General features: G+C 37.0%; 4 protein-coding genes across 7 annotated transcripts; all 4 read right to left on the bottom strand.

Moving 5' to 3' along the window:
* Positions 1-201: 201 nt before the first annotated feature.
* On the bottom strand, positions 202-10,161 carry LOC136702201 (cholesterol 24-hydroxylase-like). The gene is made up of 15 exons (XM_066677152.1): positions 9,929-10,161; positions 9,682-9,756; positions 9,105-9,186; positions 8,941-9,014; positions 7,113-7,199; positions 6,883-7,021; positions 6,468-6,581; positions 6,199-6,355; positions 5,915-5,986; positions 3,760-3,832; positions 3,528-3,612; positions 3,184-3,294; positions 2,419-2,507; positions 2,274-2,340; positions 202-2,169 (listed from the first exon to the last, which is right to left on the bottom strand). The coding sequence occupies exons 1-15, from the start codon at positions 10,075-10,077 to the stop codon at positions 2,017-2,019; spliced, it is 1,527 nt and encodes a 508-aa protein (XP_066533249.1). The 5' UTR covers positions 10,078-10,161; the 3' UTR covers positions 202-2,016.
* Positions 10,162-12,027: 1,866 nt separating this feature from the next.
* ism2b (isthmin 2b) lies at positions 12,028-22,448 on the bottom strand. 4 transcript variants are annotated; one of them, XM_066676070.1, is made up of 7 exons: positions 22,007-22,448; positions 20,839-20,925; positions 19,232-19,471; positions 18,570-18,933; positions 15,130-15,264; positions 14,963-15,022; positions 12,031-14,324 (listed from the first exon to the last, which is right to left on the bottom strand). In XM_066676070.1, exons 3-7 carry the CDS (start codon positions 19,400-19,402, stop codon positions 13,807-13,809), a joined length of 1,248 nt encoding a protein of 415 aa, XP_066532167.1. In that variant the 5' UTR covers positions 19,403-19,471; positions 20,839-20,925; positions 22,007-22,448; the 3' UTR covers positions 12,031-13,806. The 4 variants fall into 4 exon arrangements, with proteins under 4 accessions (XP_066532169.1, XP_066532167.1, XP_066532166.1 ...); XM_066676072.1 differs by lacking the exon at positions 20,839-20,925 and having other exon boundaries at positions 12,028-14,324; positions 18,813-18,933; XM_066676069.1 differs by lacking the exon at positions 20,839-20,925.
* Positions 22,449-24,329: 1,881 nt separating this feature from the next.
* sptlc2b (serine palmitoyltransferase, long chain base subunit 2b) lies at positions 24,330-43,783 on the bottom strand. Its single transcript, XM_066677725.1, has 12 exons — positions 43,564-43,783; positions 40,370-40,564; positions 40,103-40,257; positions 39,838-39,986; positions 39,310-39,434; positions 37,382-37,475; positions 36,505-36,610; positions 35,928-36,147; positions 35,405-35,531; positions 30,832-30,967; positions 27,817-27,946; positions 24,330-26,474 (listed from the first exon to the last, which is right to left on the bottom strand). Exons 1-12 carry the CDS (start codon positions 43,738-43,740, stop codon positions 26,358-26,360), a joined length of 1,731 nt encoding a protein of 576 aa, XP_066533822.1. The 5' UTR covers positions 43,741-43,783; the 3' UTR covers positions 24,330-26,357.
* A 1,673-nt stretch (positions 43,784-45,456) lies between these two features.
* snw1 (SNW domain containing 1) lies at positions 45,457-58,888 on the bottom strand. The gene is made up of 14 exons (XM_066676792.1): positions 58,805-58,888; positions 57,300-57,453; positions 56,993-57,154; positions 56,808-56,903; positions 56,066-56,172; positions 55,860-55,964; positions 55,650-55,719; positions 55,499-55,564; positions 55,239-55,355; positions 54,605-54,746; positions 53,439-53,541; positions 50,147-50,264; positions 48,667-48,830; positions 45,457-47,372 (listed from the first exon to the last, which is right to left on the bottom strand). The coding sequence occupies exons 1-14, from the start codon at positions 58,816-58,818 to the stop codon at positions 47,180-47,182; spliced, it is 1,611 nt and encodes a 536-aa protein (XP_066532889.1). The 5' UTR covers positions 58,819-58,888; the 3' UTR covers positions 45,457-47,179.
* Between the last annotated feature and the right edge of the window lie 946 nt (positions 58,889-59,834).

Below are 59,834 nucleotides of genomic sequence, written 5' to 3'. Positions count from 1 at the left end.
TGTGAATATTTAACAGCAAATGAAGCCATCCCTGTTGATTATAATGATGTACACAGCCCAAGTTTATCAGGCAAATGAGGTGTAGGTATTATCTATTGAAATCATAATCATAAAAAGAGTTGCACATTTATTCCTTTTAAAATTTCCTCTGTTAACATAAACATTTCTCTTACAAACAAGTGTTTAGTTTCACTGTTTAATATGTACAGGCCACCAGGTCATTATTCAGAATTTTTGCAAGAATTTGGTGACTTTATTGCAAACGTAGCAGTGATAAATTAATCATGGGAGACATTGATATGTATTTTGAGAATGTAGATGATCCACTACAAAAGGCATTTTCATACACATTATTTTAATCATACCCTTGATTTAGTTTTGGCCGTGGGTGTCAGCATAGATAACCTAATTATTCATCTTCAAACCACAGAAATCTCAGATACATACCTAATTCTATATGAGCGACATCTCAGTCAAAATGTATATACATCCCCATGCTACTGCATGAAATGCTGGATAACGCCAAGTACAGCTTTAAATTTTATTGAAAACTTCCCATATATATCAACTTTAATGCGCTGTCCATCAAATCCAGCAGAAACTAACAGACTGTTTACGAAATACCTTAACATCAACTCTAGACATGGTAGCACCTCTAAATGTAAAATGATTTGCACGCTCAGAATATCTGGCTTCTCTAATTAAGAACCACAGAAACAATCCTAGAATGTTATTTAGCACAACCTCACAACTAAGAATCAGTCAAGTGTTTAATCCCAGATACAAGATAATTACAATAGTACTGATTGTATGGACTCTTAGAAGCATTCCCTTCAGCAGACAGGATTGGAATTTCTTCATCAAAATCCACAATCTGTGCACTTGACTCTGTACCTACATAAAGTAGTAGTACCAGTTAAAATCAAACCTCTACTAACAATAGTAAATTCTTCTTGTCATCTAGGTAACTTACATACAGCTTTGAAATGAGCAGTTATTAAACTTTTGATTAAGAAACTACATCTGAACCCTAGTGAACTGTCGAATTATAGACCAATTGCTAACCGGCCATTTATATCTAAACTCCTAGAAAATGTCTTGCTTGTTCTATTTGATCTAAGTGTGGATTTTGATACCATAGAACATGCTATCCTCTTAGAAAGATTAGAAAGCATGTCTGGAATCACAAGAGCAGTTCTAGCCTGGTTAAAATCTTATCTAACTGAACGTTATCAGTTTGTAAAGGTAAAAGGTGTACCATGCAAAGTATGTGCCTTACTAAAGTAAAATACAAAGTTCCACAAGGTTCTGTTTTAGGACCATTGTTATTCACATTATACATGCTGCCACTGGGCACAATTATAAATAAACAAAAAAGTTGAGGTAATTAAAAGCAGTCTGTTTTAATCAAATCATTTTTAAAATTATGATTGATGGTAACTGATAGTACAATCAAAACATATTCATATTTTTTTTTAAGTACAATGTAGACTTGTGTGTTTGTATTAAATGATGAATGGAATCCTTTATATACTTTATATAATATTTTAATATTAAATTTAAATATAAAACTTTAATGGCTGGCTCCATATTTCACTGTTTAGAGCACTGGTCTTGTAAATCAGGGGTCATGAATTTGATCCTCACTGGGTCCTATGGTTCTATGTATTCTGTATCAAAATAAATTCAGGTCATATTTGTAGAAAATAAGAACAGGAATAAAAGAAAAAACAATCACATAAGTCTTTTAAAATAATTCTTAAGTAAAATGCCAAGCAAAATAAAGAAACAACTGTTAGCTTTCCAATATTCAACAGATCACAAAAATAATATAAAAACTGATGGTAAAATTACAGCTCCTATGAATATTTTAGGTTTCAAGAATTATATGTAAGAACTGTGCATTCAGAAGACATAATATTTATCATAAATTAGGCATAGTAAATAACAGAAATTACTGTATAGTGTTTAAAAATTAAGGTACGGCTTATTATTTATCTTCAGAAAGCCAAATGGTTAAGACGTGCTCTGAGAACAATGTCTGATCCTGCACAACACTCCACTCTGAGGCCGAAGAGTTCCAATATCCTTGATATTAAATGACTGTCCAGGCACAAGACTGAATTCAAATCTCTGAAGTAGTTTTGCAAGCACAACTTTAGCCTCCATCTAAACATAAAGAGAGAGTTGAAACCACATTGCTTGGTTGATCATATTGTTTATGTGTGTGTGTGTGTGTGTGTGTATGTATTTTCATTTGTGTGTGATCTCACTTGAGAAAAAGTCTGCCCAAGACAGGATCGTGGACCAAGAGCGAATGGGTAGTAGCAGAAATATGGTCTTCACAAAAACAAAAGTGAATGTTATCATTTTGTTTACACAGTCTTATTCCATCTAATTGCTAAGAGCACTACTTACTTGGTTGCATGTGCATCAAACCTTTCTGGATCAAACTTCAATGGATCTTTGAAAAATTTTTCCATCCTTGAAGAGACATAAGAACTAAACTACAGGAGGCAGGGGAAAGCAGATAATCAAAGTTAAATATAAGATACAAAGTTAAACATACATTTTAAAATAAATAAAAGCAAATTATACGTATTCACAAATATTCAATGAATTAGATATTTATTGATTAAAGGTAACAAATGTAAATAGATATGATATATAAGTTATAAGCATGTGTTCCTCTGCCTCAACACGAGGCTTTATATTTAGCTGGTAAACTGGGCTGCACCATGTGTATTGAAACACATTCATTCGTTCATTCATTCATTCATTGTCTGTAACCGCTTTTCCAGTTCAGGGTCGCGTTGGGTTCAGAGCCTACCTGGAATCACTTGGCGCAAGGCAGGAACACACCCTGGAGGGGGCGCCAGTCATTCACAAGGCAACACACACTCACACATTCACACCTACGGACACTTTTGAGTCACCAATCCATCTACCAATGGGTGTTTTTGGACCATGGGAGGAAACCGGAGTACACGGAGGAAACCCACACAGACACAGGGAGAACACACCAAACTCCTCACAGTCAGTCACCCGGAGCAGAACTTAAACCCACAACCTCCTGGTTCCTGGAGCTGTGTGACTGCGACACTACCTGCCACCGCGCTGCCCTTATTGAAACACATGTACTGAAAAATTATTTTTTCAATCTTCAGACTTAAAGACACTTACTAAAAGTGCGCATCCTGCTGGGACTTTAAGTTCATTAATGACAGTTTCCTCATGGAGCCAGCGAGAAGTGCCTGGTGCAGGGGGGTACAAGCGAAGCGTTTCCTTCAAAACCTAAAGCAAGTATATCGTTAATAACAAAACTGTTTAATTAATTTGAAAAAAGTAGCTGTCCTTTATGTTGCATGAACATTCCATCAACTGAAATGCTCTAAAATAACTTGGAATATAATCTGTTTACAAAATATACACATTGAAAGGTTTCTTTTGGCTATTACTTTTCTATACGAGTGTGGAGACTTCGGTCTGGCAGTAACAATATGCCTTTGCATACTTTATGAACTAACCTGAGACAAATAAGTCAGTTTTCCAAGATCATCATAAACAATTTCACGTTTTGTCCCAAGAACATCTTCAACCTCCTTCTTAGCCCTTAAGGTTAAAAGCAAATACATTTAGAACTACTGTCAACAGCTGGAACAACCATGGAATATGTTTATTTGCTAACACCAAAAATGCTATAAACATTATGTAAATGATTAACTAAGGATTATATGATGAGCACTTCTTATTTTTTACCTTTTTAAAATATCTGGATGCCTCCCCAGCTCCATTACGGCAAATGATAGCTGATTGGCTGTTGTTTCCTGCCCTAAAAAGAAAAAGTATTACAATCTAAGTACAATTAAAGGCTTTTCTTCATTACCCTGCAAGGTTCTTAACTTACTGTCAAGAAGATACAATTTCAAAGCCCAAGCTTTCAAAGTGTCCTAAAATCTGTTATATTTGCCACATGGCTTTGGAGTCATGGAGGATTGGAGCTTGCGTATGTCTCAGATTCAGCTGTGATTAGATAACATTGTTTGGTAGCGAGATGAAAAAGAGGGACTGCTTAGTTCTAGAACATGTCTAAAGAATATCTGCTCAGAAAATTGAGTCACTTTGCCAATTAAAGTTAAGCCATGACCTATTAGAGATAAAACATGTCTAAATTCTCCAAATGTCCCAGGACAAATATTGATTCTGCCATATTTGTTTTGGGCTTAAAATGTCATCCGTCCTTCAACTGTTGTTATCCACAATTGTATATGTTGCTTTTTAATAGTTAGATAACTCATCCATGGTTCAAGAATATATATAGCTGCAAAAATAAGAAAAAAAAAACAGATGTGTAACAAATTATAAATTAAAAATATTTTAATATATAAGAATATGGCAAAATGCAACACAGTACTATGTAACACAGTATTGCCATCAGTCATAGAAAAGTGATTTATTTTACAAAAAAAAATTTAAATCCACAAATTTCAATTAATATATTTTGGCATCATACAACAATAAAGAAATAAAAATAGAATGTGTGGAAAACAGATGTGGACCTGTAAGGGCTGCGGGGGAATGAGGGATGCGGACTGACGGAGGGCGGACGCAAACGCTAAGAACACAGACTTTATTTACAAAACAAACACAAACGAACTAGAACAGGAAGCGAGCATGAAACGGGCGTGAGACGAAACAAGAGGAACGAGCACGAGAAACGAAACAAACAATACGAAGAACAGGGCAAACGAAACAAAGAACAACAAGGCTTGAACAACGCGAACGGAACACGTAACAAGGTACAAGAAACTAGGAACAATGAACGACACCAGGAAGTGAGGGAAGGGGACTTAAATACGATAACAAACGAGAAACACCTGAAACGGATCACAAGGGAAAAGACGAGGAGGCGGAACAAAGGCGGGGCATGAACATAAACAAAACAAAGCCATGTGCTGAGAAAGGAAAACAGACTAAACGGGACGTGAGTGTGACAGGACCTAGGCCAAAATTGTACTAAAAACACAAAATCATACTTGATAATGTGTTACATAGTTTTAGGCATGTGCCAATTAAAATTGCAGACTGAAAATGACAGTTACTTGTAACATCTTGCTTCCAACACTAATGTTAAACAGTAGTAAAACAGAAATCATTCTCATTACCACAAAATTAACGCTCAGCAAAACTCCTTTCTTTCTCTCTCCATTGATAATAATAGTGTCCCCATCCCCTTGATACACAATCTGGGTGTCCTCATTAATTCCATAGTTAAAACATTTTTTTTTCATCTCTGTAATATTGCAAAAACCAATCAAATTTATCTCAGTCAGATGGCGAAAATCTAATCCATGTATTTATTTCTAGTCGCCTGGACTACTGTAACTCCCTATCAGCTGGCATAATTACTGCTCAGGTACATACTTACAAATGTTGTGGAACTATGCAGCTCTCCTCCTCACTCACACTTGCTCACATCAACACATAACACCTGTCTTGCAACATCTCCACTGGCTTCCCATAAAATGCCGCATTCAATTCAAAATCCTTGTGCTCACCTACAAAGCTTTACACAGCCTTCTCAAGGATTGCTCCTCGTCTCCGGAACTCCCTTCACCGACTTGTTCCAGAGGAACTCCATTTCCACATTTCCTATATCTTCTCTTTTGCTTTCAGTTCCCGTTAATGTTAGTCTGCCCGTGATTATTTTGTCTGTCTATTGTGATTCTATAATTATTCTTTCTGTCCTCATGTCCGCCTTTTCTGTGTGTTTGTTCTGAAAACCGTAAGCGTCTTTGAGTGCTTGAAAATGACAATATAAATATAATGTATTATTATACCTGTGTTAATTGGAAACATGGACATTGTACAAGCAAAGTCTATCCAAATAAATATAAAAAAAACAGTCACTCACCTGCAATAAAGAATGTCACAAAATTGTCAAGCATCAGTTGATAGTCTTCCTCATTATCAGCCTTGAGTTCCTCTTCAAGATAAAAAATCTCATAATTATTATAATAATGTAACAAGATTTTAAATTCATATTTAATTAATCTTAATTTAGAGATCATTTATACTGAATTTGACAGCAAGTAGTGTTAGCTACAATTGTTTTTTTTTTTGTTTTTTTTTTAAACCATTATGTAATATTAGTAAAGGGAAAAGGACAGGTTTTGTCAAGTGATCAAACTCATTTACCAGCTGATTTGAGGATCTGTGTAAGGATGTCTTTGGGCACATCTTCACCATTTTCCACAGCTCTTTTCCTCTGGTTTATCCATTGGGCTCCAGTTGTACGCAGGAGTTCAACAGCATCTTTTATCTCCTGCACTTTTTTCTTGTTTTTGGGAAAGAGCTGTGAACAAGTAAAAGTAAAATACGAATTTATATATTATTATAGAACATTTCAGATACATGGGATTATAGTAAATTTGTCTTTTTAAGTTTGTCTTTAAAAGAGATCTCACCGTGAAAAATGGATCTCTAATATAATGAACCATGCCCTGCAAACAAAGTTCTATGGCATTTGGGAATGGAGAGTCGTATTCCTTCAGCAAGTCCAAATCAACCCCAAAGGCCACCTAGACACAAAAAAATTAATGCAATATTATTGTGAGGAACAATTACCTGCATGTTGGTCTAATAGGTCACTGAGGTCACTTTACAACTTTCCTTCAGCCAGACAACAAAAATGCTGACCTGACTCAGGTACCAGCTGTGGCAGAGTATAAGTTACTGTCCTTGCTCTACTAAAAATGTACTAGTGTTCCCAACCTAACATCAAGCATCAAGGACAGTGGCTAGTAAACCTTTTTATCTCCACTGTGGACCGACAAAATTAGGAATTTAAATAGATTTGAGAGAGGAAAAACCTATCAAAACCTTGCAAATAACATCCAGCGTGACACAGTTGACCAACTGGTGCATGTTAGCAGTTATCTGCTCGTCTGCTATCTCCTCCAGCCTCTCCATTAGATGTTCAGCCCTCTCGTTGAAGGTGCCCATTAAACCTCGTAGGTAACTGTCAAGAGTTATAAAAAGAGATTGTGCACCTTTGTTATTTACAACCTTTCAGTTTTTCTAAAACAGATGAGTGATAGCGCATAACTCACGAGCTGCTGAAAGCAGGGTCCATGATCCTACGCTGCTTGTACCAGACGTCATGGTTCATAGCAGTCACCAGTCCATTTCCCAAGAACCTGTAGACACCAAGAAATGTGAGTGAAGTTGCAAACACATTAACATTTTTAATTAGCCCCTAAAGGACAACTAATGAATCGATTAGCTGCAATCTTCAGCAAGTCAGAATCAATATCTTAATTTTGCCAAGTATTTTATACAAACAAGGACTTTGTCTGGGTGATACAGAGTGAACTTCTTGAACTTAGCAATGCCAGTCGAAATAGAAGTTGTGTTAACAAGGTCCTTTCAAAGGCCATGCTTAATGCCTCTTCAGATATACATCACTGAGAAAGAGGGATCCCACGTCTCAGTGGAAATAATTTGATTGCTATGTCTTGCATAGAGAAGCGTAGGTTGTATAGATGTACAATGTTCTTTGCTCCATTGCACTTTAAAGGGCATCGCTCAAAATGCAGTCAAGCATTTAAATGTTTGCATGAATGTTTAAAACTAGACTAGAAATAAGCACAAAGTCATAACAGTAATCAAAGTTATGACAGCTGACTGTTTTTTCATAATCGAGTGAATTACAGGGACTAGCAGTAATTAATTTTATAATTATAATATGTACATTTAAATCTCTCAGCAATTCTTTATATTTCCAGAGTGCTAAGCAAGAAAATGTACTTTCCACTGACTAACTTTTCAAGAGAGCTACACAATATTGCCAAAAGTATTCACTCAGCCATTCAAATGTTTGAATTTAGGCAATCCACTGCCTTAAATGACCACAGGTGTATAAAACCATGCACACAGGCATTTAGACTGCTTCTACAAACATTTGTGAAAAAATGGGTCGCTTGGTAAATTCCAGCATGGTACTGTGGCAGGATGCCACCTGGGCAACAAGTCCAGTCGTGAAATTTCCTTGCTACTAAATATTCCACAGTCAACTGTCAGTGGTATTATAACTAAGTGGAAGTGATTGGGAACGACAGCAACTCAGCCACAAAGTGGCAGGCCACATAAAATGACAGAGTGATGTCTGCAGATCCTGAGGGGCATAGTGTGCAGAGGTCGCCAACTTTATGCAAAGTCAATTTCTATTGATCTCCAAACTTTATGTGGCCTTCAGATTAGCTCAAGACAAGTGCATAGAGAGCTTCATGGAATGGGTTTCCATAGCCGAGAATCTGTATCGAAGTCTTATATCTTCACGTGCAATGCAAAGTGTCGGATGCAGTGGTGTGAAGCACGCCACCAGTGGACAGAGTTTGGTGGAAGAGGATTATGGTGTGAGGTTGTTTTCCAGGAGTTGGGTTCAGCCCCATAGTTCCAGTGAAAGGAACTCATAATGCTTCAGCATACCAAGAGATTTTGGACCATTTCCTGCTCCCAACTTTTTGGAACAGTGGGATGGCTCCTTACTGTTCCAACATGACTGCGCACCAGTGCACAAAGCAAGGTCTGTAAAGACATGGATGAGTGTGTTTGGTGCAGAAGAACTTAACTGGCCTGCAGTCCTGACATCAACCTGACAGAATACCTTTGGGATGAATACGAGTGGAGCCAGGCCTTCTTGTCCAACATCAGAGTCTGAGAGTCTACAGGTCAAAATTCCTGTAAACACACTCCTAAATTTTGTGGAAAACAATCCCAAAAGAGTAGAAGCTGTTTTAACTGCAGTGGGAAGGCCAACATCACATTACTCAAGTACACTCAAGTTCAAATGTGTGCAATGGCAGCTGAAAGAATACTTTTTGGCAATATTGTGCATATAACTTTGTTCATGACGGCCTAGTCTACGAAAGAGCTTACCTTTTCCCAAACAAGTTGAACAGACGTTTGTAAACAAAAGGATCTTTGGAATACTTGGAGGACATCAAAAATTCCTACATGACCCAAAAGAGAAAATTGATTTTTCTATTTTTGTTATGTTTTTCTAATTTAGATTTCCTTTAACTGAACAGTAAAATATCTACCTTTGTAGCTTCAGGGCAGGTCACAACTAGTGCCACACCATGAAAGCTATTAATTCTGTAGACCGGGCCATATTCCTCAGCCCTGTAAAATAAGAAATACACCAGCATTTCACTTTTGACCACCAAATCAAGTGAGCTTCTCAAACCACATACCACAAATTGCCAATGTGACCACAAATTCACAACAGGAATTTGTCTTTTATTAAGTGGTAAGATAAATTATGCTATAATGTGTGTCCCATGCTCTGGTTTGCATGTTTGTGTGTGTGTGTGTGTGTGTGTGTGTGTTAGAAGGAGAGAGAGGGAGTGAGACAAACAGTGGGAGCGACTGTTTTCCTAATGGTCAGAGACTCAAAATATGACACCTATGTCAGTTGCACACGTGACTACATTGTTTAAACGTAAAGGATATATATATATATATATATATATATATATATATATTTTTTTTTTTTTTTTTTTTTTACCTATGCAATAACATAATAATAATGAATTGGTATTAATAAAATATTATTACAAGTATGGAATAAAATCAAATAAAAAGGACGCCAAAGCATTCCATGAACATTGGCCTTACCATTCGAGAAATTTGTCGTGTATGACACGCTCGTTCGTTTCTCTGAGAAAAGTCGGTATGTGACCGAGGATAAAACTAGAGAAAAAAAAACGACAGTAAAATAATACGCAGCATTCTAGAAGAGTATTACAACCGGAAATTAGTATTATCAAAGAATGACATGACATAATTAACTTTACTTCTGTCAAAGCCAAATATTCATGTATATATATACAAAACATAATATTTAGAGTGGGAAACATCTTACTTGTCCCTTGGAGGCCCGGGAATGTGGTCAAACTTTATGTGAATGTGTCTCAAGTAGAAGCAGTAGGCAACGAATGCAATTAAAACAGCGTAGAAGAGGTATATAAACAGCTGAATTGCACCTTCCGAAAAAGTCAGATACAGCTCCATTCTTGCTGGGCGCAACTGGTTAAAATGTTTGAACTTCCGGGTATCAAAACAAAGGATTTCGGTATCTCTAAAATCTGTTATATTTAAACGGCAGGGGGCACTGCCTGCATACAGATAAATGTTGAATTCCACAATGTGTACAAGCCTTCAGCGTTGGATAATATATTAAACAAATTCAGCTCAAATATACTGTGACGTTACTGTAAGTCAGAAACGGTCCGGGGAAACCAAGCTAAATTCTACATTTGACTGACCCATGTAAACCATTTGCCAGTGCCACACAGTCATAATTGAATAGGATATTTTAAATAATACTCATTCGTTTTATTAGTTACTTCAATGTCCATTACAACTGGTTTCTCCAGACTTATTTATATATTTTAAATGCTAAAACACTTACCTGGATGATGAACAGTTAGTGGGCCATGGTACACTGGCATTAAAATTGGGAAAGCTGGCAGCTGCCACTATAATGTGCTGCCTTGTTTCCTCTTTGTTTTAAAACTGGTCCACTGGCGGCTGGGCAGAAATTCTGTTAATGTGCAACTTAATGGCTGCTTATTTTGCAAATATGATTGCATCTAATTTAAACAATTTAATTTAAAACTAAAATTTAAATTAAAATGTGATTTGTGATTAGAGGTATTTCGATGGTCCCTTTGTAGAATGTGCACTTTCCTCAGACTTTGCGGGAAGTACAGATGCAACTGGTCTTTCCTGGTTATGGAGCTGGTGTTGAGGGACAGATTGAGATTCCTTAGCAGGTGAACACCAAAGAATTTTTGTGCTCCTAATGATCTTCACAGTTGAGCCATTGATTTTCAGTGGAGAATGATCATGCCTGTTCTTCTGAAGTCAACAAGCATTAGTTTTTGTCCATGTTCAGAGACAGGTTGTTGATTCTACACCAGTCAGTTACATGCTGCACCTCCTCTCTGTTTACTGACACATCATTCTTGCTGATAAAACCCACCACAGTTATTCATTCATATATTATCTGTAATCGGTTATCCAGTTTAGTTCAGGGTCCACAGCCTACCCAGAATCATTGGGCGCTAAGCAGGAATACACCTTGGAGGTCCTTCACAGGGCAACACACACACACACACACCTATAGACACTTTTGAGTCGCCAATCCACATACCAACGTGTGTTTTTTGGACCGTGGAAGGAAACCGGAGCACCCGGAGGAACCCAACGCAGAGAACACACCAAACTCCTCAGACAATCACCCAGAGCAGGACTCAAACCCACAACCTCCAGGTCCCTGGAGCTGTGTGACTGCGACGCTACCTGCTGTGCCACTGTGTCACCCCACATGTGATGTGATTCGAACTGTGTATTGCTGCACATTCAAGAGGATGAACAGCAGTGGACTGAGCACACAGCCCTGGAGAATCCCAGTGCTCAGTGTGGCGGTGCTGGAGGTTGGAGGGTTTGGACGATAAGCAAACTGCAGTGTGTTCAGTGAAGGGGGGTAGCAGTGTCTTGATATGCCTCATGAAAAGCCTCTCGAAGCACTTTAGGGTAATGGATGTGAGTGCCATGGGACAGTAGTCATTTAAGCAAGACACAGAAGACTTCTTTGGCATGGGGATGATTGTAGTTGTCTGTTAGCATGGTTAAATGATTGAATTTTGAGGTTTCAATGCTAGAATGTGTGCAACATTTTGACCTCATTTGTTTGCAGTACTTGAGAAAGTACTTAGTACATATGTATAGAGCTACACTACTGTGTGGGAATTCAAAATGTCTTTTGACTAAGTATTATTTCTAACCCTAGACACAAAAGACTTAATATATAAAAACTAAATTACGTTTTGGTGGATTCATCTTTCTAAACTATAGCACATGTTTTCAGGACCCTCTTGAATACAAAGGGCCTCTTGATCCCACATATTTGTTTGTTTACCACAGAGAAGATAGAGAAGGTTTGTAGAAGAATAAACAAAGGCAAAAAAGTGGAACACTGCTCATTCCTGGGCACTCCAGTATGAAGCTGTGGCCTGGGCTCACCAATTGAAACCAGATTGCCTCATGTATGGGAAAAGCCTTACTGCCCAGGGAGATCAGTCAAACCATTCCTGGATGTTCCTGGTTATGGTCTAGGCAATAGAAAAACAAAGCAATCAAAAGTTATTGTGTGCTCTGACCTGGGTGCATGTCTTAGAAACACAGATGATGATGGGTATTTTGTTTGGTGGCTTTGTAACAACTAAGGCCAATGCAGAGTTTAGAGTGAGTTAACTTTTCATGTCAAGCTCATATGACTTATGAGCTTGACATAGTTGGCTTTAACATTAAGCACCACCCAGAACCTATTTTTGTTCGCCTTTGTATTTGTTGCAACACAGATTTGAAATGGCAGAGACAATACAGAGACAAGAGTTTTTTTGCCCTCAATGTACATGCATTTTTGAGTCAAGTGTCCTTCCTGGATGTCTCAGTTAAAGCAGTGCAGGCAGCAGAATCAATTCAAAGCCTGGGCTAAGGTAAGAAAAAAAGCAATAAATACTCTACGGTCACATATCTCATATAACGCAATCTAATACAACTCATACACACATAAAACACTGTGCGTGCATTACTGATATTTAACAGAGAATACAAAACAGAATTCCTTTTACAATAAAAACACCTCAACAGTAAATGATAATACTATACAATTGTGTATATTTTAAATAAAGCGCCTTCCCTAAAAATGGCAAATATGTATATGCATTCCTATGTTCATCAATGTCAACAACATATTCCATATTCAGCTCCTAAACTATGGAACACTATATACAGAGGAGACAAATCACAATAATACTAATAAAATCAACTGCACAAAAAAAATGACTTAAAATGTTTTAAACCACTTTAAAACATCCATGATATTAAAACATGGCCCTTTCTTTTACTGCACCTATACCTGACAGTCTGAGGCTATAAATGAAAAGGTAAGAGTGGTTCTAGCTTTCAACAGTTCCTCTGAGTTATAAATGAATATCTGGTAAGTTCTCAATCAGAAAAAAAAAAAACCTACGGAAGTAAATAGCATGACTATTGGGGAAATATCTTGGTATTCCCAAAATACCTGAAGAAGTGAATAAACATGTTGGTCAAATGTATTATATTACGATCTATAATTTATGTTATTACAAAAAGAGAATACTAAATCATTAATATAACAATAGATTCCAAATGTAACCATATACGTGATTTTTGAGTGGGATGTGTCACTCAGTTGAGTAGGTGCCCTGGCAATTTACCTCCCCATTAAATCTCTGGATAAAGGCCCGCTTGCATTCCAGGCAAAATATCCTTCAAAACAGATTTTGTTTGATGGTAGTACTGTAGATTAATATTGCTTTGCCAGGAACTTTAAACTCAGCTTTTCAACTCAAGTCATTTCATGTGGCTTGTCTGTCATTTCAACAAAATCAGAGTTAAACGAGTCAATGCTCCACAATTCAGTTGTCATAACAAAATAAACCACCACAAAAATTGTTTTTATATACATGTTGTGAGGTGATGTGTGTGCCATCATTGGACCACTGATCACTGGCCAAAAAAAATGTCCTTAATGTGGAAAACAAAAGCACAGAGTGGGCAGGAAAACATACTTAAAGACTTGCTAATAAACGGAGTAAAATAGCAGCTGTGGAATTGTTTATGAATGGTTCAACTGTGCAAATTTAATTTAATTTTAAACAGGACAGGACTGGCTGCTGCCTGAACATTTGATTAGTATTCTGTGGCCTCTTCCAGCTCATTCATGAAGATGTCCTGCAGGGGATTCTCAGGACATCCCAAGCCGTTGTTAGGTGGCCTCACAGCATTTAAACGGCTCCAGTTGCCTTTACACAGGATCCAGGGCAGCACATCCACCTTGAAATGCAACTCAGCTGAAAACTCTATGCTTATGATGTTTGGTGTTCCAGCGCTTTTGCCCCGGGTGATCAGCTGACCTTGGTTGTCATAGCAGCAGTGCTGAGCAGCCAGTGTGGTTCCATTTTTTGACAAAGCAGAGCGCAAACATCTGCGTGCTGAGGGTTTGTAGATGTCCAGATGCTCCTTGGGATCACTGGCATCCCTCCATTGGAATGTTCGTTCAAGGTCATCGTCCTGCAGGGTGACTGTGGTGTGGGAAGCGGCAGGGGGGTATGAGCAGGGACAGCTAGGTAATTGTGTCAGAACCTGCTTCAGGAAGTTCTGAAGGAACTCAGTTTCACACTTTAGCCACTTCTCACAGCTGTCAAAATCTGGAGAAACGGGAAAACAACAGAGAGAAACCACAACACCGTAAACCATGTGTTAAACTCTTCTGGGAAACATGTAAACTAGATATTGGAACATTGCTGTCAGAATTGAATTGCACACAGCCACAAACATTAGTGATATTATGTACTGATGTTGGATGATTAGTTTTGGATCCACTAATGCCATTCCCTTGCATTGGAAATGGTGGCCTTAAGCCAGAGGCTGCAAATTCAGGTCCAGAAAGTGAAAAATCCTTCCCAGAATTTTGTTTCAACTGCCCTGACACCAATGAGGCTTTTTTGAAATTGTTAGAAGAGACAGGCAGCTGAAATGAAATCCATTTTTAATAAAAATGTTTACTTTTTGTCTTAGGCTTATGTGTAGCTGCTCTAAAGTGTACTTTTTTTACTGATCAACACTTTCCTTTACCACTGAATACAAAGAACGGTCTGCAATGGGTGCAATCTTAAAGTAGATAAGTTGGATCTACAATGTACGTAATATGTATATAATCATTAAACATTCTGGACAGGTCAACCTAAAAAAATCACATTTATCACAAAGGTATATATATGAACAAATAAAACTCAAGAGGCACATTTGACCTTGATGACCTTGCATATCATGTGTGCTAATTTACCTGTGTCAGATGGTTCTGTTCCATCCTCCATATCATGTTCTGTTCCATTCTGCAAATCATCTATAAAGATCAAAGAATTGATAATGCTGTGATTAAAAAAAACATTTGTACTGAATAATAACTCATACAGCCAGTGAATAAACAATGTATGTAGCGAATTATCTCACTAGGGCATTGGTCAAGATCACAACTTCTGGATTCAGAGGATATGCAGTGATCCCCACAGGAGCGTGTGCGAGTTTGGTTGCCATGGCCACAGGTGCCATTGCAAGAGCTCCAAGCACTCCACTCCTCCTCCTTCTCTGCAGAAAGAATAACATATGGGCGTAATTCTAAATATTCCAGCACCCAAGAGAACAGGAATCTATGGAAGCCCGTTCGACCATACGCTAAGTCATAATTATGAGAAACTAAGTCATAACAGGATAGTCCTAATTATGGGATACTAAGTCATAATTATGTGGTAGTAAGTCATAACAATGAGATACTAAGCCATAATGGTTGATCCACTGAATGAAAAGATCCACTGGCATTTTTCACAGTGTTTTCTGGGTGGACCACTGGTCATTAAACAAAATGCCACATTTTAGCACTTTTTTATTCACAGTCCAATGTGCTGATCTTTTCTTTCATTACTTTCTCCTGTTAGTCTTTGCAAATTAGATAAGTAAGTAATTTTAATCCAGCAGAGTGTTAACATTAACATACTCAGCCCTACTCATTGTATCTCACATAGTTGTTGGTAATATTTGTATTAGTATACGTCTCTGTTCATTTAAAATCAGTTTTATCAGAGATTAAAAACTAGTTAGAGCTGAGTGGGCCGATGGTGGACCAGCAGTGGCCTACACACCCGTATTAATCCAGTGAACCGATATATGATTACTGTCAGAGGTGCTAAGTCATAATTATGAGAAAGTCGTCAAAATTACAAATGATTTACAAATATTTTCTTGCTGTTTTAAAGACCAGGAAATAATGCAAAGAAACCCCCCCCAACCCATAACAAACTAAGCTCATTCTGTAGTTCTGCAATGCAGATAGCGGATTATATATGCTCATGTTCAAAATATTTAGGATTTGTTAAAGTCCTGATTACAGATATAGCAATGGGTGATGAAAAAGAATGGGTGGGCTCAGAAATTGCCCATTTTTCCTTTATGTTGCTGCCAACAAAGTGGCCACAATGGCCACAGGATCAGTCAAACCTCAGAGGTGTAATTACAGGACCAGTGACATGTCCACAGTCATATGTGGCTGCATAATGACATTCCTGTGCCTAACTCTAGCCTTTAGATACACCATATAGGTTAGTTTGGCTGTTTATTCCATTTTAAACATTGCTTATTTTATATCCTAAATAATGAGTTGGGATTTTTGTAAATTTGTAAATGTAATAAAAACAAGAATATGTAGATTGTTCATACTCTTAAACCTTTATTTTACTGAAAAAAGTACAAATATTTCATTTGAAGGACGCCGGTCCTTCGCAGGGTGACACACACTTACACATCCACGCAAGCACTCACACCTAGGGACACATTTAATTCGCCAATCCACCTACCAACGTGTGTTTTTGATCATGGGAGGAAACAGCAGCACCTGGTGGAAACCTACGCAGACACAAGAAGAACACAAACTCCTCACAGACAGTCATCTAGAGTCCCACAACCTCCAGGTCCCTGGAGCTGTGTGACTGCTCCGTGCTGCCCATATTAAACAAATTTTCACTTTTAATTAGCTCTTTTTACAATGTTTTTGGGTGTGTGTTGCCTGATGAATCTAGCCTTGTGCCCAATCATTCTGGGTAGGGTCCAGACCCACTGTTACCCTGAACTGAATAAGCGGTTACAGACAAGTAATGAATGAATGAATGATGCATCTATGAGTAGTTACATTTTTGGGTGGCCCAGTAAGGACAACTCTATCAGTTAAAAAATATGGGTGACATCAGCCAGGACATTTGGAAGGATTTACATAGTCCAATCATCATGAAATTTATATATTTACATGTACATATTCTTTAACAGCATGTAAAACTGGTTCTAAGTTGGTGCTAAAAATCAAATATCCTTCTGTGTTTACCTTGTGCATAAGTGTGTAATACCTTGCCACGTAGTGCACAAGTCTAGTCTGTTATCAAAAGTGGGTTGTTTTTGTGCACTTTTAGCAAAGTATAAAAAAATTCAAACTAGTCTGAGTTTTCAGTGATTTTTTCAATCCTGGAAATAAAAGGATCTATGGATTCTCAAAGTAAATATAAAAAAATATTGATATATATATATTTTTTTTGCATCTTTTCGCTGGAGTACATTAATCAAATAGTGCATATCTGGTTCTATAACTGTCTTGTGGATTATCACATTGTGATGGAATTTACAACCTATTTCCTTAAAATTAACTTGAAAAAGCATGTTAAATGATTTGTCATTAACATTTTGTAATAATGATAATTGTCAGTATTTATATATTTGAATAATTATGGTGCTTGATTCCATATTATTCCATATCATGTCAAAAGTCTTAAGGTTTGTAGGACAGGCACAGCCCATAGGTTCAGGGTTTAAATACACGGTAGACTGCAGAATTAAAAATTAAATAATGAAAAATGTAATAATTCATGCTATGGGACCCTTGTATGCAGAGAGCATTGTGAGGCCATATTAATCTTCAGGTATGAATTATTACAATGCTTGCAAAGCACTGTATTGTTGTCCCTTTATTCCATTTCACAGTGCTTGCAAGGCAGGGTATTGAAACCATTTACTTTTCCTTCCTTATTATTCTTCCGAGATTAATAACTCAAAAACCAGTTAACATAGAAACTTGGTCCAAATTTGTTGCATAGCTCTTTTAAATGGCATGATGAATACGATTTTTTTAATGACAACTAGATATTACCTGAAAGAAATACCAGCACTTGCAAAAGCAAAAATAAAACTGATAGTGGTTGCTCGTTAGTAGCTATATATCTATCACCAAATCTCTTTCTATCCATCTATCTATCTATGGTTTGCATGTGACATCATTGTATATATTAGCTCTTACATTGAGTAATTAATTACTTGTTCATTTATATAACAAAAAAATGTATAAATGTTACAACATTATTTGCTGCTTTATTTTTATACCGTTATGTACTATGTTCAATATACACACTAGTCTGTTTATTTAAGACTTTTATATTATATATTAAATATTATTTTATATTATATTTAATCTTATGTGAAAATATTTAATGTGATGTTTATTTATAAATAATTACTTTGATTCTAAACGTTAGAAAAGTCAGATTCTAAAAGACTAATGAATAGTGCATTCTCTGGAGCTGTGGACTATCTGCCCTTCCCTTCAACTGAGGGAGGGCAGCGTGTTTCTGTCATAAACATATCATCCCGTCATAATAGCCTAGCCTCAAAAAACATGGAAGAAAACGTGTCCTGTATTGGTTCAACATGGAACAACTATTTTAGTGTCTGTATGCGGGACAAATCAGTGGGAAACCCTAGTATATTCCCTAACACTCATGACATCAACACAGCCACAAACCTACTCAGGTGCTCTGCTTATGTTAAATGGTACAAATCTAGGCACAAGCTTTGCTCACCATAGTAGCTGTGTGTCGTATCCCATCCTAGGTTCCACTGACTATCCCAGTCATCACCCATCCCACCTTGCCCACTGAGGAGGGTTCCTCCACTGTCATAGTCAGATGTGTAGTCTTCTTCTTCTTCTTCTTCCTCCTCCTCCTCCCCCTCCCCGTCCAGCTCCTTCACTATATGGCCTGTGCCGTCCTCACCTGACTCTGCATCAGTGTAGCCCCAGAAAAGAGGCCAGAACAGCTTCTTACCACCCAGCCAATGTGCCTTAGAGGAGGGAGAAGAAGAAGAACTGGGCCAATCACTGTTGCGTTCCTTAATTAGATCCATCTCCACCTCCATCTGAGGGTTGTCCACCACTTCAATGGTCACCTATGATAGAATTTAATATGACTGTCACGTAAAGGCAGGCAATATCAAGAGTACAACAGAGTTCATTTGAGACAAATGTCCAAAAGTTTTGAGCAAAAACCAAGAAATCCAATTTTGTAAAGAAGAGGACAGGATTGTAACATAATATATCCATTTTAATTGTTCATTTTATGCTCAAACTATCTGCTTTTGCTTTTCACTGAGCCTTTTCTCAATTATATGTTGGTTTGCAGACATGCAAGTGCATTTTTAGCAGTGAGGTCTAAAATTCACAGAGGTATTGTTATAATGCCCCCACCTGAATGTGGGGATTTTGAGAATCAGTGTCAGGATTGGCCAAATCAGGAAAGTTCTTGAGGTCCAAGACAAAAGGTTTAGACTCTTCTTCAGGCACGGGTTGTGGTAGGATCCCTGGAGCATGGTGCTGGGACCACCTGCGCTGCTGCTTGTGATGGGAGTCAGTAAACATACTCTGCACCTGTTTTTGTTCTATATCATAGCCTTGGCTGAACGTGCTTGAGGATGTCTGAACATGTGCCTAATAAAATAAAAAAACAAATTTAACTTTATTAGGCAATATTATGGCTTTCTGAGAGTAACTGAGATGATTCCTTAAAACACTGAATACTCAATCTGTTCTTTATATGGGTAAGTTAGGAAAACGTTTGAAAAAATTTGTCTTCTAGAATTTTTCCTACCTTCTAAGCATGTTTTTGTCTATATTAAGTAGAACTATTAACAAATGATGTGTGGATAGGAAGGTACAACATTTTTTAAAGATTAAATTTTTGGAGAAAAAAATGCTTCTCTTAGAGAGTATCTGAGATTTTGCTGTATTCATATGTCTAATAATAAAATTAATAATAATATAAATAATACATTTTATTTATAAAATGCTTATCAAGGACCCAAATCGCTAAAAAGCCACAGAACAAAAAAAAACAGGACCCAAGAATGCCAAGCTTTTTTACCTAAAGCTCACTTCACTGACATATGCTTTTCATATATATGATTATTTCATCACAACAGAATCTCCCTAACCCCTGTTGTCTATCACTGCATTGTCCATTTATGATAAAATTTAATTCTCTCTTGCTGATATGTGGTCTGTACTTAAATGTCTATAGTGGGAGTATGCTCCTCACCATTACAACCGTATAATTCCTGAATTCCAAAACAACCAACACAATGTCTTTCCTAACTAAAGAGCACACCAAATATACTGAAATGTTGGGCAGCCTAGATGTATGAATCCATCAATATCAAAGGGCCTTAGTCAGAGCATCACTGCCAAAGAATAATAAACAACGGCGCCTTTCATTATCCCCCTCATAAACCAACACTCCTTCCCCAATTAAAATATGAAGTGAGAGATATAATTAGTCAAATTTAAGGAAAGGAAAGGACTGGTAAATGTTGATGTGACCTCCCACAGCATCAAAGAGATCAAAGCTTAGGATATTTCATATTAACAAGAAAATGAGCTACGATAATTATTCAAAGAGGAAACATCCGATCGTATTTAATTTATTTAATAGAGATAAAGCAGAGCTTTTTCATATGTAAATGCTAGGTGACTGAACCAACTTCATCTGACTTTCTTCACTGCAGCATTCTTTTAGCCTTATACATCATCAACAATAATATGACCACATCCTTGTTTCTACACGCACTGTCCGTTTTTCAGCTCCACTGACCACACATGGGCACTTTGTAGTTTGAGATGGTTGTCCATCTGTTGTTTGCCTCCATTCACCCTGTTTTTCAATGATCAGGACCACCAAAGCGCAGGTATTATTTGGCTGGGGGATCATTCTCAGTGCCGCAGTGGTGTGTTAGTGTGTGTTGTGATGGTATGTGTGGATCAGACACAGTAGTGTGGCTGGAGTTTTTGGGGATACTTACCGTCGAAGAACTGGGTGAAAGGGGACAAACAAAGCATGCAGATTAACTTCAGTATAGAGCTGCACAGTTCACGTATGATCAGTAGAGCTAAGAAAATGGACAGTGAATGTAGAAACGAAGTGGTCATAATTATGTCTGATCAGTGTATGTCTTTGGCACTCTCACATTGACATTGACATTGATATTCAAGGACTATGCTTAGGTATAATAATGTTTATTAACACACATGTCCAAGAAACTAATTCTAGGCTTTAACTGCTGCTGTCGCTAGCATTAATACAAACAAATTTTCAGTTGATGTACACCAGCAGGGCTCCACTGACCTCCACTCAGTTAACTATGGATTAAAAATGGATAAAATAATAATAAAAAAGCACATTTTTTTTTTCATTAATATTTAAGTTGCTGTGTCATTATTTTGAGACACTACGTCAATATACTGAGATACAATTTCATTATTTTGAGTACTGAGTACTGCCTCTATATCTCAAATATCAAATATCTCAAAATAATAAGGTAATATCTAAATACATTGATTTAGTATCAATAACAAAAAATATTGAGATAGCAACTTACATGTTGATGAAAGCATTTTTATCTTTATTATTATTATTATTATTATTAGTGACGGAAACGGGTTTCCATGGTGTACACTGTAGTGAAGCCCTGACGGAGTCCTAATTACAAAAATAACGTGTTGCCACGATACAGTAATAAGTCATGGGCGTGGTTATTACTTAACAAAGACAGGAACATATTAGTTAAGTTGTGACCATTACTTTTTAATGTGTGAGAATTCATTCATTCATTGTCTATAATAGTGGCCACGTAGTAATGAATAGGGAAAAAAAGTTAATTTCCTGCAGTAACAGTGGCCGAGACCTGTAGGAATATTTATTTAAGTTTTGGGGTAAGACCACGATTTGATTAAGACATGGGGTGAGGGAACACATTTAATTCTTCGCCTAACTGTATTGTTCCTGTGCCTGGCTAAGTCTCAGTCACCAGCATGGTTCCGTAAATTCAACAGTCATCAAAATAATGGGAGAAGTTCACGTGTCACAAAGAACACAAAGCATGCATCTGCAGTTCCCTGGGAAGTTGAACAATTTGCCTTATGTACGACACGAGGAAGCATTAATTCAAGTTACAAAAGCGTATGGCTCACCTTAGCGCCCTGTCTGGTGGGCAAACACACCACGAGCTCCAAGCAAAGCACCAAGCCGACGCTGAGAGACACACACTGGCTCCTGCTCGCTCCGAACATGCTGCACAATTTAACCACTGCCGCTTATTTCCCTCCACTGCTGTCCGCCCTGTTCTGTCCCTTCACTAAAGGCGTATGCAATTCTTTCGCCTCTTCTCCCTCCGTCTGCTCACCTCGGCGCTAATTGAAGTTGTAAGAGTGTCACTGTACGAAGACTGACGTGAAGTGTAAGAAACTTGGCGGTGCGGCAAACTTTGCAAAAAAATATTAGCGTATGCGTTGCTATGTTGTCGTCGCCGCGTCTAGCTCATGCGACAACACGTAATGTCACTTAGCGTTTCTGCCTCTGTCTGAGCATGTGACCATGTAATACTGGTTTAGATACGTGCCTCTTAGTGAGCATCCAGTCTTGAGTAGGCTCCAGAGTGAACGCATGGTCGCCTTTAAAACCCTTGAGGAAAAGCTAACCCACGCAATTGGTCATTAGGGCGCACCGATTCACGCAAATAAGCCCCAGTCGTGGTCGTTTCCCAGCCCTAGATTAAGCCTAGACCTAATCGAAAGATTTTCCACTGGTAGTTCTCCATAAACATTTACATTTAGAGCGCACTTAGGCTTGGAAAAAAAAAACAATATGATTCATTAAAAATGTAATGTACTCCTTAGAGCTAGGTTTTAACTTGTATGTCTCCAAGTTATAGATATGATGCATTTAATTACTTTAATAAGGATGCACTCAATATTACTTGCTAAAAATTAATTAAATACCCACAAAAGAGAGTGAATTACTTCATGCGAAGCACATGAAAGCAAAGAACTGCCATTATATAGGCATTATATATACATAAAAAAGCTTTTAACTTGTGTAAACGATATTCATGTATTATTGTTCTTTATATTTGCAAGTCATTTTTAAATTATCTTTGTTGTTTTTATACTTATTTCACAGTAAATCTCATTTGGATGTAAAACATCATATATCCATATTTTGCAATAGTAAATTAACTCGTACTGCACGTTAATTATCAATAAATAAATTCTGACATTTAATGCGCTATTGTAAGAAGATTAACGAATGAATTAATTTATACTGTATGATATCATCAATACGCATGCAAATATTAGACGGTCAAAATGACCATGTTGAGTGTTCTAGTAGTTACGGAATCTTGGCCATTCTTGTGTTTTAAAAAAAACTCATATAGGTTTAAATTATTCTTCTAAGAAAAAAGCTTCACACATCTGAGCATTGGAGTGTTTTTCACTCTGAGCGAAGTGATAAATGTTATTTGTATGAATGTCAGGTACTGAGGTATGACACAAACATAAGCATTTCATTATGTCTTTAAAACTGTTTTTTAAGATCCTATATTTGTTGAGAAACAATGAATGACTGCATATAAAGGATTTCAATCAGTGCAGTGTAAGTCAAAGAAACTGATCCTGAACATGTTTCATCGGAAATTCAAGACGTTCAGATTCATAGGTTTAAAAATCTCTTACATTCTAAACAAACCGACCCACGTCACTCCTATTTCCTATCAGTTAAACTGGTAATCTATCTCACAATGCATTCAGTTTAAACTTCTCAGACTCGCATACAAATCACTACATAATGGGGCACCTCATTTAGTAGAACACCTACACTCTCACTGCCCTCCCCATACACCAAGATCCTCTGATACTGGTCTTCTTTCCATCCCCAAATTCAGACTGATCTCTGTAAGGGGCAGAGCCATCTGTATCGTAGCTTCAAAACTTTAAAACCCATTACCTCAGTCTCTCCTCTTCTTTTAATCTCAGCTGAAAACAAACTTTTTTTTCCTCTACATTTTCATCAGCTCCCTCCTGTAAACAACTAATTGTTTTATTCTTTTCTCCCTGTATTGATAAATATTATCTGTATATTGATGTAAAGTGGCCCTAAATGTGAGAAAGGGTAATAAGTTTTATAACCAGTCTTTCTAATCTCACGGAAAATCTCACACCTTGGAGGGTGAGCCGGTCCTTCGCAGGGCGACACACACACATTCACCCACACCTATGGACACTTTTGAGTCACCAATCCACCTACCAACGTGTGTTTTTGGACCGTAGGAAGAAACTGGAGCACCCGGAGGAAACCCAAGCGGACACGGGAAGAACACACTACTGCTCCAACATGCCGCCCAACATCCACAAATCAAATAAACAACTAAATCTCATTTGAGTGAAACATCTATTTAATGTTACAGGACAGAGTGGAAGTATGCCTAGAGGATGCTTTATTTCTGTGTTGAGTGATGAAATGTGAAAAAAGCCACACAAAACCTCATGCTGAAAGTCTGTTTTGGAAATCTGCTGGTGTAAAACATGCAGGCAGACAAATGTGGAATGACATTTTGTTTTATTTTTGATTCAGTAACAGCACCATATCTTTATAAATGCTCAGAGAAGCTAATCTCAGTGTCTCAATCATATTCTCATCACATAACAGTCATCAGCATCGAAGTCACATCCATCACTTTGTTTTGAGTTGCCTTAAAGCAATAAATATAGAGATCCTGTTTACCAAACAGTTTTCTCTAATCGCATTATCATACGCACAGGTGAAGTGTGCATCATGACATTCACACCCCTGAATGAGTACTTGAGTGAAGCTGAAAATAAGGATGAGAAAGTCAGTGTGATTTTCAAAATCTAATGAAACATGACTGTGTTTAGCAGAAAGTGTCAGAAGGTTTCTTTCCCTGTTAAATTCTGGAGCATTAAAAGTTGAAGCCTTTGGTAGTCTTTTGAATTTACTCAGCTGTTGAATGGGATTTCTGGCTTGGATTCACATAAAACATGCAGCTTAAGCTTCGGGCTAAATCAGTTTAAGCAAAAAGATTTGATATTGCTGAAAATAGTAAGACAATTCCACAATTCTTTCTTAAACAGGAACAGGATTTCCAAGACGTTTTCCACTGATGGCTAACTATGCGGGAGAGGGCTTTAACTTAAGGTATAGCATCAGTCATAGTAACTTTGCACATATTATGAGCAACCCATAATAGGCTCTCATTAATTCAACAATCAAAATTAAGTTGAATGTGCTCATTCAGCTCATTCAAATTTCCAGGACTTTCCTATAACAGTAGCAAAGGACATCTCTAATCTCTTGTCCTTTAAAGCTTAGAGAATTTGATATGTTTTATACTACATAGATTTCATATAACAAAGTAAACTATGAAGTGCTTTTGAATGTGTTCCATAAACGAGAGATTATGTTCATTTATTAATTTGTTCGTTATATGTAACTGCCTGTCCAGTTCAGGGTTGCAGTAGGTCTGGAGCCTATCACGGGACACAAGGCAGGAAACCACCCTGGACAGGTTGCCAGTCCATCACAGTCTCACACATCAACTCCCACTGTCAAAACTATAGATACGTCTGCATGGCCAAGTTATCTACCATCATCTGTTTTTGGATTAGGTGAAGAAACAGGAGCACCTGGAGGAAACTACATGGTGAGAACATACCAAACACCTACACTCTAGGTGTACAGTAGAGGTACAGTATTGGTAATCCATCATTATGGAACTGTGTAAAAGAAAAGAAGATAAGTCTTGAGATGAAATGGGGTGTATGAAATTAAAAATTGTAAAAATCTACCATACAACAGATATAATTATGTTCTTTATCTAAGAGGTACACAAATGTACCTTTGATGGTACCACCACAGTGGCTGTTTTTCTGGCAGTGTACAGACCCTGGAGCTGTGTGACAGCGCCACCAACATTACTGTACACTGTTTAATATGAGAAATGGAAAATGTTTATTACTGTGGGATGGTCGTCCAGAGAGAATAGATGTAGATGTTATAATGCATTTTTAAAGCTTAGGAAGCTATTAGCTAAGACAGAATAAAGGCAGAATATATTACATGTAAAGCAAACATTTTACACCTAGATATCCTCTTCTCATTATGAAAAAGTTCTAGTGTAATTTATAACCACTGTTACAGTGAAATAGCCCAAACAAAAAGTTAACATGGGCGCATAAAAAAAATGAATTATAAATTAGCTTCTATCTATAATTTTTAAGCTTAACACTCACCGACAATTTTCATATACTTACTTTCCCCCCCCTCTGCTTTAATTATTATTTTGTATTTTATTAAAAGCTGAAACCAAAGAAAGGTTTGCTTCTAACAGTCAAATAAAAAGGGATGTTTTTAAAAAAGCTAAATTATACATAGCTTTGTTTGGTCCTGCTAGGCCCACAGAACTTAACCAGACGAAGATTAGCAGCCAGTGCACTTTTTTTAGTATACATGACAGACTTATTTTAGTTAATCCTGATGGCTCTCCAGATATGAGAAGTGGTTGGTTTGTTCTCTGCTTGGCGGGACTTGTCGTGAGTATTTCAGCTGTAGTAGTTCCCCGACCTCCTTGATGGCATTTAATGCCTGACATGCAGAAGAGAAGACAGAAGGGTGGGTTATTAAAGTCTAAAAAGCACTGCTTTGGCTTCATGGACTTGTACACAGTGGTTAAAAGGATGTGAGTTGATTCAGAGCTCAGCAGTTTGTATGTGAACACATTTTTAAATAGTTTCTCGTTGAAACCACATAGAAACATATTAAAAACAGAAGCTCTGCTGCAAGGGTTAGGGTTACATTTAGCAAGACAGACTAAAAACATGAGAATATAGAGATAAATCTGTTTAGAAGATGAAATAATTAAAAGGAGAAAAATCTGTCACATATTTCTGTCTCAGTCCTGCTCTGATTCTTGATTTGCCAGCCACTTTAAAGCAATTTTCACTAGCCCCATCCACCACTTTAGCAAACTTTCATACAGTCCCCCTGTCTCAATTCTTGACTTAAGCTCTAAGGCCTTCCTGGAAGTGTGCATTTTGATAATGTTTGATGATGTTGTTGAAAGGGGCACAAGGGTTCAATTGTTCAAGATATTATAGCATTAAGAGCAAATGGGACACTCGCTCCCTTCAGGTGTTTACATGACTACGGGAAACACATAGGTTTAAAGCCAAACTGAGCTTTATTTTACAGTGTTTTCTTTAAATGCATAAACCTAAATATGTTTAAAGTTGTTTACATAATTTATAAGATTGTGACTTGATGCACTTTCACAAAACAAATCTCATCTCTGCATGTACTCCTCACAAATACACAGGACTCACTTGTTACTGGCTAAAGTATATATTACTTCTGGCTGATAAAATGTAAATTAAAAAAAATATATATACACCCTGGAGGGGGCGCCAGTCCTTCACAGGGCAGCACAGGCACACTCACACCTATGGACACTTTTGAGTCGCCAATCCACCTACCAACGTGTGTTTTTGGACTGTGGGAGGAAACTGGAGCACCCAGAGGAAACCCACGCGGACACAGGGAGAACACACCAAACTCCTCACAGACAGTCACCCAGAGCCCAGGCCCCTGGAGCTGTGTGACTGCGACACTACCTGCTGTGCCACCGTGCCGGCTGAGCACATCTTGAGAAAAATAAAATAATTGGGACACCCTACAGCCTTAGGCAAGCACGCACACACAAGTGCCATGGGGGCTCATGCTCATGTCATATAGGACAGGGGGTACTACTGATTTATGAACTCTTGAGAGAAGTGGAGATATATATAAATAAAAATATAAAAGAAAGAGAGAGACAGAGGCAGAGAGGCACACGCATGCACATATATAGTACACTCAACATTGGAAAAGTGAGCATCTGCTTGGAATGAGTGAGAGTTTGTTTTTTGTAAGATCAATGACTATTACTCACATTGTCCAGCATCTCTCTGGTGTGGGCAGCAGAAATACAAAAGCGTGCTCTGGACTCAATTATAGGTGTGGCAGGGAATCCGACCACTACAGTGCCAATGTTCCTCTTTAACATCTCTCTTCCAAATGCTCTGTGGAATGCAAAAAAAGGCCATCAGTTCACTAGATACAAATTATAAGACAATAGAAACATAAAACAAATAATACAAATCTGAACAATTACAATAGGTTTCCTTGCAATGTATTGCGCAGAACCCTAATGTTTTTCTGAAGGTCCTGGTAGCTACAATGAGTTAGATACACAATTAGTATATTACGTTTCCTATTTTGCCCTTAGTTTAGTATAGTTGATTGACCTAATCATGTTTAGTGATTATTTAATCATTAGATATCTAGGGTTATGATGACTGAAGTCATCATAGCTATTGTTTTTGCTAGGATTTTTATTATGTTTCTTTTTCTACCTTATAATGAATTACACAGACCAAACTGTGAGGCATAGAGGCAGGTAACTTGTTAAACTGGTAGCTGACGCACCACTATTGGCTGAAAAATCAGAGGCCACTCTGGACAGTTTGGAGGTTCCATGTCCATTTTGGAAGGGGGAAGTATAACACCTAGGCTACAATTTACAATTTTGAGCATGTGGAATTTACAGAGATTTCTGTTATATTCCTTATAGCCTTGTTCACAGAGCCAGCGTGCCAAATTTCAGCTTATGGTTCTGATTCTGTGAACAAGACTATAAGGAATATAACAGTATTGGCCAATAAAATTTCAGCAGGTATCTCTCAGGCTTATCATAGGCCAATCATCATGAAACTGGAATGGTATGTACATGAAGGTACTTCTTATGAAGTTTCATAAAATCAGTCACTAGGAAGGCATGTTTTCAACAGAAAAATATGGAATATCTAAGTGAAAATAAAACCTATAGACAAATTGGGTTAGTAATAAAAATTAGGTTAATTTCAACTATTGTGAAATGTATAGTATTTGCCTCATTGCTCAGTGGTCAAGGGACCTTTCTGAACTAGTCTCGAGATTTTGATCCAGTCAACAAAAGAATTGGACTTGTAGCAATCTGTTGAGCTTGTAGGTAAATAATTACCAAATGAGTATTATTGGATAAGCTGTTAACTCTGTGCATTATTGGAACTATCATGTTAAAAAAAAAAAAAAAATTAAGCTGCAATGAAAAAAAAAAAAAAACTTGGTAGACATATGAATATTATTACTCTGAAGAAGCAAGCATAATATGACCAAAATCTACATATGGGGGATATTACAAGAAGACAACCCTTTCATACTATAACCCACAAAAAATGTATGTAACTAAAAGAGATGTAGCTGCACCAAAGTATATTATATATTATATTCATGTAAAGTGCCGTAACATGTGGCAATGATGTTTGGAATGACAGTTGTTTTTAGGCAGAGCCTTGATGAAGTTCCAACAATTATTATAGGTTCTTAGGATTCTGCTGGTCCCAGATATGTCCGTGTTGGGTGACTTTCCAGAGATTACTTCACATTCATTAGACATGTATTTGCATGTCTAACTTAAATTGCTGTAACCCAGCCGTTAGTCTGATAACATCATCATTTTAAGATTGGGTATTAGGTGGCACTACAGCACACAAACATCTGAAAATGTTAAAAATCAAATTATGATCATTTTTTTAAACATTTTTTACAGAACAAACTATAGGTGCCATATGGTGCAGTAATAGGTCATGAACAACACATCATGTCAGAACTTGGACTCATCTTTTTTAGCATTTTGACTTATTTGATCAAAGACCACCACTTTTTATTCGTACGTCAAAAGTTTTTAAAGGGCCCGGGGCAATATTCATAACATATAGATACCATGACAGACTTCTTTTCACTTATGTTCTTTATGTCAACTCCTTACTTGTGCATTGGGTGTCATTATGGCATGCATTTCAAAAGTTTTTATTTTTTTTCCTCCAGTATGTTTTAATAAGTCACAAAGTTAATTAGGCCTCATTGTGCTAATTCAATCCACCCTAATGTTTAAAAGTATACACTTTATGTACTTTGACTGTTTAGGATTTATTTTCTGTGCAATTTAATGATTGATCATTAGGCCTTTTACTTCCAAATGTAGCCTCTTGGACCTAAATGGCAAGCACTCTATAATTCACCACTCTCAGCTATATTATAATTTATAACCAATCTAATTTCAAATCACATTATGACAAATATCCTTACATGTGATATTCCTTCAAGAATCTTACTATCGCTATGCTGTGTGCTCAAACCTAGATCAAGCCCATAAAGCCATATTAAGTGACATTTGGCTGAAGAATTAAAAATAAACAATTATATGCCAAATATTACCTTAGGTGATATTACTAGACTTTTATTTAATGCCACTTATTTCACCACTAACCATTTAGTTGCAGATAAGGAAAATTACTAAGGTGATACCAACTTCATATGTGTGCAAAATAAGCAATGTGTTTCTGTGAATTTCTGCTTTTCTTTCTATATCTTATGAATGTGTACTGTACTTTCTGCTGAGTGATGTGACACTTCTTTTCAGTAGGATTTACACAGCCGCAGTAACAAATTTCAATTCTTTCTTCTGCTAAAACAAGTAAAAGGCTTTGAACAAAATGTAAGACAATGGTTGTTCACTGCCCTCTTGTGTATCATAAAGCCTACTGACATAATGCGATACATTAAAGTAAAAATGATAAAATCAATATCTATGTGAAATATTTAATTTATGACTAATCTATTTAAATATTTAATTTAATTTAAAGAATTCATTTAATGACTATCTGGAAATAATGACTCATCCTTAATCTATTTTTATGACATATTTCAGACTGACTGCATCTGGTGAAGGCATTTTTTTTTAATAATTTTTAAACCAACAGATTTATAGCACCACAAGAGTTTCACTCAGTATTGGCACTTTATCATTCAAACAATCCATGCAGGTGGACCGGAATATTTCTTTAAAAAGACAAACATAACTAACCCAACTTTAGCAGGGATGTAGAGCATCATAGGTACAACAGGAGAGTCCTTGTTGCCATAGATGATAAAACCCATGGCTTGAAGTCGTCTACGGAAGTAGGTTGTATTCTCAGAAAGTTGGCGAATTCTGTCTTGACCTGGGGAAGACAACATGCTAGAACATTATACTTCATCTTACAGGACCTTGTTTATCTACAAATTTCTGCACATTTGCTTCTCGAGGTAATGCTCAAAGCTACATTGTGTTACAAAAAAATAAAAAAAGATTTTGTGTTTTTAAACAAACCTTTCCACACAGAGTTACTGTCAACAGTCAGGTGCAAAGAGAGGCTAAACAGGGAACATGCCTCTTCAAATGCTTTGATGACTACACCTCTAGAGAAACGTACCCAGTGTCTCCAGTAGCTACAACGCATACAACCTATTACGTGAATTATTACTGTGATCAGGATTTGGAATGTTTCCACACACCCTTCAGATCTACAGAGTTAGCAAAATTCTACAGAAATGTTACAAAAATCAGCAGTAATGCCATTTAAAATGTTTCAGCATTACAATGTGTGAGAAAAACTTTCACAAACACAACAATTAGGCATATCGATTGAAAATATTTGCTGATTATAACTAAAACGGCATAACACATTTCAGTTAAACAACCTTGAATACTGTAATGAACCTTTTCTTTGCTAAGTAGGGTAAGACTGCCACTACCGTTATTAAACCGGTCAGGTCTAGATAAGAGGCCAAAGCAACCACACACAAACCAGAGTATGTTAATCAGTTCCTCTTTATTTAAACTTTTATTTTAAAACACAGGTGTAGGCTAGGAAAACAAGCATTCCCCAGTATACCCCATACTTACGTGCACAGAACTATGGTATGCCATCGTTACATAAGGCAACAAAAATCCCAGTTAATATGGTTATCTTCCACAAACAAAGACAACATCGCCAGCAGTATGTGATTAAAACGTTCCACCAGACCATCCGACTGAAGATGATACGGGGACATAAGTGTTTTATGAATATTTAACATTCAACACACCTCTGAAACCACAAGGACTCAATATTTCAACCTTGATCTGAACTAAAACTAAGGGAGGGTCCACCAAGACTTTAGCCACCGCAATAGCCTCCTGATTAGGAAGAGGAAATGTCTCCACCCACTTTGAAAAGCAAGCACTGACCACCAAAACGTCTCTGGCAAAGGGCCCAATATGTCTAAAGCTACAAGTTCATAAGGTCGTGACACCACACAAGACTGAAGGGTAGCATGTGGAGATGGCCCTTGACTTTTCTGTGAAGCACAATCCACACACACTCTACACCACTGCTTAACATCTCTAAACAAGCCTGGCCAATAGAAATTACCCTATACTTTTGCCTTTAAATTTTTGTACCCCCAAATGCCCTCCTACTACTGTATTATGCAACTGGGCCAACACTTTTTGCACCGACATTTGAGGACATACCATTTGACACTGCACTGCAACATCAGAACCTAGAACCTTGAATCTGCAATTGGGCCCACACTGCAGAATAATTCCAAAACACAGGACCTTGATGTAAATCTGCATACACACTGTCCACCTGTTGCACAAACTGTATCACTCTATGCATTTCTGGGTTCTCTGCTTGGTCCTGGGCTATCTCCTTCAATTCTCCCTACACCTCTCACCCATGCCCTTGAACCGCACGAATAACTGGCTCCACTAACGACAGCTGTGTTACTCGCTGTAACTCTGGATCCTCTACTCAGGTTTGGATCATCTCATCCAACCCTCCGTCCATCCTCTTGAACTACTTGACAACCTGGCGCCACCAGAGGAGCATCAGTGATATACCCAGGGAGCCAAGAGAGGGCCTATGAACAATATTCAATTGGAAACTGGCCAGCTGCTCTATTGTGCAACCACTGCAAGGAATTATGATCTGTATGTAGCATAAACTCTTTTCCCAAAAAGTAATGCTAAAAGTACTTTGTAAACATCACAACACTCAATAACACCTTCTTGGTAATTGCATATTTACATTCTTGTTTAGTCAGTGCCCTACTAGCATACTAGTATACTACAGGTTCAGACCCTGCATCCCCATGACACAATATGGGGCCAATTCCCACATTGTTAGCATTCGTATGAGCAGACATCATATTTAACTTTAGCCGCTTTTGGGAATTTTGGGAAGGTCTCAATCTGAAGAGTGACATGATGGAGAGGATAAGCCACCATTTGGTTAGGTTTTACTTTTCTCCTCTGACATTCCTATCATTATGAAGGGCTCTAAAAATACAAAAAAGAAAATAAAACCCAGCCCCAAATCCATTATATTTTGGATATTGAATTTCAGCAGGTTCAATTTACAGGAAAGGATGTCAAAAATAATACCATATGGCTGCTATCAAATACTCCACCCTACTCTGGGTGCAAACATGCTTAGAAAAACATGACCCTGGGTCCTGCTTAAGAATTTCATGCCTTGTAGGACCCCCTGCTCTTAGAAACATGCATGATATGTTTTCCATTTCTCAGGTTATAATATTGTCTTCTGGGGCTCTAGTCACTCATGATAGCACAGTCTCAGCCAGTCTAATGTCACAAACACACTACATGACTTTCTTAGTCCTCAGATCGCTGTACTTTCACACTACACAATTTGTTTTTTTGTAATCAGGAGTCTTGAAGTGTTTTGGTGACACTGTGTCATGAACTACAGATCTGTCACCAGGGGAAATCCCTAATATTTCTGGTCTGGTCTCTAAAGAAGTTCTGCAAAGGTGTTTTCACCCAAATGCACAGAAAAGAACAATACAAGGTATTTCTGCAGCAAAAAAACATTCAAGAAAAGGAATAAATATGGATGAGAAAGGACTCTAAGATTTCAGTTTCTCACACTCATTTAATTCCTAATAAATTCATACAGGGATATATTCATAGCTTCCATCTTACCTCTGTGCTATATACGTTTTGTGTTCTTGTTTTTCCGCTTTATTTTAGTCTGATTTTAATCTAGGTTTTTATGATTACCTTATACTTGAAACTGCACTTTTTCTGTGGTTCGTTTTGCCTGTGATTTTAATTTTACTGTTTGATTCTACAGTGTCCTTAGGTACTTTGAAATACCAGACAATGGTTTTCAAATGTGCTTAGGAGCCCATGCAGTGACTTTCACTACTGTCATGTCTGTTTTAATGCAGTATCACCTGTGTCACCTGATGGCCTGAAGATTACAGCCAGCCAAAACTGGTTTTGGGCTTTGTACACAGCATACAGAGATGTCTCTGGCTTCTCAGAATCTTTAATGATATGACGCACTGTAGACAAAGAATCTGCAGGTGCCTTGTTATTTTACACTGAAAAACATGATTCTTGAAATGTTTTTCTATTGCCCACACAGTCTTTCACAAAAGGGTTAACCCCTGTCCATCTGTTTAGTGGAGTGTTACGTTTTTTTGAAGTCTGGAAGAAATCGTCCAGTCTTATCCTACACAGATTTCATAAATGTTTTCACAATAATATGTTTTTTAAATAGTGAAACATTTTCTTTTTTTGATCTAGCATTGTGAAATGTTGGTTTTAAACTGTAAGACAATTCACTCATGAAGTGTGACACAAAGTTGTGAGCCACAATTATTGTTAGCTTGCAAAGGCAGGTTTTGGTGGTTGCTCTTTTTTTAACCATCATTATTTGTTCATATACCACATATATCTTCTTTGAGTAGAATGTTTTTCCTTTTATTTTGCTCTGTCCCAGATTTCTAGAGTGAGCTGCAGGCATCAGATTCAAATTTTGTTTACATTGCAAGTGAATATATTTGAAATATTTTGTCATTTAAAAGGCATTGTTCGCAATTTTTATCCAACTTACTTTTTATAATTGCTATATTTCTGGTCTGTTTGCACACCGGACATATATACCCTGTTTACACAAAGCTCTGGCATGGAAAATGGGAAAGAAACTAATGGCTCAGTTTTCTCTCTGTGCATTGCTGGCTGAGCCATGGCCGAGAAACGGAACCTGAAAGAGTTTGGATGGTGGAGAGACCTCTGAACATTGAAAAGCATGGAAAGAGATTAGGATGGTGTTCTATTCCTGCTCCACATGTTAATATTGGCTTACGTTTGCTGGTTCTGATGTATTACTGAATGTGGAGCTGACTCTGACCACTTACTTTCCATGAAAATGAACACATACCGAAAGTGCTACAAAATTAACTACTCAAGTAACAAATTAGTTTCTCGGGTAATACAAACATTGAATAAAAACTGAACAGATGAGTCTTCAACCGCAAACAAAGAGTTATTATTATTCTGACTCAAACATGCCGTTCCACCTTAAAAGATGCAGTGCTTCTGAATGAAAGCCTTGAAATGCCAAGGTTGGATAATATACAATAACTATATCTTTTTATAATTTAACATTCTTTAGGACAAATCTGTGATTCTGCTCTCTGAAGCTTTTAGTCAGTGAGTGATCTGTGCATGTAAAATGAATCAATGGTAGCAAGCAGAAAAGCTTAAAAACTATCACTATTTACGTAAATAGGAACAACAAAGCTGTATTGGCAAAACTTACCTATTGTTGTCCCATCCTCCCCCATGATGCTTTTCATTGAGGTGATAATCTGCTGGACCACTGAAGGAGACATGGAATTGGCATAGACTGCACTGTGAGAGTGTGTGCGAAGATAGTCAATCAGCTCCTAAACAGAAACATAAGATATTTGTGACGCTTGAAAAAGATTACTACTAAAGAGAACTACTTTTTTTTTTTTTTTTTTTTTACATATAGAAAACAGCCATCTTTGTTAGATTTATATTTAATAATCCCATAGGAAATTATTTCTGTTGCATTCCTAGATTAAAGTGTAGAACATGCACAAAGGAAATATGCTTTTCAGAAGTTAGCAGGAATTTTACTGCAGGTGAGTTCCATGTATGTTACAACTTGTACTTTGCAATTAAATCTATTTTATGTAGAGTAAGGAGTATCAAACATAAGTGGATAGTGTGATATATATATAACCCTAGGATATGCCATATGAGAAAAACAAATGACAACTCCTGACTGTTTTTCTTTGTTTCACAGACCAAACTACCTTTTTTCCTCCTATGTAGCCACCAGCAGCACCAAAGCTTTTTGTGAAGGTGCCCATCATAATGTCAACATCATTGACGTCCAGACCAAAGTAGTCCACGACCCCTCTCCCTCCTGGTCCTAGGGCTCCAATACTGTGGGCCTCATCCAAATACAGGTAGGCTTTATACTTTTTCTTCAGGGCAATAATTTCAGGCAAGCGCACTATAGAGCCTTCCATGCTGAACAAACCAGATAAAAGACATGCTAAATATTAATATAACAAATATCAAATAAAAACAATCTCCTTTATTTCTTTCACAGCTTGAACAAGGTACGACCACCGGGCTGCTTCTGTGCTAATGATACACATGAAAGTGTGTATACAGCCAATATACAAACCCAATTACTGTGAGAAGTTTTGCACAAAAAAATATATAAAATATAAAATAAATATTAAAGATAATGATTAAAATAATAACATGAAAACTTCATAAAGTTTAAAGAGAGCCAAAAAAATTACTTCAATTACTTGTAGATGAAGGTGAACAAAGCTGTTTGGCTCATTATATATTGAAATATAAAATAAAATGGAGCACCTGTAAATTCCCTCAACTATAATGAGAATTTTCTTCCAGGGCCGATGGTTTCTGGGTTGGCCATGCACAATACCATCCCTAAGTAACTTCTCCAGGCTCTGCATGTCTACGAGAGAGATAAATAGAGACAGAGATTGTAACTCGAGTTGTTGTTGAGTTTTGTAGCATGTTTGGTAAAGCATTTAGCAGGAATTTGAAGACATTCCACCTTAAGTGATCCGAAACAGCAAAAATAAGTCAATATTACTAACCTATGGAGGAGGAATAGAGCAATATCCTCATTTTAAAGTTTTTCAACATTTGTGAATGTCAATTTTAAATATGACAAACATACACTGACATTTTTATTTGCCTATTACTTAACAGGGACAACACACACATTAATCAACCATTATTTCACAAAATACTGATGACGTATCTCATTCAGAACATTCTTTAAATTAGTAAGCTCACTTTTTGGTAGTCTACATTGAGGAAGTGCTAAATTGGAAAAATACTTAGCTATTAGGGTCCTGCCACCATATTTTATATTATATATTATATGGTTTATTGTTAAAAATCAGATGAAACTGTGTTTCTGAGGATCTAGGAACTTGTGTGTAGACCTGTCAAAACTACTATTTACACTTGTAAATGTTTTTTCCAGCCCAATTTATTTAGATAGTTAATATTAAAGTCTCATCTACCATAATCTACACTGATCTAATGCAGTGATTAACAATTACCCGCATAGAAACAAGGAAGTGTGCATAATGTTATGGCTAATCGCTGTACACACCTTGTGTAAACAACTTGTGCAACCAGCATATCCAACACAAAACAGTGCCCTTAAAAACAGTTAGGGACCGTTAAGGAATATTTAGTACGGAAAACTTACTGTTGTGTTTGAAGACTCTAATAGTGGAACCAGACAGACGTGCTCCCAGAATAAGAGAGGAATGGTTAAGCTCATCACTCAGAATCAGGCAGCCCTACAAAGTGTGTAAACACAAACAGGCTAAATATATTTCTCAGAATATAAGCAAAACAGCTCTTGCAGGATGTTAACAAATGTTTGCTCTTATCTACTACAATTGACTGTAGCATCTGCACCAGGATTACAACGGAGAAATGCAATTATTTTTAAATTTGTGAGCAACTCTAGTCTGAACATTACACAAAGCATGGTGTTCAGACCTAGGACAGGAACTTGTTTATACACAAGAATGTGACTTTTAAAAGTGACTCTTTTTAAGCCACCCCCCCCCCCCCCACACACACACACGTATGCATTTATTTTCTGTATTTCTATGTCTATGTCCATATGATAGTGACAGCTACCCATAAAGATCTTACACTTTCAGCTCCTGAATCGCAGTGTGAGAGAAAGATTTGTACAGCCAGTGTGTAAGAAGAGAGCCTCCAACTGTGTGGGTGTCATCTGACTTTTACAGGAAAGATGACAAACCACTTGAGGTTTGCCTAGTTCCACAACAGGTTACTACAGATATGCTGGTACATGTATGGCTGCATACAGGCAACAGAGAGCTTTGAATGACTCTTGGTTGACCCAAGTGAAAGATGCAAGTGCTGATATTTAAAGCCACTGTCCACTTGTTTTCTTAGTCTATTAAGTATTATAATATGAATTTTCCTGAAGTAGAGTGTGACCTCTGAACCTGCAGAAGGCACTGTATAAGGAAATGTCAAGCGGCAGTGATACATATGGACCCACTGTCCCTTACCCGAGTCTGCCACTGCATCAAGAAAGGCAAACTGATACTCTATTAGACAAGGAGAAAGCCATACACAGATTCTATTTGGAACCACTAATGAGCATTTAAAATGGTGCAAGACATGAAATGTGTGTGGTCAATGTATGAGTGGTACAGCTGTGGAAACAGCATGACTTGCAAATGTGGAAGTTTCCACTAATGTGGAGAAAAACAGTGGGTTTTAAGAGAGATTTAATGCTGCAATCAAGATGAAATATTTTCTTGGAAAGTGCACGATTGTTTCAGCAAGACAATGCCAGGCCTCATTCTGTACAACCTACAACAACATTGCTTTATAGACACAGAGTGCATTTGCAACTGCTAGTACACACTTTCAAAAATTCCAGTTGCAAACTTGTGTTTTTGTCAGTTAAATAAAGCTTCAAGAAAATGTACAAATCACAGATTCTCATTTTTATTGCATTTTAAAATTGTCCCAATATCTCTGTAAATGGAGTGTGTAGAATATTAGTGCGCACAACTGTAATTTGCCCAGGCAGTGTGAGCTATATACTGTTAAGGAATTTGTTTCAAATTATAAAGTGATATTGAAGATAAGAGCATGACGACAATTCATAGCATACATAAAAGTCAACAAATTTGGAATGACATAGCCTGTGCCAAGACGTGAATCCAAACCAGTGGGGTGACCTGAATACGGATATTCACAGTAAATACCCTTGCAATGTGATAGATCTAGACTTTGCAAGGCTTGGAGGACCTTTTGCCAAGCGGTTAAAGTGCTATAACAAAGTGTTGGTTTATTATGTGTACCAATATAAAAGCAGATTCACCATTAAATATTTGACTGTTTTTCACTTTAATATTTGAGTAATATTGAATTTAATTATTTTAATTAATTTTAACATATTTACATCAAAAAACTTGTAACTTTAGCAGCAGTATATAGACTGAGTCTTAGAAACTGATATCCTTATATATCCTAGGAATTTGAAGTTAGACTACATTAAAAACAACTACATTAAAGTAGTTTCTCTTCAAGGAGTACAAATTTGTAGAACATGAGATAGGCCAACAGAAATGTTCTTACTTTGCCTGTAAGAGCTGGAATATTCATTGAGTTGGTAGCGAAACCCATGCCAAAAGCCATGGAGGATTCCACACCCAGGAATCTGGCCACCAACTCCTCAAGCTCTTCGTGCATGTCCAGGTTTCCTACAAGAGTTATGAGAGACCACACATTACTGGAGCTCAATAAATGTATACATTTTGAATGCGTAAATGATAATGAAAAAAGATCATACAACTAAGTTAAAGGTCATAAATTTATATATTTTACAGGCAGAATTTTATTTTAAATACAATTTGTTCAATTATGTTCAAAGGTTATATATATATATATATATATATATATATATATATACATAATATATATATATATATATATATACATACATACATACAACCTTTGAACATAATATATATAAGCACATAATGCCTAATCTTAATATTGATTAAATATCAGTGGAACAGAGCGTTACAATGGGAGATTATTATACTGTTGATTTAAGGCTTAATCAGTGTAAAGCAAACCAGCCCAGTATTCAAGAACTTTTACCCATCTCATGTCTGGTGCCACACACTCCCACTCCATACTTTATTGTGGCTTCTGAAGCTGCATCAGCACAAGGCCCAGAATTCTCTGCAAAGCCCAGGTAATTATAGGAGCCCATGTTGATAACATCTTTCAGCACTCCTCCAGTGTGTCTGTGAGAATAAATTGAGAATAGCAAATGATGCGATAGACAACAAAGTTATTGGTTGAATAATGATTTCCGGCAACAAAGGAGTTTGCACAAGGATAAATTAATTTGATTACTCACTCAAAAGTCCAGTTATAATCATGGGTAATGCGCTCCATAACATTCATCTTGGCCCCAGGCACACTGCATATAGGCCTGTTCCAGTTATCCCTTACCCTCATGTACAAATTTCTTGTGTAGAAGTTTTCAAAATCCTGGTAAAGTGGAACAAAGTCCTGAAGAAAAAGACAAATTTGTTAAACATTTCAAATTCACCGTTTGGATTGCAATCTAAAACTATGACATTTGTAATGCCCCTTTAGCCCTGTATTTAAATTGAGTATTCACCTTCTGTTCATATCTCTCCTTGGCCATATGGCACTTCTCCAAATTCCAGTACCGGAAAAAATCGCGCAAGTAGCCGAAGAGAGTGAGGATGCCATAGCCCATGTACGTGAGCACAGCCACAAGCAGAGGTGTCTCCTCAAATGATTCCACAAATGGCTTATTGTAGAGTGAGGGACTAAGCCCGACATTATAATTCTGGAAATATTTAATAACAGAAGTATTAAAAACAGTTAAAACATCCTGATAACCCTTATAACCAAAACAATGGTGTAACAGTAACACAGCCTATTGCCTTAGTCCTTTATGAAAATGTGTTTCATTTATTGTACAAAGTGTAGCATTTCACTTTCATCAAATTCCAATTTAGTTTGTTGAGAAAATTCACACAAAACACAGCAGAACAGAAACATTAGAAATGTTAACGATAAAATTGATGTATTCTGAAAAACGAATGATTGAAACACGTTACACAATACTTGTTGTTTTCCAGAACTGAGCATTGTTTAAAAAACTGTATAACATAAAATTAAACATCAAACATGAGTTAATGTAACGTTACACTGCCCAGCCGTTCACTAGTGTAAAATCACTATCACATTCGAAAACCATTTGCTAATACTCAGTTCTGTACCCTGTGGCCTTCCAGTACATCTTTCTCTTCAGTGTAATCAATTTACCCACGAGTTATTCATTACCTCACTCCTACTACTTAGCAACTGCATGTAATCCAAGTCATGTCTCTCATAAAATCACTATCAGCAGATTCACTCGTGTGCACATATGAGCTTACACACTGATGAGCATCATCATCATTTGTCGTACTAATGTTACATTTACAAATATGTATGTAATGAAAATATATATACTAATTACATAATAGTTAAAGTTGTATATCACCTTTAAACATCATCTCAATAATTTCACATATTCAAATGGAATTTACATCATTTGAATGTCTTAAAAATAAAGGAAGGAAGAAAAGGAAAAATGACCATATATTTTACTTAAATTTATTCATTCATTCATTGTCTGTAAGCACTTATCCAGTTCAGGGTCGCAGTGGATCCAGAGCCTACCCAGAATCACTGGGTTCACAGCAGAAACACACCCTGGGGGGGACGCCAGTACTTCGCAGGGCGACACACACTCACACATATATGCACTTTGGATTTGCCAATCCACCTACCAACCTGGTTTTGGACTATGGGACGAAACCTTAGCACACAGAGGAATCCCAAGCGGTCACAGGGAGAAAACATTACTTAAATTAAATAAAACATTTCAGTTAAAATGAGTCAAATAGCTTTGAATGAGATCGTGGAAAGGACAATGGGACGCTGGCTAGATGTCTGTTTTTTCTCTCAATTCAAAATAGGCTCTCAATTTTCATATAACGCAAGTTCACTGGTATCCAGGGGTTAACCAAAGTTGTTGGGTAGTAACCCATACCATGCATTCTCTAGAAGTAAACAAGCCGCTTCTACCTTCATTTCCTGAGAACAAGTCACAGCAACAGCAAAAGCCATAAGTGAACTGTACTGTGGCGTGTTCACATTCCACTCAAATGGCCTACATAACAGGGGTCCATGTCAGTGAGATAATCACCCTCTAGCCGTACATGTCTTTACAGTGGCCTGTCCTGCTGATACGATAGCACCAAATAGTTTTTTTTTTTTTTGTTGTTAATTAAAGCATTACATTTACAGAAATACAGATCTGTTAGCTAGAATTAGGAATATTTTTAGCCATCTTACTGGAGATATTTTCTGTTTTATATCATTATTATTATTTAATATTTATAGAATCATTTGCACTCACTAACAGTCAATTGTTTTTTTCCCCCCAAAATATCACAAAAGTACTCAATCTATTATACTCTTGTGAAGATAATTTCAAACATTAACAATTAATAAAACCCGGAGGACACCCATGCAGACACAGGGAGAACACACCACACTCCTCACAGTCACATCTTAAATGCTGCTTCCATTATGAATATAGTCTTCTCTGAACCATTTTTGTATGATTTTTAAAATAACATTTTTAGAAAATGATTTTAATGGAAGGCTTTAAAGTAAAAAAATAAGCTCATCAGCTATAACCACTGGCTTAGATTAGTGTGCTGTTCTGTCACATGACAGTAGTGATGACTGCCCTGTGCCGATAGGGAATATTACCCTGTAATATTCCACTGTTAAACAGCATAGCTTGGAAAAGAAAGTATCCTGAAATTCACAAAATAAATCAAAGCATACCAATTATTAACTCGTTTGCTTTAGTGTTTTTTTAAAGCCTACACTTCCGTGTGTATGTGTAATTGTTTTAAATGTCTGATAATGACACACTATGAGAAAACTTTCACACAGCATATAATAAATGAGTACCTTCTCTTTATGTTGGAGAAAAAGAACTTTTAATAAATGGTATTAACAATTTAATTAGTGAGTGCAAATTACTATTTAAACCTAACTGCTAAAAAATGTATATCTGCACTGAGATAACCCTAATTCCAGTTAATGACCTGTATTTCTGTGAATGTAATGCTTTCGGTAACAATTTTTACAAATGCATTAGTTTCTGAAAATCTCTGCGTTCTCACGTCGCCCTTGAAGTGTACCGTGCAGGACAGGTCACTGTAAAGACTGTGAAGTATCGATAGAGGGCGTTTTCCCCATTGTTACAGACCCCCGTCATGTAGGGCAGGTCAGGCGAGGTCAGGGGCATGTGAAAACGTCACCGCTTCCACGAGGAGGAGGAGGAAGAGAGTTCGAACACTTCACTTCAAGACACCGCCCAAACGTTCGGTCTCCACCGTAGCGTCAATGTAAACACAAATCATCTCCCAAGTCTGTTAACAGTTCACACCCTACAGTGCTGTCCCTTTCATGAAACTATCTTGCACACAAACATGTACCCATTTAACACTTTAAAATCTTACTAGTCCAAAACAAATATTGCTTTTTAAGTAAGTAATACTACAGAAGCAAAGTGAAAGCTCGGTCCAAACTTAAAAACCGAACTAGCTAAGAACTAGCCGCATTGTTAGGTAAAAAAATAGCCAGCTTTGGAAAAGCTTAAAGTAACGTTAAGACTGATTTCTTAAGTGTGCGTTTGATTGTGTTGTAACCAATGCTAGCTCTTCCGGGTCCACTTCTCCAAAACTGACAGCCAAACTTAAGGCCACTTTCACTTACCTCGGTCTGAAGACTTTTCTGCTGTTGGAATAAACAGTGTTTTTTCACGGAGTCATTCTGATCCAGTTTTTTGGCGTTAATAGTCCCGAGACACGCCTCTCCATCCAGAAGCTTGCTGGTGTAGTTCTTAGTCATGTCGGTTGTACTCGTATGAGTCGTCTGCATTCTTGTGTACATTTTGCATGATCGAGAAGTTAACGGCGTTTCCCTATTCGTCAACTCTGCCGCCCACACCGAGCAAAAACAGGATAACAGGTGTTATCCCCGCCCCATTGATCTTTAGCACCAATTGTGTGGTTAAACGTCACAGAAAGGCGCACCTTTAACCAGTTACTGAAAATGCGCCTGAAAGCTTACTATGGAAGGCCTTCACTATCAAAACAAATGACTGTATAAAGAAACGTTGCATTTCAATCACCACAGTAGTTGCTTGTGAAGTAGACTACACAGAAAATATCTCAGATGATATTACAGACCATAGGGAGGGAAAGTGTTCAGCTCAGAAGTTGAGAGTGGGGCCTAAACTATATAGAATACATCACTTGGACATGTAAACATATTACGTGTCTTCGATGTAAATTATGGAATGCCAAAATTGGTATAAAACAGTCAAACAAAAAACATTTTTACATCATAAGGCACAGTCACTGAGAGCTGACGTATCATGGACGAGAAGTTGTTGTCGCTGCCATTTTAGCAGTCAGCTGTGGCCAAAGCTGTACCGGAGCTATAAACTCTGAGCATTTTCTTTTTGCTCAGTTCCTTTTACCAGTGAAAAAAAATATATAATTGTGTTGTTTGCAGGATTGCAGTAAAAGAATATGAAAGATGGTAACACTAGGGAAGACTTAATCATTTAATATCCTTTGTTAATTTCTGCTTCATCTTTAGGGCTGTAAATATACTAAATAATACCACACAAATCTAGAATATCACTTGGTTTACTTTAGTACTCAACCAAACATTGAGTTGTTTTATTAAGACAGCACAATATGGTATTTTAAATAGATTGATTCACCATCATCACCACCACAGCCTAAATTTGTAAAATATTCGTAAGATTTTTAATGTGTGCTCCCTGCCCTCTAGTGCTCAAATGTATGTGAAAATGTGTGTTTTATTGCACGAATTGGTTTAAATTATGAAAACATAATTTTGGCGGATTTTAGACAAAGATGAGTCCTCCAAACATTAAAAAACACGAACCTAGGTGAGGATATTACTCTATTTCTGCTATATATGTGGGTAATATTTACTTATTTTTGATTTAGATGGAGCTGACAAAATTTAGAATGATATCTGCAGGAAAGTAAACAAAGACTGAAAATGCTACAAAACTAAGCAACTTCAGCAGCATATAAAAACTATTTATTCCCCTTCAAACATACAGTTCCACCTTAAGAGACACAAAACTTCTGAACATAAACAATTCATTCATTCATTCACAGTCTGTAACCGCTTATCCAGTTCAGGGTCACAGTAGGTCCAGAGCCTACCTGGCATCACTGAGCACAAGGCAGGAACACACTCTGGGGAGTGGGGGGTGACAGTCCTTTCACAGTGTAACACACACTCACACACTTACTCACAACTATGGGCAGTTTTGAGTAGCCAATCCACCTACCATTGTATTTTTTGGACCGTGGGAGGAACAAGAATTGCGCCACTGTGCTGACCCAAGCTGAAAATAATGTCCGTAAATAACTGAAAGAAATAAAATTTGAAATGAAAATGAGATTTTAAGCAGGAAAATATATACTTTATGTTCAAATCTGAGCAAAGTAAACCTTCCATTAAAATTACAATTAATTAATGTTAATATAATCATCTGACACATTTATATATACCCTGTATAACAGTGTTAGATATAGTAGTAGTCATTTGGATACATAAAATACATACATTTTCTAAAGAAATAGGATGCAACAGCTGTACATCTTTCTTTATTGCAGTTGATTAATGATCTACATCCCATTATTTCAGTTTTGTTTATTACACTACATCATACATTAGTTTACTACCACTACATACATACACTGATCAGCCATAACATTACAACCACCTTGTTTCTAAATTCACTGTCCATTCTCTCAGCTCCACTGATGCAGGAGCATTTTGTAGTTCTTTAATATAGTCCATCTGTTGCACTTGTAAACTCATACCGGTGACTCATCATGCTGACTATACCAGTATTGTTGTTCATTTAGACCCCCAATGTTGTCTGTGATTTCTCAGTTGCTGGAAGGTCTTTTCCTGTCAAAGTAATGAGTCAGGAGTTGCTGGGATGTAGGGTTGTTAACAGAGATTTTATTTAAGGCAGTACACAGAACTGCTTACCAATATTGTGCTCTCATACCTTAACCCCAAGCTGTCTGAAATATGGCTCACAGTTCATCTATTAAATATAGGTGGTTCACCCCCATGACCATAGGCACCTTGATAGAACTGCAGTTTTCCTGCAGTTCAGTGTAGCGTTTATTAGTTTCCATGGATATTGGAGCAGAAGACCCACCAGAGTGCCTTGGGCTTCCACGGCATAATGGTTTCTGGAAAACACACAAACCCTATCGTAAGCCTGAAAGATTTGGTACCACACCACATGTTGCCATTCCTCTAGGGTCCAGTTAGCCATCTCATAACCTCAGACTAGGCATTGTGTCTGGTATTGTTTGCCATGGAAGTCAAAGAATGCAGCACTGAAACAGAAAAATATTTTATAATTGAATATTTTTGAAAATGTTGCCTTAACTTAAGCCTAGCCTAAGGAAAGTCAAACAGGAATGTTTCTTGTCTCCGTATATTGGATGATCTCATTCAGAAACACTATCAAATATTACTTCCTCGTTTCCATATATCAAAAGCATTTTAACTTTGACCTTTGCTCTGTATTAATCAAAACGATGAACAGTGACTTTATAAAATTATTTTTTTAATTGAGGATTAAAAATTAAATAAAAATGCATTCTTACGTTGTTGTATTGAGTACATATTCATAGGTAAATGGAACGAACATTAATGAAAATTCAATCAACATTTTTCTCCTAAACAATCACATTTCACTGGTTAGAATAAAAATACCCAGATTTATGACTAAAAATTATCAGTCGTTACACTAATTTTGGGAAATTAAACCCAGAATACATCAATACAGTTCTGTTTGTTGCTTTCAAGACTGATATCTGAATTACTTGAAATGTAAAACTGCAGTCAATCACTGTAGTAAAATATCAGAAGTCATTTCTACAGTTTGAATTCATAATGACATTTATTAAGTTGCTTTGCTGTACAAGAGTGTGTGTTTTCTCAACAATATCTGAAGCCCACACTTAAGAAAAAATAGCATAGACAGATTTATATTCAACGCTAAAACAGAGGAAATTATATCTTGGAGTAGTCCTACCACCTACTACAACAAAACTAGATCAAGTAAAACACGCATCACTTGGTAAATACGCATCAGCATAGTTCTTAAAAAAAGAAAAGAATAAGGAGAGAAAAAAAAAAACAAACAAGAAAATGTCCTTAATGTATATTGCTGCTGTCATAATACCAAGCAAATACGCACAAAAAAACCTCCATTTTTTTCAGCCTGAGCCTTGGAGTCCTAATACATGCCTCACTCCTTCCTGCGTTTCTTCTCATGGTCATAATCTTTGGACCTTCCACTAGCTGATGGCCTTTTAGAGCCCCCGTGCTGCTTGGCCTCTTCCAAGAACTTGTCCAGACCAAATGGATCTTCCTCAAACTGAACAGGCCCATCCCTACGGGGTCCATGGTCAGTGCCAGTGAACTCTCGATCAGGTACAAATCTGAAAAGAAGAATAAACAGTAATGTCACTGAAAGTGATTTGTGGGAGTTTTGATTATTCACTGATCATATCCTCAGTGTTGTAAATATGAATATATATATATATATGTAAGCAAACAATTAATTTCAATGCAAATATATAATTGGGTAAAAGCAACCCAAGCATAGAAAGAAGTCACAACCCCAAGGACCCTTCCACAAATTTGTTTGCCCTCCCCAAAAGACGACATTGACTGCATACATTGTGTACACAAATCCCCTGTAACAAGTGCATGGTAACCCAGTGATTTCTCAGGATTTACTCTGAAGAGCTTCGTGTGTGAAAACAAACATTTACACCTGGGTAATGTCCAAGTAAGCGCGTGTGTGAACAGAGCCGCTAACATTCTGGAGAATCAGGCATAGTACCATACCTAAGGCACACGTAACATTTCCATCTACAAGAATGCATCTGAAACCGAAATGTATGTAGGGCTTTACATACACTACGAGTGAAACGACACCTCTGGAAAATGTCTAGACCTTATGCTACGGTGTTTCTCCAGAGTTCAGTGTGAAAATGGCTCAAGACGGGGGGGATGACAGTGAAAAACATTCAGGAGAAAGTGACCATCCACATGAAAGAAAACCTTCAACAAAAAACGGTGGACAAAGAGCGAAACAACACAAGAATCAACACTGGACTTGCTTTTCCGACATGGAGAACACTAATATTCCTTTTACACATTGCCTGGATTTTATTTGCCTTGCACCCTAGTAAAGACTCCAGGTAAAGTCCAAGTGACTTTATTCTGCATGTGCTACACAGGCAATTCTCCACGCCTAAAGCACGTGTTTCACACAGAAAACCTCTCCGGACTTGATGTTCCAGAGTGTCTCTAGAGGTTCTCTGGTGACTCTGTTTGAAAGAGGCACAAGGTAAATTCATGTGGTGTTGAATCTGGCAAAGAGGTCTTTTTGTGTTCCATCATAAATAGTGCAGCATTTACGTTCTGTGTTTAAATGCTGCAAAAGGTGAATTAAAATAAAACATTGTGGAAATACCCTGAATGGAAATAACACACAAAGCAAAGGTACAAGTTGAATTTAGAGCACTACTTGAGGTGAAACAAGAAATCCTAATAAGCTTGCAAACAAGCCTCATGTTCCACCTTAAATGGTACGTATAATGAGTTCACTGATGTTCTCAAAAGTCTCATTGTCAGAGAAATTAACTGTATAACAATTAATACCGTGACAGACCAATATTTGTGAAGAGCAAAATATATACTAAAAGAAATCTGATGCAGCATTACCTGTTGTTTTGCATTAGCGTATCAAGGTCATCTCCATACATGTCCTTGTCTGCGTTTTTGCTGGGCCTGTACATGTTTTGTGCCATGTCCCTGCCACTCTTGAAAGGTTGGTCATAGACATTATAAGTCTCATCCTCTCCTCCAGCAAAACCACTGTCCATCCCCTGAAACACATGTATACAGGAGACATCAGAATGAAGCTCAGATGCACACACTCGTTTTAAAAGTACCTTTACAAAATATAACATGGTCATATAACATGAACAACGATTTTAAAAAAAAAAAGATGCAGAGAACGCAGATGGAAGCCCGGAACTGAGGTATAAAAACATAATTCAGATACAGATACACAAAAAAACCTGACAATTTATAGCAGCGACTTCAATTAATACACGTGCCATTTTGCTATTGTGTGTTTAACTGTAGTTATTATTTTTAAACATATTTCACTAAAATCTAAAAACATTTGTTCCCAAAAAGCTACACATGCTAGTATTCAGCACAAACCCAGCAACAATAACGTGAGATGTATGTAATTCATCTGTTTGTTTACATTAACTCTAAACATTGACTTCCCAAAGCCTAATTTCAAAAGTGCTGAAATATAGTGAAAAAACTCTGTGATCATTTATGAAGCTTTCGGTAAAGCTCTGAACTCTGTAAACAGGGGTGTTGGCTATAAACTGGTGTTTACAGCTTCCTGATATTTTAATTTGTTTTTCTTCTATTTTGCTATGAACCTGATATGACACTGTATTTGTGAGATAGGTGTGAAACACAGGTGAGAAATCCCGTCCCCACTGTCAAAGATAATAGCCCGTTAGGCCCCACCACATCAGTGAGACCAACTGAATCATTTGTAAATGGTGCTATTTATTTATTGAGCTTTAGACAACTGCTTGAAAGCAGAAGAGAGCACCCAAAGCTGTTTTTCCCCCTCCTCTATCAGCTGACCTCTGCACATTTACAAATCTTTTATCGTCAGATTCACAAATTCCTTCACAAAAACATACTACTGAACTTGGGTAGCATCACAGCTAACAGCTACAAACATGCTTCAGAAAAACGAATCAAATATTTCAAAATGAAGCCGTTCCTCCTCAGGCAGCTGAAATGCATGACTGCGCCAGTGTTGGAGCTCCACACTCAGTGTGAAAAGCATGTGCATTTGTTTATATGAATAAAATGAGCATTTTCACGTGTCGTAATCCTCCAATAAAAGTGGCCGGATTATCATGTGAATGGGCAGTCTGAGTCTCAGAGAGAGACATGCCTCTTGTTACTTATCTTTCCATAACAACCAGCTAAAAAATGTATTTCCTTCCTACCTCCTTATATTTGAAGACCCTTTAAGGTTTTTGGGAGTATGTTTATTATGCTTCTAGAACAAAATCTCACAGAGTTGCGTAAGAAGTGTTGGCACAAGTTCTTATTTATCCTGCTGGCAGTTAATAAAAGAAATAACAATGAAAAATGTTACCCTGCTTTGGTTGAAGAGCCTCTGGTCATACTGAGCCTCACTGGAAAGGCGGGGGTTGGGCTGGCCCAAAGCAATCATCTCACTGATGTCTCTGTCTTGGTCCCTTTGCAGTTTGGACCTGGTAAGAATATGGAATCACATTAATGTCAATGATTAAAAACTACCTCATTTGAGACCTCTATTACACACATCCTTTAAAAAAAAAAAAAAAAAAGTACAAGCTGGAGTTTGCTGGCTGAAGGATTTTTATCATAACATGTCATATGTTTTATCATATCATAAAGAACGAAGGGTGTAGAACTAGCATGGAGGGAGGTGATGTGTCCCCACCAATATCCAGCAATTACTGAAAGGTCCCCACAAATTGCTCTCACATGAGACTGTGTAGCAAAGTTTGTATGGAGAGAGATTAGCCTCAAAATACTTTACAAATGTGTAAATGTTAATCCAAAAATTAAACAAGTCACAAATAAGTTTCACTATTCACAAATGAATAAATCCCATGTTTTTGTACAAATACTGTTAAATTCAAAAATACACGGGTTCATTTTTCATATATATATCACAATTTTATGTGAAAATAAATGCATTTGTTTAAATTTACATTGCATGTATTTGTAAAGTAGAAGTCCCGAATTTAAAATGTATTTGTAAATTGTTGAATCTGCATTTGTGGGTCAAGTCGCTCGCGTGTTTTCCGTGACGTGCGGGTGTTTGGATTTTGAGACTTTCCTTTCGCATTTCACCCGCTCCAAATACAAATGCAGCCTCATCCACAAATGTGGCCAGCAGACGAACGAGCTACCGCTAGGTGGCACTGTTGTTTTCCCCCCCAGTGTAACAGTACCGACCTGTTGCTCTCAGGGACTCAGCAAAACAACCCCCTGTAGGCGGGACTTTGACTCCATTGGCTGCCGCAGCAAATAATAGACAGCTAATTCTGGATGCGGATTGGCTAAATAAAAGTCATGACCAATAAGAAGCGCTTTTTCAGTTTAGGAGCAGTGGGGTACCTGCCCCTTCCTCCAGCTGAGGGAGAGCATCTGTCAGTCTGAAACAAACCACCCGTCTAAACAACCCGAATTTAAAAATACGCATGAACATACCATGCCCTGTATCAGCCCAATACGCGTTTAGTGTCCAAATACGGGATGATTTTTAAGTATTTTATTTGACAACCCTAGTCTGCAGCAAAAATTGGGACGGGTGGTTCCATTTAGGTTAAATTTAGGGCATTGTGATTGGATTAACATGATCAAATCACATTCACTGATGGTCAGAGAAGGACCTCCTAAATTCTGAGTATTACTTATGCTCGAGTTTTACATACTACATGAACACACTTAAATGGGGGTGCACATTTATCTTAAATACTTTCAGGCTTGTAGTGTGCAGTGTGGGACATGTTTTTGGAGAATGATTCAGGATGCTAGACAACTTGGCAAATATATTTAGAGAAAAATACAAATCAAAACTATTTTACATTTCTATGCAGCTTCAGACCTTACGTTTCAACCTAAAACCTGCTCCTCTAGCACTCGTGAAGCATGTGTGAAGTGTCATTAACCTGTCCACTTTTTTACGACAGTGACTAACATGCAAAAGTGTTCACTGACAACCAGATCTGTGTAAATTTGCCTCATCACTTGTAAATCATTAAATAATTCTTAGGTAAGCACAGATAGTAAGTTACCAGTTTGTATGTGGGCATATAAACTAACTATGGCTCTCAACAACTTGCTTAGCTGATGGCTACATTAAAATATTTATATTAAAGCAATTGTGTCTTTATACATCAGTGGTCACCAACCTTTTTACGTACAAGACCTCCTTTTTGAAATATGAACAAATTAAATATCTAGCAGCATAAATGCCAGGCTAAGGCTAGAATAACAAAGCTCTGTATGTTTGTTTACTTCATTAATGTACAGCTGAGTGTTGGCTGTGGTGATACTCAGTGCCTGGGACTGTACACTGTCTGCAAGTGCATTGCAACAAATTGTGCTACTTAACAATGCCTATCCTACCCAGCAGCTCAGACCCATCATTTTGAGTGTCTTTTGCATTCTAAAATTTTACAAAACCGAATCAAATGTGAAAATATATATATTTATACAGAAATACATAAACACCTCATCTTTTCCCCTCACACAGGGATTTAGGCTGTGTATATCTCTTGCTGTTGGGATCATTTTCTGATTTGTAGCCTATCGAAATATCTTGCCTACTGTTTATTTCAGCAAATTAACTTATAAAAGTACACTTCGGGAAAACATTTCGACAAGGTAGCATAACTTGAGAGAACAATGAGTTATAGCGTGACTCTCTCGTGTTGTAATTTGCATGAAATATTTGTATAATATCCTGTTTTGAAACTAAAACTGCCAGTGCTGACACCATGTTGGCTCAGACAGGGCAGAGAGAGAACAAAGCAGCAGCACAATTGTCCACACTTCTTTCTGGAAAAGCTTTGATTCTCTCTTGGAGATTATATCATGCACTGGAATTTCTTTTTCAAGCATAAAAGAGCAATGTTTATGCACACCAGTACACTTAAGAATGTATTGCCAATTACAAGATGCATTGTAAAAATATAAATAAATGAGGAACTCAATAAATAAGGGACAAAAAGGACCTGAATATTATTAGAGCAGCATTTTAGATGGAACGGAGTGCTTTGTGATTTATTGTGGAAAATAACATTGCAGTGATTCTGCAATTCTGGCTAGAATGTGTTCTTTTTTCCCAAGATGTCTTGTTTGTTATTAAAACCAAACTGAAACCACTAAAGCAGCACATTTGTACACTTGTTTACAAGAGCAAAAATATCAGCTTATTTTTCCAGTTTTCAGGATCTCTGGTAGGGTGCTCAATCTCACCCCTCTCTCCTGATTTCACCACCCCTGGTTTTGAGGGTTTGGTGAGGTGAGACTGGGCAACACACCATGGCTGTCACTGCGCCAAAACTGACACAAAACAATCCCACATTACGTGCAAAGAGGCACAGCTGCATCTGTGAGGGTGTTCCGAAATGTAGTACACACTAACGTGCGTGACATTTTTAAACCAGAGTCATTAAAATTACAGTGGTCACAGACCATCAGGAATTTTCCACGGTTTACCAAGAAACCAGTAACTTTTTCAAGTCTAGTATAATATATGGTCCCAAGGCTACTGAAAACAGTTTGTAAATGTGCCTCACAAAATATTTTTTGAGAAAAATACTCCTTATTCTTGCATGAGCAGAAGTGGCTACAGCTAGACTGATCAGTAGTTTAAAAAGTACATGTACCTCTTATCAGGGGCAGCTCTGGAGATATTCCGGTCGTGCTGTCTCTCTTTCCTCCTGTCATGGCGAATCTCATCACGTTCTCTGACCTCGCCTTCATCACCACCTTAGAGCATTAGAGAGCATTTGTGAGATAAAATTATAATTGTCATCCTAATTTTACTACATGCACATCAGATAAAACAAGGCATTCAAATATGGCCCTGCATTCAAAACTTGTTTTTTTAAAAGATCAATCCAGTATGTGTTGTTATATGTGCGAGCAGCACCTCCTGTCTATTTAAGAGTTTGTCTGTTTTTGAGCAATTTAAGTGTGTTTTGTTTACTTCCACAGTACTACTGACCTCATCGCTACATGGCATCATAACTAGGGTTGGGCGGAATAGCAGTAATTCTGTATGATGCAGAATTAAAAAATGTGCACGGCATCTTAAAATGAGTTTGGGTTAAAAGAAAGAGGAATGCACCTGAAAACAAGCTTAAAATGCTCAGAAGACACTTCACTCAAATTTATTGTCATCCAATGTACACAACCAAGTGAAAACCTTGGTTTTATTTTTGACACTGATCTGACCTCCACCACATTTATGTAAAGCGACCTTGAGTAAGAGGAAAAATGCTATATAAATTAAACATTATTATTTTTATTATTATAACCATGATGCATCAATGCATATCCCACATACCAAATACCATATACACATACCAAACTACAATGTAACCTACCTCTATTTTAATATTCAAAAACGGCATTGGCACTATATATTGTAATTTGTTTCTCTCTGCACTGAAACTGTTCTAACACACTAAATCCTCTTAAATTTAGTTTTCATATTTGTATACCTAACCTTATTATTACTATTACTATTTTAACTAGTATTATTATTATAATTATTATGCTTTACAACTTTTTTCCTCCAAAATGTTCAGTAGCAAAATGTTGAAATAGATCACAAGCTTTTGCAAAACACAAAAAAAAACGCCATCTGCCGTCAACAAAGACTCAAAACAGTCAAGTAATTAGGGTACATTACGCTAGTCAATATTCAAGGTACTTGATAAAGTGACCACTTTTAATTACCTTATAATATATTGAAAAATATATTTAAAATAAAAAATGTTAAAAATCCTTTGTGGTTTTAAATGAACAAGCTTTCCATCAGCTGTACCTTTTTCCCCATGGCCTTTGATTCCAGCTCTTCTGTCTCTGGCCATCTTTGCAAGCTCCCTCAGTCTCTCCTCCTTCTTCTCTTTTTCCTTTTGCGCCATCTTTTTTTCTACTTGTGCTCTCATCTCCACTGCTTCTCTGGCCTGAAAACATCACAAAGAAAGTCAGGACAGGACGATCAAATAAATAAGCAGACTGAGATTTACCCAGCCAAAATACTAACTATAATCAAGCCTCACAGGCAGCTACCAAAACTGTGCATTGTATTTACTACACCCCTTAAACACAGTTAAACCTGCCATCTACAACTTACATATAACAAAATCATAATCCAATTCAAACTTTTAATTTAGGAAAATGAAGGGCTCTTAGTCTAAAAAGTCAGATATAAGCAGGGTGACCCTTGCTTGTTTTTGTTAGGCTTTAATCTACACAGTCCTTATTTCCTAAATGCAGTGCTGTGAATATGTATTTGCCTATTATCAATTTCTTCTATTTTTGCATATATATGTGAACGTTTATTTTATATTATCAGACATATTATAATTTAATACAAAAACACCACAAGTATACACTTCTGTGACAGTTGTGCATTTGTGTGCACGTGAGTTTTTATTTTCGAATGCAGAATGTACCTTTCTGTCAGCAATGTAGAGAGCCTCAGCTAACTTGGCAAAATTTTCATTAATGTGAACTGTTTGCAGGCCTCGTCCATCTGCAGCTAGACGCTTGTCCAGTGGTATTGTGTAACCCTGTAAAACAGCCATGAAACTGTTAGGAAATCAACAAATATTATGTGCTATGAAATTATCTATAATCAAGATGTTGCCATTCATGAGGACCAACAACTAAATAATAAATAAATTGTTGGAATACAAGAGATAACTAATGCAACCTTTGCATTCTTCCAGTTTGAAATGCATGGAGGAATCTTCCATTCTTGTTGTTCCTTTACAGTCATCTGAGGAGAAAAAAAAACAAAACAAAGTCAATAACAGCTCTTATAAAAATTGGCAAATCTTGTGGTAACTTTACTGGAGCCCTACCTTCCTGCTGGGAGAGTGCATGACTGGAACAGGTGGGGAAGGAGGGCCACGAGGAATCTTCTTATTAATTCTATTAATAACAGACAAAAATACAAATGGTGTGCCACACTCCATAAATGTCATTTAAAAATGTAATTAGAGCATTCAACAAGACTATTTATTTGTACTTTTGTACTTGCAACGTTCACAGCCTTGAGTATTGTGACCTACTTAAAACGTGGTGGCTCCATTGGGTCTTTCTGCATCTCTACCATGCGGATGACTCTTTGCTTGGCCCCTGAATTGAATGCAACTCCTTGCTGAGAGGGTGTGTATCTGTTACAAACAAACAATTAATTAGTCATAAAAATGGTTTTGTACCATATTACAACACACTGACACAGAATCCAGACCAGTGAAAAGCATAAACGCATTACCGTATGTATTGTGCTGGTGCCTGCTTATCTGCTGCACGTACAGGCATCGCAGCAGCAATTTTTTGGGACACCTGCTTTTCTAAAGCCTCTCTGGTCTTCTCTGTGAGCTAGAAAAAGGAAGAACTATTATTCTTTGCCACTGGAAAGAAAGTTGAAGGCTTACAGAAGAAATGGGAGAACAGCTTTAAAAAAAAAAAAAAAAAAAAACACTAATGATTTCTAACATTAGTTGTAATGATGTACAAAGATTTGTTTTTTTGCCACTGCACTTGCAAGAGGTTATTTTGTATTTCCCACTGATTTGGTATCTCCATGGACCACCTGTCTGAATAATGTTATTAACTGTATTTGACCTCTAATCCTATTTGCTCTGACTAGGACACATTCATTCTGTAATTATGACAAATCATTATTGTAAGGAATTATGGATATGATTATCTGCTAAATGCTGTATATGGAAATGTAATTAAAATTAAATATGAAATTATTTAAAAGTTTTTCAAACTTTTAAGACTAAGTTGGAACATGTTATTTCCCTGAGAAAACTAATGGCAATGCAATGAACACTCATTCAGTGTCACCAGTGCCTTAAAAATTAAGTCAGTTTATTACTACCCAGGACATTTAGTGGCCAGATAAATTTAACAACACTTCAGGTTTATTGAACTAAAATTATTTTGTATACTTAAACATGTTTACATTTAAGGTGCTAATGAGATGAATATGTCTTAAGAAATCTCACCTCTTTTACAGCCTCCTCATCTGGTCTCTGTAGTCCTGGTGCATCATCGCTGAGTACTTCCTTAGGGAGCAAGTCTGTATATTTACTGAATATAACCTGTAGAAACAGCAGCACAAAAATTGTGGGTTTACATTTGAAAAAAACTCAACAACAATATGCTTGAGCTGATTTAACATAAGACACACCTTGTCCTTCCCTTGGCCTTGCCGAGCAATGGCATCATATTTGATCTTGCCCTCGGCATCTACTTGAACCGCAAGGGCATTGGAGGTTTTCTTCTTTCTGCCCATTTCCAGTGGATACTGAGCAACATGGACCTCTGGGAATGCACCTCCATCGCCAAACTCCTATTAAATAAATCAATTAAACAAATAATAAAATTATTGTCAGACATGTACAGTGTCTCTGTCTCCAGAAATCATCTACAGGAAATGTAGGATTTCACAGAAAATACAGATAAAGGCACAGGCCTATCAGTTAAATTTGCTGTACCTCCAGACCCCGGGGGACCCATCCTTTTCGGGCACCATAAGGAGGTGGTTCTCTTCGAGTGGATACAAGTGCTGTGGTCTGGGACCTCTGGGTTCTGGTTCTCTCCTCTGCCTCAAGCTGATCTTGGGACAGCTGAGTGGGTGCGGGTAGAAAGCTGTGTAACAAAGAAATATACTGTAGATTTCAAGAATATCAACCTGTCTACAAATAGTAAGTAGGAGTGTGCAATATGGAACAAATAAAATATCATAATACATAAGCTTGATAAGTTGACATAGACAAAAACGCATCAATAGGGCTACATTTTAAAATACTATCTATGAGAATGACGAGTTTAATTCAGTTTAAACTTATTATTTTTAATACACAGTTGACCAGTGTTTAATAACATGTAAGTGTAAATTAAGCCTATTTTTTGAGAATAGTATATATTACCCACTCTTAACTAAGGCCAGGGGGTCTTAGAAAAAATGTTCATTCACGGCTGAAGTGCCCTTGAGCAAGACACCTAAACCCCAAACTGCGTCCTGGGTGCCGAGGTGGTTGGCAGTCCCCTGCTCCAATTGTTAACTAGTTAGTTTGTATCTAATGCCATATCTGACCATGTTGCCACGTTCATGGCAAGAAAGGCAGTAAGATGTAACAGATGCTAATACAGTTTTATTTTAGATATGTAGTGGCAATGTAGGTAACATTAAAATCCTCATAATAATCGGGTTGATCTTCACTGGTCTAAGTGCATTTATTATTGTTTTATTTATATATAGAACGTTAGAAAAACGTCTTCACAGCAGCTAATACCCATTTGTTCTGTAACTCAATTAGACACAAACGTTTTACATATTTTAGGTTGGTTCCCTGCTTTAACACAACCAATGCTACTCTGAAACGATTTATTCAGCAAACGATTAGTTGAATCAAGTGTATTATTAGAAGGAACAGGCAGTAAACCTCTTCGGGATCACGGCTGAGAAACACTGACTTAGTTGTACAAAATTATAACATTTCAAATGTTACGATATATACACCAACACGTTTCGGGATTATATTACAAGAGGCGACAGTAGGCACAGATTTAACATTACATTCATCCTGTCCTAATAGCCATGTTTTCACCGTTAAATAAAGAATCACGTTGCATTGTCTGGCTGCGCAGCAAGCAAAACGCGTAAATGAATAATGATTAAATAAAAAAAACACAATGTGACCACGATTAAATCAGGGACACAGTTGTTTACATTAAATGTAAACCGATTTAATAAAACAGCGTCAATTCAAGCTAAATTGGCTAAAGCTAGAGGTAACAGTGCAACAGCTTTGCGGTCAGCTAACTAGCTAATAAGCTAACTTGGCCTTTAAGACGTAAAATAACGGAGGTAAAATAATTTAAAAAATACATATTTATTAACTATTACAACGATTACATATTTAGTCATACACAGGTATGACAATATATGCTGTTTATATACAATTAAACCTTTAAAAAAGCTTAAACTGAGACTAACCTCGCCAACGACATCTTCCTTTCCAGTCCGAACGTAGTCTGACGTCACGCGAGAACCTAAAGCATCGCGTTGTTTCAAAGAGCTGGGCTACATCTTTTTGGTTAAATGTCGCGATATCAACGTGACACAAAACTATGGGATAGTGTAAAAACCTATTTTTATCATTATTGTTACAACAGTCTTTATATTTGTCCGGTAAAGTAATTCGAACAGGCCTATGTTGTTATAATCCTGCTATTGTTGGGGTTTGTTTTGTTTTCTTGATATTAATAAAACAACTATTAATATGATATGATAATGAAATAAATGTTTTCTCTAGAAAATCCTCATATAAACAATTATTAGTCATTTTAAAAAATAGATTAGGTATTTAGAGATTCTTCTGTGGAAAAAGGCCATTGTTTTGTATATTTTCGTTTCCTTACATTATATTGTAATAACAAGTTTAATTGTTGTATCGACAGCTTAATTTCCAGAAATTTTCTAAAAATGCAATTAAAAAAAGGGAACTTGTTAAATTATTTTAACTGTTATTAAACTTACAAAAGTATAAAGAACACATTTTAAGTGTTTTCATAGACAAGCCTCTTTCTGTATATATCTGTCCAGTAAAAAAAACACCAAACACACATTTTTCTATTATTCCGCTCCCTTCCTCTAAAGTGGAATTATTCTGATGAAAAATGCTTGTACCATGATACAGTTACAAATACGTACCTTAAAACAATCAGTATAAAAACAATTTCAATATGGTCCTACACTACGTGTTAGGGCCATAATAAGAGAGTAAATGGCAGCTGACCAAGGTGGAAGTTTAATTACTGGAAGCTGCTGATTGTACGTATTGTAAACATTGTATATAGTGTCCGGTGTAGGGAGTGACTGCCATTTTGTTTAGGAACAAGTGTGTGTATTTTTTCATATGTATTCAGGGAGTCAGGGAAGCACACTTGCCTTTTGTTTTATTTCACTTCTAGGTAGGGTAGCTGTTTGTGTGTTTGTTTAGCTGGGTTTTGTTTGTTGTTTTGGC

Source organism: Hoplias malabaricus, chromosome 7 (genome assembly GCF_029633855.1).
Source record: "Hoplias malabaricus isolate fHopMal1 chromosome 7, fHopMal1.hap1, whole genome shotgun sequence".
NCBI lineage: Eukaryota > Metazoa > Chordata > Actinopteri > Characiformes > Erythrinidae > Hoplias > Hoplias malabaricus.
The sequence above is the reverse complement of the archived record's forward strand: the minus strand, read 5'-3'. Positions and strand labels throughout refer to the sequence as shown.

What these genes read in the sequence shown, in the direction of transcription:
- ism2b (XM_066676069.1), bottom strand. Translation starts at nt 22,105, where the DNA reads ATGTTCGGAGCGAGCAGGAGCCAGTGTGTGTCTCTCAGCGTCGGCTTG. An exon ending in CCACCAGACAGGGCGCTAAG is followed by an intron (nt 19,472 to 22,006) that starts GTGAGCCATACG and finishes TTATTTTATTAG; the next exon opens with GCACATGTTCAGACATCCTC. An exon ending in AACAGAACCATCTGACACAG is followed by an intron (nt 14,325 to 14,962) that starts GTAAATTAGCAC and finishes CCGTTTCTCCAG; the next exon opens with ATTTTGACAGCTGTGAGAAG.
- sptlc2b (XM_066677725.1), bottom strand. Translation starts at nt 43,740, where the DNA reads ATGTACACAAGAATGCAGACGACTCATACGAGTACAACCGACATGACT. An exon ending in AGAAAAGTCTTCAGACCGAG is followed by an intron (nt 40,565 to 43,563) that starts GTAAGTGAAAGT and finishes AAATATTTCCAG; the next exon opens with AATTATAATGTCGGGCTTAG. An exon ending in AGGAGAGATATGAACAGAAG is followed by an intron (nt 40,258 to 40,369) that starts GTGAATACTCAA and finishes CTTTTTCTTCAG; the next exon opens with GACTTTGTTCCACTTTACCA.
- LOC136702201 (XM_066677152.1), bottom strand. Translation starts at nt 10,077, where the DNA reads ATGGAGCTGTATCTGACTTTTTCGGAAGGTGCAATTCAGCTGTTTATA. An exon ending in CATCCAGATATTTTAAAAAG is followed by an intron (nt 3,613 to 3,759) that starts GTAAAAAATAAG and finishes TTTAACCTTAAG; the next exon opens with GGCTAAGAAGGAGGTTGAAG. An exon ending in CAGCAGGATGCGCACTTTTA is followed by an intron (nt 2,508 to 3,183) that starts GTAAGTGTCTTT and finishes TGCCTCCTGTAG; the next exon opens with TTTAGTTCTTATGTCTCTTC.
- snw1 (XM_066676792.1), bottom strand. An exon ending in GCACCAGCACAATACATACG is followed by an intron (nt 55,965 to 56,065) that starts GTAATGCGTTTA and finishes TGTTTGTAACAG; the next exon opens with ATACACACCCTCTCAGCAAG. An exon ending in CAAACTGGAAGAATGCAAAG is followed by an intron (nt 55,356 to 55,498) that starts GTTGCATTAGTT and finishes GCTGTTTTACAG; the next exon opens with GGTTACACAATACCACTGGA.